The following is a 69,856-nucleotide window of genomic DNA, read 5'->3' on the forward strand; positions in this document are numbered from 1 at the left end:
CCAAGGACTATAGCCCACCAGGCTCCTCTGTCCACAGAATTCTCCAGGCAAGAATACTGAAGTAAGTAGCCATTTGCTTCACTAGGGGACCTTCCCGATCCAGGGAGCGAATCCAGGTCTCATGTATTGCAGATTCTTTACCATCTGAGCCACTGGGGAAACCCTGGACTCATTAAGAAGACGCTAAAGGTACTTCCAGAGTGGCTGTACCATTTTACACTCCCACCGTGAAAGTGTGAGCGCTCCAGTTTCTCCACATCTTCCCTAACATTTGCTGTTGTCTGTTTTGATACTAGCCATCCCTGTGGAGGTGAAGCGGTATCTCACTTGGCTTTAATGTGCATTTTTGTAACGAGTAACAATGTTGAACAGCTTTTCTCAGGAAGACATGCCTGGACAAGGTCACACAGCTAGCTGGAGGACAAGAAGGTGCTAAAGTCCTGGTAGAGAGTCAGCAGGAGACACACCACCCAGTGCCCCACCAGCCAGGAAGTTCTCAGGGAGCAGGCCCAGGGCCCCTCCTGCACTGATCCTCCAGCTGAGCCTGGGCTGGCATTCTGAGGTCCCCTGAGATCATTCCAGCTCAGGATTCCTGACCTCTGGGACCCCATCCCTTTTTGAGGAGCCACACAGACTTCTCTGGTGGCTCAGATGGTAAAGAATCTGCCTGCAGTGCAGAAGACCCAGGTTCGATCCCTGGGTTGGGAAGATCCCCTGGAGAAGGAAATAGCAACCGACTCTAGTATTCTTGCCTGGAAAATCTCATGGACCAAGGAGCCTGGTAGGCTACAGTCCATGGGATCTCAAAGAGTCAGACATGACTGAGCGACTAACACACACACAGACTGAAGCTTCTGTCTGGGGCAAGAGGAGAAGATTGCAGTGTCCAGGCTTGCTTGAGGGGCCAAGACCAAGCAGCCAGGGGCAGGGGCCCCTCCTGTCCCCATCCCACCAATGGGACCTCCTTCTCCCCGACTTCTGGGCATGTCACACAGGGAGCACTTCCTCCTCCTTGGGCACTGGGAGGGCCTGGCATGACCTGGGCACCCAACTAGTGTCCTGAGTGCTGAGTCCTGAGTGGACGCTGAGTCCTGAGTGCTGGACACCATCCACCCAAGGCCATCTACTAGTTGCATGACTTTGGTCACATTCCCTGGGATCAATCCCTGGGTCGGGAGGGTCCCATGGAGGAGGGCATGGCAGCCCACTCCAGTATTCTTGCCTGAAGAATTCCATGGACAGAAGAGCCTGGTGGGCTACCGTCCACGGGGTCACTGAGTTGAACACGACTGAGTATACAGCTGGTTAACTTCTCTGTGCCTCAGTCTCCCAGTCTATGGAATGGGGGCTGATAACAATGCTGATTGAACACAGCAGTTCTGAGATTAGGTGAGGGCAGGTGCCAGGCACTCAGATCAGGGCCAGTGCACAGTGGGGCTGGGGTGTCTGTTATGTAGCATCACCCAGATGCAGGAAGAGCTCCTGAGCTTGGTCCCTCACAGGTGAGGACAGAGGCTCAGAGATGTGTTACGAGGGGGCAGGCAAGTCGCTGGGCCACTGCCTGGAGGATGAGCTGAGGCTCAGGCCTCCGGGGCAGTGACCTGGCTGAAGGCAGGACAGGCCCTCACTGGGCCCTTCTGTGGTTGCGCAGGCCGCCTCCATACACCCCAGGTTGCTCTGGGTTGCTGGCAGGTAAGGGGCTGCTGTGGAAACTCCCGGCGCAGTGGAAAGTCCAAAACTCTACAGGAGCCTGTGAGCTAACCTCCAAGCCAGCAGCCAGGCAACGCCCAAAGCGGCCAGGCCAGCCTGACGACGCAGAGCCACCTGCAAGGGTGTCGGGGCTTTAAAAAGTGAAGCGAAGACTTCGGTCTTCTTGGCAGTGTGTAAATCTCCCTTGAACAGCTGGCTTGTGGCTAAGGCATCCCCCGATGACCACTCAGCCCCCCAAGGAGAAAATCCACCAGGTGCAAAGTGATAATGGAAGACCACGATGCTGAAAGGGGAGGCCCTCTGGGCCGATCACCCCAAGGCCACAACCATGGCTCACTGGCATCCTGGTGCCTCTGTGTGTGAATTTGGGGGCAACTTAGGACAGGGAGACCCGGGTTCGATCCCTGGGTCGGGAAGATCCCTTGGAGAAGGAAATGGCAATCCACTCCAGTATTCTTGCCTGGAGAATCCCATGGATGGAGAAGCCTAGTAGGTTACAGTCCATGGGGTCGCAAAGAGTCGGACACGACTGAGTGACTTCACCTTCACCTAGGACAGGGAACCCAAGCTCCACACCTCCATGTGCGCACCCACAGCAGCCACTGGGCTCAGTGCCCCCGGAGGTAGGCAGCACCAGGGCCCTGCTCCCAGGTCAGGTCCCAGAACATCCTACAGGAGAGCTGGCCCAAGAGAGCCACCCTCAAGTTCTGGCCCCTGAGATGACAACAGCCTCTGCCCTCACCATGGCCTCCCGCCCCTGACCCCAGGCTGTTGGAGCTCACCTCTGACACCCACTCCCCAGGCTTGGAGCAGCCCGAAGGCCCAGGACTTGGAGATAAGAACACCAAGGCAGGGCTCCTGCATCAGGAGGAGGGGCCCCACAATCCTCCCACCCTGACCCTCACCTCAGTATAAACCATGAAGGCTGACACATGTAAGAAGTCTTGGGGACACCACCAGCCAACTGGTCATGAGTCTCCCCACTGCCTCATGTGGCAGGTCCCACCCCAGTGCTGGCCCTGACCCCAGGCTTCCCCCCACTCACCTGTCCCCAGGTGGCCAGCTCTTCTCCCTAACACAAGTTGGCCAGATGCCTTCCTCCACAAGCCTCCTGGGCTCTGCAGCCTGACCACATGGACGGGCCTTCCCACCATGTCTCATGTCCCTGCTCCCCACCCAGACCATGCTAGCTGGGCCACCATGGGCTCAGGGTCCATGGATACCCTAGTCCTCTGCCCCTGCCCACCCATTGCTGGTACGCTGTTCCCATCTCATGGACCAGGGACCCTTGCTGCGGTCCTCCAGGGAGCCTTCCTCACTTCCCCCAGAAGCTTCTGTCCCCCATCCCAGGAAGACCCCTGGGGTGTCTCTCCCTGGACTGAGAGCCAGCCAGACAGGGGCTCCCAGGGCTAATGCTCAGACATGTCTGTCCACAGGGTTAGTCACCTTCCTAGAAGCTTTACTTCCCAACACACCCGGAGGAGATAGAGGATGGATCGACCCTGGGGACTCCCAGTGGAAAGTGTCCATTTAAAGATGAGAGAAGGAGAGACACTTACCCCACATCACCCAGCTTCCAGGTGATGCCCAGCACTGAACCCACTGAGACACTAAGTCATATCCCAGGGCACCCCTCATTGGACCCTTCCTACAGCCCCGGACTAAGGATTCTGAGCAGCAGCTGCGGAGGCAGCAGTGCCCACTCCCTGCCCCGGCTCAGCTCCCTGGAGGCTTCCTGCGCTGGCCCCTGGCAGCTGCTAGAGCAGCTGCGTGAAGGACACCCAGCACTGCTTTCCCCTATTTGAACAGTGTCCCGTGGGATGCTGGCCGGAACCACGTTTGGGAAATTGAGTCTAGATGACCACGGAAAGAAAAGTCAGCGGCCTGCCGGAGGTGTTCAAGGGCGCTGGCAGGTGGCTGGGACCTTGGGGAACTCAGTCACGGGGAAGTTTCTGGACCCCGAGGAAGCTGCCTGGGCCCTGATTGGCGGAGCGGCCCTTGCTCTCTCTCAGGAGACGCGGGTATAACAGACTCTGGCCCCGAGGAGGAGGCCGGAGAAGCTCTCAGGGCTCCCTCTCCCCGAGCAGGTGAGCCCGCCCAGGAGTTCCCGGCGCAGGCGGAGTGAGTGCGAGCACCAGGAGGCAGACACGGCCCGGACACCCCACAAGGCCAGCGGCGCCCTGAGGCCCCGAGACCCCAGGCGGGGAGAGGGGGCCCCCAGCGCCGCGTCCCCGGACCCCGCGATGGCGGGCGAGGCCCGGGCCGGTGGGGACGCGGCGCTGCGCCGCCTGCTGAGGCTGCATCGCACGGAGATCGCGGTGGCCGTGGACAGCGCCTTCCCGCTGCTGCACGCGCTGGCCGACCACGACGTGGTCCCCGAGGACAAGTTCCAGGTGGGCCGCGACCCAGAGCCGCTACGCGCGGGAGACTTGCCCCAACGCCGGTCCCTGGAGCGGGCAGGGTCTCGGAAGACGCGTTCCAGAGGGACCTCCCCCGCCCCGCCCCACTGTCCGCTCTCAACACCCCTCCGCTCCCCGGAGCCGCAGAGCCAAAGGATCCCAGCTCCTAACGCCACAGCCTGACCACGCCCCACTCACCAACGGAGGGCGTGGTCTCCAGGGCAAGTTACTGCGCCCCCTGAGCACAGTCCCGTAAGATGAAACCCAGCTGGCCCCCACGTCATCCCAGCACCCCCACTCCATCCCCATACCTGCCCAAGCCTAGGGGATGGACACAGCTGCCTCCTCGGGGTCAGCATTCGCCCTCGACCCGCAGTGGAGGTGGCAGGAAGTGGGGCCTGGACGCGGCAGGGCAGGGCTCCCACTCCCACCTTTGCTCCAGGAGACCCTGCGCCTGAAGGAGAAGGAGGGCTGTCCACAGGCCTTCCACGCGCTCCTCTCGTGGCTCCTGACCCAGGACGCCGGCGCCATCCTGGACTTCTGGAGGGTTCTCTTCAAGGACTACAACCTGGAGAGATACGTCCGGCTGCAGTCTATCCTGGACACTTTCCCCAAAGGTGGGGGGCACCGAGGGCTGGGGTCCTGGCCGGCTCAGCCTCCCTCAGAGGGGCTGGGGCAGCTGAAGTCGGCTTCTGGGCCCCAACTGGACTGTAAGAGGGAAGGGATGGGGTGTTTAGGGAGCCCCTGATGTTGCCTAGACCGTCTTGGGTTCTAAGAGACCAAGGGGCAGGCCTCACTTCCCTGAACGAAGCGTCAGTTCTGGGCTTGAGCTCGGCCCTCGGCCCTGCACGTGCCCCGCAGATGTGGACCTCAGCCAGTCCCGGAAGGGGAGGAGGCCCCCGGCTGGTCCCAAGGCCACTGTGCTGCTGCCCAGGCCCCCCACCAAGAGGAAGGCACTCGAGGAACCGCGGACTGCCCCACCAGCAGCCCCATCCCCAAGGGGCACCTCCAGTCCAGGTACCCCATTTGAGGAGCTGGTGGGGTCACAGATCCCCTGGGGAGTTCCACACACCCTGCCCCCAGACTGTACCGCTCCCTGACCACCCCCTCCCAACCAGCTCCGAGAGCATCTGTCCCTCCTACTTGACCAGCCTGGCAGAGGTCCCTCCAGGGACACAGACACCTGGGTGAGCCCGGCAGTCCATGCTGCCTCCTGAGCCCCCTGGGTAGGCAGACGGGTGTTCTTCCTTCTCCTGATGTGGACACCAGAGCTGGATAAAGCAAGGGGATCCACCAGAGTTTGGGAGTCCCCTGCTGCCGCTCTCCCACCTGCCCCCCAGCCTTGGCCTAGCAGAGGCAAGAGGGCCAGACTGTCGGTTCTCCCCGGCCAACACAGGCTCCCAAACCAAGGCCAAGCCCGCCAAGAAGCCTGAGAGCAACGCAGAACCACAGCGTCTCCCACTGGGCAATGGTGAGCCAGGCCCGAGGTCCTGGGGTCAGGGGCCATCCTGGGAGCTGGGACCATGCTGGCCTGGGGTCACCCCACCTGTGCCCATCCGAATGCCCCGACCATCAGGGCCAGCTTGGACTCTGCTTCCTCCAGAGAATCCTCCTTGTCCCTTGGCTGGACACAACCTGGGACCCTAGAGACCTCCCATGGCCGGCTGGTGCCAACCTGTGGGCCAGCTGGTGCCAACCTGTGGTCAGGTCCTGGGGACCCTTCCCCCTCCCAGCACTGTCCAGGGACATGTCCCAGGGTCCCTGTTCATTCCTGCCTGCTGTCTTCAGCCAGCTCACACCATACACCAGGCCATACCACGTACATGTACACACACACATCACGGCCATCTCTGCACTGACAGGCAGGCTGTCTGTCTGTCTGAGTCTGGCCTGCCCTGGGTGGAAAGAAGGAAGGATTCTGTTGCCCAGACCCCTCAGCTCCCCACTGCCTGTTCTCAGGGCTCATCACCCAACTGATGACTGTCCCCCCCCACCGCCCACTTCGATGCTCACTTTCCTAGGAATTCAGACCATGTCCACTTCAGTCCAGAGAGCTATGGCTGTGTCCTCTGGGGACGTCCCAGGAGCCCGCGGGGCCGTGGAGGGGATCCTTATCCAGCAAGTGTTTGAGTCAGGTAGACGGCACTGGGAGAGGCTGCCAGCGCATCCATGTCCCCACGAAGCTCCCTGGAGGCTCTGGAGCAGCCGGGACGTGGGCAAGGCAGCCGGCATGCCCTGCTCCCCCAGTGGGCCTGCTGTCTCTGGAGGGGACGGTCTGGGCAGGGGGGGACTCTTGGACTCTAAGGGGGATGAGCGCGACCCCCGCCCTGCGTGACACACCACTGCATCGCCTCCTTCCCCCACTCTCTGTGCCGGGCACCCGCGGGGCACGCGGGGACCCTGGGAGCTGACGCAGGCTCCAGCCTCACCAGGCTCCAGGGATGGTCTTTGCAGTAGATTCCTAGGGCTGTTGTGACAAATCGCCACAAACGGGGTGGCTTCAAGCAACTCTAAAACCGCCGTACAGACAGGACCACACTTGCCCCCTCACAAGGCTCTACGGCAGATCTTCCCAGCTCCTGCAGCTCCTGGAGGGGCCGCCCCAACCCTGCGCCCCGGCTGGTGGTGTCATCACTCCAGCCTCTGCCTCCTCCCTGTGTCTCTGCCTTCTCTTCTCAGAAGAACCCTATCCTTGGACGTAGGGTCCAGTGTGAGCCCAGCTTAACATCTGCAAAGACCCGACTTCCAAATAAGGTTGCTTCTGAGGTTCCAAGTGGATGTGAATTTGGGAGACACGCTTCCTTCCCCCAACAGAGAACCCTACCTGTGCCCAGGACCCTGGCCCCAGAGCTGCCTGGGGGTGGGGTTGGGGGAGGAACAGCACACTGTAGAGCCTCCCTGCCAGGCTCCCCCACCTCCCCCCAGGTGGCTCCAAGAAGTGCATCCAGGTTGGGGGGGAGTTTTACACGCCCAACAAGTTTGAAGACCCCTCTGGGGGAAAGAACAAGACCCGCAGCAGCAGCCTGAAGACCCTGGTCCGAGCCAAGGGGACCCAGGCCCCTGCGCCTGTAAGCACTGCAGGGACCACCCCGGGGAAGCCTGGCCTTCAGTCCCCTCCCCCAGCACTCGAGGGACAGTGGCGTCACCTTGGGTCAGGAGCTCTGCTGGGGGCTGGGGTCGGCCCCTCCTGCCTCCTCTGTCCTGTTGCTGACCCGCCCACATCTTCCCGCAGGGTGGAGGTGACTCCAGGGCTGGCCCACGGGACAGGGCCCCAGCCCCTCCTGCCCTCCCCAGCGAGCCCCACCTGCACCAGGTAGAGACCAAAGCATTCCAGGATCTGAGGGGGCAGTGGTTTCTGTCACTCGTCCAGGGACTGGGGGATGAGAGCCAAACTTCTGCTCTCAGTGTGGAGTTCTTTATTTTAATAGTATATATATATATATTTTCTGATAATACACAACTGTAAAAAGTCACATAAGTCAGAGCAAGTGAGTCCTCCTGGGCCCAGGTGCCCACTGTCCCGCGCTTGTAGTTGGGCCCTTAGATGGGACGGTGGCCCCTATTGGAAGCCATAGAAGCTCTTGGGTTCCTCACACTGGTTCTGAACAAGGTGGAACCAGCTCTAGAACCCGACACCTCCACCCGGTGCTGTCCCTGCTCCCAGGAGCTCCGGGGCTGGTGGGGCCCGGGGGTGGGGCATTACTACGGTCAGTGTGTTCATCGCAGCCCTGTCATCCCGGGGCAGGGGAGGGGGATTTCCGAAGGAGATGACACCCAAGGAGGCACGGTGGGCGCATCCAGCCAAGAGTGCCAGCAAGCCTCAGGCGGAGGGGACAGCGGGTGCCCAGGGCCCAGGGGAACACGGTTGGGCCTGCCCTCCACTGCCCTGTGAGGAAGGGGCTGCATGGGGATGGGCCTGCAGCCTCAGGGCCCTGGAGCCCAGGCACCCATGGGAAGCCAGACTTTCTTAAAGACTGTTCTTTCTTCCCAAGAGAGGGTGCTGGGGGCTAGAGTCCCAGAGATGGTGGGGTCGTGGGGCACCCCAGGGAGCAGGCAGTCAGGGCAGGATTTCAGTTGGGAGTGGGCCAGGGGACTTGGGTGCCCCTGGGGACTATTGTGTGGGTGGGGGTCTCTGGGAGGGCCGCCCCATCCTGGGTCTTCCAGACACACGTGTCTCTTGTCAGAAGAATGAGGACGAGTGCGCGGCCTGCCGGGACGGCGGGGAGCTGCTCTGTTGTGATGGCTGCCCCCGTGCCTTCCACCTGGCTTGCTTGACCCCGCCGCTCAGCGAGATCCCCAGGTGAGCCTCTGCCCCCCCTTCTCCCCCCACTCCCCCCCCAGAAGTCCCATCACTCCACCAGTGGATGGTGAGGCCAGCCTGGGAGGGGCCTTGGTTCAGGTCTCTGAGTGGTGGCTCTGGGGCCTGGGATCTTCCCACCCCACCTCCCTGTGTGGCCATGCTGTCCCTCCAGCCTGGCCTATGGGGCCCAGAGACCCAAGGCAAGGAGGTCAGCTCCCCTGAGCAGCTGACCTCACTCGAGCCCTAGGCAGAATCTGACTCTAAGTCAGGTTGGGAAGTACGGAGGCCACAGAGCTGCTCCCCAAGGGCCAGGGGGTTCCCCATCCTGTGCCTGGTGCAGGGCCCCCTGTCGTGGCCCACAGGGAGAGTGCTTCCCTCTGCCACCAGCTCGCATAGGTCAGGGCAGCCCGCTCTGTGGGGAGGAGCATGGGGTTGGCATTCTCCACCCGGCCCTGCCCAACTGACCGCATGACCTTGACCAGGTTACATCTCTGGCTGGGGTCATCCCTTGGCTCAGCTCAACACTGCCCTTCCATTCTCTTCCTTCCTGCCCCTGGCCGGCTCCCTTTCTGCTGGGCACCGTCCCCCCAGGGAATTGGGGGAGAGTCCCAAGAGTGCAACTACGCCAGCCTCGGAGGTCCCGCCTGCAAAGCAGGGTCCATGGGAGCCAAACACAGGCAAAGGCCACTGCTGGTTCCCAGGTGTCAGGAATTCTCGGGGCTCATACGAGAAGCACTCAGGGGACGTGCCATGCTGGTGAAGGCCACCAGGGCCAGCGATCCTGGCCCCCCCGGGCCTTCCTGCTGACGAGTGGGCGGGCCCTTGCCCTGGTCTCCACCCACTTTCCTGCTGGGCCTGGGTTCCCCCTCTGGGGACCATGAGGGTGGGTGACCTGGAGGAGCTGTCAGGCCTCCCCCGCGCTGCCAGTATGGGAATCTACTGTCCCCTCTGTCCTGCCCTGCATGTCCCTGGCCGGTCAGCGGGACCTGGAGGTGCTCCAGCTGCGTCCAGGGGACAACAGCCCAGCGGGACCTGCCTCGGGCAGAGCAGCCCCGGCCCCAGGAGCTGCCCGCCGAGACCCCGGTATGCCCAGACCATTCCTGGCCCCTCTGTCTACTTACTCCCTGCCTCCCAGCCACTCTTGTGGGTTGGACCTGCCCCAGCCATAAAGCCAAGCCCCCCTACCCTGGCCTGGCCCCATCAGTCCGACTTTCTCCTTCCTGTGGGGCCACGGGGGTGCAGCCCATTGGGAAGTGGCCCTTATGAGGACTGGTTTCTCAATACACTGATTCTGGGCCCTCAGCTGCCAGCCCACACAGGGGACACACCTCGATCACAGATAACATTCTCCAAAACGGTGTAAGCGTTCTGTCGCCACAAAGGCATGAAGGACATGACACGCGCCCCAGAGTGTTTACTCTTACAGCCTCCGAGGGTCACAGGGCAGTGCCTTCTGGTTGGGAGAGGGCCAGGGGCCATAGACCCCGGAACCGTGCCTCAACTTTTCCCACCCAGTGTGGGCCCCAGGCTCCCCATGCTCATGAACCCCAGGGTGGTTCTAGGCAAGCCCCCTGCAGCCCCTCTGAGAGCTGACCCTCTGCTTCCAGGCCTTCCTGGGTCTGAGGTCAGGGGAAGAGGTGAGGGCACTGCCCAGGGAGCTGCCCCCTGGGACGGACGCTGCTGTCACCTACAAGCACCTGCTGGCCCCGCCCTCTGCAGCTCCCCTGCCGGTGCCTGACCCCTCTGCCCTGCGCCCTCTACTGTGCGTGGGCCCTGAGGGGCAGCAGGTGAGGGGTGCTGGGGTCAGGGAGCCCAGGGCCCCCTGGGGCAGCCAGGCGAACCTGAAATAGGACAGTGATGGGCAAGCAGGGGTAAGGAGGTAGGAGTCAGATGGGTGGGTGTGGCGCTTTCAGGAGCAGCCAGGCGGGCCACTGGGAGGGCAGGTGGGAAGAGGCTGAAGGGAGGTGCAGAGGCTGTGGGGGCTGTGAGATCACCCAGAACAAGGTGGGGGTTCTTGGGAGAGGGTGGGGGGAAGGGGGTTCCTGGAGGGATTCCAGCCGGGGCGACCATTCTCTCCTTGCTCTTGAAACCAAGCGCCATCCCCCACCGCGCCCCACCCCTGCGCCCCACCAGGGCAGAACAATGAAGCAGGTAGTTCGCAGTCTACCTGGAACCTGGGGCCTGGTAGTCCCAGGTCTCCCAGTCCCTCCTGCATCCTCTGGAGCCGGGCCTCCGGGGACCTCTTGACCAGCCCTGGAGGGGGCCTGGGCCCACCAAGGAGGATGGAGATGGGGCACCTGGTTTCTCCAAGCTGCAGCCCAGAGGTGCTGGGGTGCCCTTGACCTCTCCTGGTCTGGATCCCGAAACTTCGGACCCGCTCCGCCACCCCGTGCGCCCCTCCCAGCCGTTCAGCCTCGGCGGGGTCCCGGCGGTCCTGAACACGAGACGCTCAGGCCACCGCCACTTCCCCACCCCGCCTACCCCACCCCTGCCTCGCCCGGGTCCTCGGTCACCCCGCCGTGGTCTGTCGGTCCACAGGGCCCGGTGCCCGGCGCGCGCTGCGGGGTGTGCGGGGACGGCGCGGATGCGCTGCGGTGCTCGCACTGCGCGGCCGCCTTCCACTGGCGCTGCCACTTCCCCGGCGGCGCCGCTCGGCCCGGGTGAGTGCGGGGCTCGGGATGGGGAGGGGGAGGACCGGCATCCCCCACCAAGGCTCTGCGAGACCTGGGTCCCCAGAGGGCGCTCCCAGCCTGGCCCCAGCCGGGCAGCCCGAAGCCTCTCCTCCCCTCGCCAGGGCCGCCCTGCGCTGCAGAGCCTGCTCCGGAGACGCCGCCCCGGCCCCTGGGGAGGGGGCGCCCGCCGCGAGCCCCGCCCGCCCGGCTTCCGCGACCCCCAAGCTCACCGCCGGCGCGGTCGGCCCCGGGGCGCAGGTGAGGGGAGAGACGCCGGGGGCTGGGGGTGGTGGGCACATCGCCAGGGGAGGCCCGGGGGACAGTTTGGCAGTGAGCACCAAACCGCCTGACGGTTATGTATGGATGATATTTTTGTTTAAATCGATTCCTGCTTAACTTAAATCTACCTAAAAAGGAAACCCTTCTGGGACTTCCCTGGTGGTCCAGTGGCTAAGACGCTGTGCTTCCAAGGCAGGGGCCAGAGCTCCATCCCTGGTCAGGGGACTGGATGTGGAAATTAAGACCTAGCACAGCCAAATAAATACTTTTTTTAAAAAAAGGAAACCCTCCTGAGCAACAGTGGCTATGAAGTCACTGGTTGGTTGCAGGCCTGGCTCACGATTAACCCAGGCTCAGGGCTCCCCTAACCCCCAGCACCCGACCCCCAGCTTCCCTGAGCCCATCCCTGACCCCTCGACCCCACGAGTGCCCTGTACCAGGAGCGCCATCCTGGGGTGGGGGTGGGGCAGGGAGAGCAGGAAGGAGGCTCCCAGCCAGGAATGAGCAAGCAGGCACACACAGGTGGGCAATGTGACTCCCCCCGCCCCCGTGTCATCGCCACAGTCCTCCAGCAGCCTGGGACCCCGGGACCTTGGGAGGAGTAACTCTAGCCTCATTGAACCTTACTTCCCAGGGCTCTTTCAGAACCTGGGGACCCCCCACCCCCACCCCAACACCACCACCACCACAAGTTTTTCCTGATCAGAAGCCTCTAGCCCCCAGCAGGGACTTCCTAACCCCATCCCTGCCCCGGAAGAATCCTTGGGGGGCCCCGGGTGGTGATGTCCTACCCCTATCCATGGTCCATCCCACCTCCCAGCCCTGCCTCCATCTCTTCCCTCCTTACACTCTGTGGGTGACGGGGCTCTGGGACACTGGGCACAGAGGGCCCCCGCCTGCTGGTGCCCCGTTCCTTCTGGAAGTCTCACCTCACCCCCAGCCGTCTGCTGTCCATGCTGAGCCACACCAGGCTGGTGGCCCCTTCAGGGGCCAGAACAAGTGGCTGTTTGCAGCTGCAAAACGGGCATTGTCTTATGGTTCCACTTAGTATGGCCTGTCCCCCTCCTAACCTGTGATGGGGGAGTGTGCCTCATCTCCTGCTCTGGCCCCTCGCCCAGGAGCAGGGCAGGGAATGCGTGACTGTTGGTCACTGAAGGGCTGGCTTGGGATCAGACCCTTCCCCTCTGGGCCTCAGGATTCTCATTGGTGACAGGAATCCTGCCAGCTGCTCCTTCCCCCAGAGCTGTGGAGGCAGGCGGGCCCCCGGGGCCTTGGGCAGCCACTTCAGAGGGGTGGCAGGGCCCTGGGGGGGCAGCCCCCACCTCACTCATGCCCACTCCATCTCTGCCCTGCCCCCAGGAGCTGGATATTAGAATTCAGTTCCCAGGGTCCCACCTGGAGAAGTACACAGCACGCGCTGCCCTGGCCTGACCACTGCCCCCAGCCCTGCCCCCTCTGTAGAGAGTCCTGTTTCTGTGGTGATGACCCCAGCAGGGGTGTGGAAGTTGGGTTGACCTCCTATCTTTCTGGCATCCAGGTGGGGGACGATTCTGCTGGTCATGAGCCGGTTCTGCACAGGGACGACCTGGAGTCCCTCCTGAGTGAGGTAACGTGTCACCCAGCCCCCTCCTCCTCCCCTCCTCCCCTTTCTCGCCTCTGAAGCAGTCAGCACCCCTGTTCTGGGCCCATGGCATTCCACGGGCCCCCATTGCCAGATGGTGCTGGCCTCTCCATGCACAAACAAGCCGGAGGGGGCCCCGAGCTGCCCGCTTCCCAGCCTTACTGGAGGTCCCAGGCTCGGGACCCTGAAAGGCTGGTGGTGCAGAATCTGGCACCAGGGCCGCTGAAGCCTGACGTGGAGGCTGAGACTTTCCCCAGGTGTGGGTGGGGGCTGGGCACTCTGGACTCTGCAGATCCCTCACTCACTGCTCTCAATGCAGGCTTCTCCACCTGATGATGAGCAGCTAGAATAACTGGGAAGAAAAGGTGGCTTTTAGGAAAGATCAAATTTCTCTAGCCACCTCCAGGCCTCAGCTGGCCAGCCTGTGTCCTCCTCAGGACCCTGGTTTGGCACTTGGGGATCCCAGCTGACCATGGAGTCCCTGCCTTATGTGATGGGCTGGGCACGGGCAGGTCCCAGACACTACAGGTGTCTTTAGAGAGCCCAGGGCCCCAGGAGGCTGGGGTGACCCGAGGCGCTGATATATGAAAACATAGGGGGCAGATGCACAGGCCCTTCTGGAGCAGATCACCTTGTTCTGTTGGAATATTGGGCATTCCCGAGGCTCCTCCAGTCCTGCTGGAGCACCAGGGAGGTCCTGCAGGAGCACCAGGGAGGTCCTGCAAAGAGCTGAGCGGAGGGAGGGAAGGAGCTGGCTCTGCCGGTCACCTGGGAAGAAGCCACGAGGAGCTGAACAGCTGTGGTGGCCATGCCCAGGCTTAAGGGATGCTCAGAGGAGTGGACGTGTACGGTGGGGCCTCAGGCCTCAACGTCCTCTGAGTAGGATGGCTGGGTTGGATGTTGATGACTCAGGTGGCCCTGAAGGCCAGGGCGGGACGGGCTGTGGGCCAGGCAGGCACACCTGCCCGCTGAGGCTCCAGCCGGGCCCTGAGCCCGCTCTCTGTTTCTGCAGCACTCCTTTGACGGCATCCTGCAGTGGGCCATCCAGAGCATGTCCCGCCCACTGGCCGAGGCACCCACCTTCCCCTCCTGATCTGGATGCTGGGCTGACCCAGACTGGGCTGCAGGCAGCATGAGAAGGAGAGGGGGGACACCTGTGGACTCTGGCAGAGCAGACTTCACACTTGCAACCACCAGCTCTGAAAGGGATCGAGGGGAAGGTTAGGGCCAGGATCTGAGATGTTCCACATGGCATCAACACTCGGCTGATCAGCACCCTGTCTGAAAGTAAAGTCACTTCTGTGTGCTTGACATGACTTCCAGTGCAGTGTGTTTGTTTTGGAGGGTTTGTTTCTGGTGCCCATCGTGCAGACTGAGCTGGCTGTATGGAAAAGAGGGTGCCAGAATGCCGCTGGGTGCAGGAGTCCCTCTGCTCCACCTCTGCGGGAGCCCCCGGCACAGCCCCTGCCCCACTGGTCTGGCTCTGCCCACCTCTGCCTGCCCCCCGCAACCTCTGCCCCTCAAAGGGCCCAGCCCATCCCCACCTCAGGGCCTTTGCACGGGCTGCTCCCTCGGCTCCGGGTTCCCCTTGCTACTTCGCCTGTCTCTTTTCTCACCCATGGGAGGTCTCAGCTCCAAAGCCACCTCCTCATTCTTTCATTCAGAGGGTCATTTATTCGGGAAACCCTTATTGTGACTCTTCTATAGGCTGAGCACTAGGGAATATTCTGGTGGCAGGTCGTTCACAAGAGGAGGGTGACCTTAGAAGCAGGACACAAGACCGGGCCTGGGGGCCAGCGTGTGGCGGGCCGGGGGGGGGGGGCGGGACCAGGAGCTGGCGCATCTGGGACAGACGCCAGGCCAGGGGTGGGGGTGCTGCAGGCTGTGGGGGATGGCACTGGGTATCCTGCTCACCGCACCTGCCACCGGAAGAGAGCCTGTCAGAATGGAGATCTTTCCTGGTGGTCTCTGTCTCCCCTCTAGAGCAGCCCCTGGGGACCTGGCACTCTAGTTCTCAGCCACATTCGTCCCCAGGCCCTGGCACAGCTGCTGGGTCACTGCTACTGCAAGGAGATGGCAGGGCTGTCATACCCTTCACCTGCAGGGACCCCTCGGTAGAAGCCCTGATGAGGGTCAGAGCCCTGGGGAGGAAGGGGGTGGCTGCAGGCCTGCTGTGCCCTGTGAGTGGCGGGCAGCAGTCGGTGTGTGTGGACTTGGGACTCGTGGGTTGTGTCGCCACCCGGGGTTGGGCAGGCAGGGAGCAGTCTGCCTATCTAACAGGAATGGGGGTCCCAGCATGGGACTCACAACCTCTGGACTTTGGGGGGTTTAGCGGCTCACTGAGCCTCTCCGGAGCCCCTCTGTCCTGGGCACACATTAGGCAGCCTCTGTGGGGGTGGGGCTGGAAGTAGCTGACCTGGGACAGCACTGGGGAGGGGCTGGCGGACACCCTCTGGTGTAGGGGGTAGCTGCCCCAGGTCACAGGGTGAAGTTGTTTATTCACACAGGGAGCCGCTGAGGAGGACGCTAGTGTCACATGAGCGAGTGGGCAGCTGTTCCAGGGCAGCCAGGCTGGGCGGGCAGTAGCGGGACAGATGGCAGTGGACAGTGATGCCAGGCCGCGGCCACATGTGGAGCGGCCCAGCTGGAGACTGGATCACATTTGTGGACAGAGAAAGACCCAGTGGAGGAGGGACTAGAGACCAGGCGTGGGTGGCTGATGGGGGGAGGAGTGAGCAAGGCCCGTGGCGGGGCATGGAATGGACCAGGGGCGGGATGGAGCGAGGGCTTTCTGACTAGTAGGGGTGCCCTGCTTGTCTGAGAGCTGTCTCTTCCCCGTGGAGCCCAGCTGCCGTCCCTGCCCCTGTTCCCCACCCATAGGATGAAGCAGGGCTGGATGAAGGCTGCAAAAGCCAGTGGGGGTGGCACGGTGGGTTTGACACAGTGGGGACAGTGGCAGTGGTGGAGGGACATGCCAGGGAACTGACCAGGGTGGACCCAGATGTCACAGACACCCTGCCCATCATGGTCCACATCCTCCAAGGACCCCCGCAGCTGCTGAGCATGGACGTGACCAGCCCTCCTCTCCGCCCACTGCAGCCCCCCTGCCACTGGGTCTCATCCTGGGCTCTGGAGACCCCCGCCTCATCAGAATCCCTCTGTGGACAGGTCCATGAAGACCCTCCCTTGGGGGCTTGGTGCTCCCATTGGTGGCCTGGTGGCCTTCACTGCACCCGTGTCATTTTCCTCAAGTTCAGGAAATGTCACTCCGAACTTAAGCACAGGGTAGGGTGCGGTGAGGGACACACAGCAATGCCAAATGTTGTCTGTCTGTCCGTCCATGGTGTGCATGCAGGGAGCTCGTGAGAAGGAGGAGGTGGGGAGGGGCCGTTCCTGCTGTCAGAAGCCTGGGTTGGTGGCACTGTGTTCATACAGTGATTTATGCTTAGAGGACAGGAGAGAACGACCATCGGGAGTGGGCCCTGCCCTTCTGCAGCCCCTGTGCTTTGCTCTTCAGAGGCTGCTGTCCATCTGCTGCTCCTGTCCATCTTCCTGTGGGGCTGGAAGTTGGTCTTGTTCATCTGGCAGTGAGTGGCGGCCGGCTACATAACCCGCTGCAGCATGTGTCTGCCCAGTGGGTGAGCAGCACCGGCCAGCGGCTACATTTGTACATCCTGTTTCTGGACTCCTTTCCTGGGCAACTGTGACAAAGTGCCATAGACCAGGCAGCTCAAACAACCTTGGCCTCTGACCTTGGCCTCTGTCTTTGACCCTTACAAGTCCAAGTCAGTTTGGGGGAACCCCCTTCCTTGGACTCTGAGCTCTCTGAACATCTGATCTCTTTCTCTTCTTCAGCCTTCATACTGATCACCTGGCCTGCCCTCAGTAAGGGTCCTGTCGAGGGGCTTAGCCATATCCCCAGGCCCCAGTGTTTGCTCTTCGAAATCTCCATCCACTGGCCCTACCTTGCTCCTTGGCTGTAAACCCCCACTTTCCAGGTTGTATTCAGAGTTGAGCTGGACCTCTCTTCCCCTCCTGCAAACCCCACTGCAGAGGTCTCCCCCCGCACCAAGTGTAGTCCCTGGCCAAGTCACTTCAGTCCTGTCTGACTCTGCAACTTCACGGACTAGCCCGTCAGGCTCCCCTGTGCATGGGATTCTCCAGGCAAGAACACTGGAGTAGGTTTCCGTCTTCCTCTCCAGGGGATCTTCCTGATGCAGGGATCTAACCCGCCTCTCTTGTGTCTCCTACTTTGGCAGGGGGGTTCTTTACCTCTAGTGCCACCTGGGAAGGCCTTTAGCACCTTAGCAAGTGTTATGGGCTCCTTTTCCTGTAACATGGGCAGGATTTGGCCACGACATTACTCTTTTCATCCACATGAGGCTGTCAGAGGTCTTGTTGATCCACCCTTGGTTGGAGGCTCAGCTGTCACTGTTCAGAAATTGTTAACTATTTGTGAATAAGGAGTCTGAATTTCATGTTGTGCCGGGCCCTGGACAGGGTCAGGGGTCACTGCCAACAAGTGGTGAAGAGCCTGGTGCAGGTGAACACATCGGGGCTTGGTGGGCTTGGGAGAACACAGTGCTCTGGACAGTCAGAACTCAGGATAAGCAAGTGGGCTGAGCTCTTGGCTCGTGGGCTGAACTGGACTGGACGCAATCTCTGTCACCCCCTGTGCCCCGAGCTCCATCATCTGATGTCACCCTGGAGCTCCCAGAACAGTTGTCTCACTTCCATTGATTCTCTAGGGACTTGGAGGCCATCTGGGAGCTGAGTGGTGGTACTGAAGGTGGGGGTCTCACAGGGGTCCTGGGGACAGGTACTAGTGGGGCCCAGGCCCCAGGGGTCTCTGACGGCCACTTGGTCTCCACCTGCAGCTTCTGCAGCCTGGCTCTAACCGGATAACAGATGTCCACAGCAATGCACTCCATGCAGCCCCACTGAAGCCCCCCAGCCCTCCAACAGAGACCACCCACTATAGGACGCCCGTCCTGAGCACCATGCACCCCAGCCTCAGGGAAGCCCCTTGTTCTCGCCATAGCCTGTCTCCACACCTTCAGGGCATAGGCCCCTTTGTCTGGTCACTTGCTCTCTGACTGTCCCCTCCACGCTGTGTGTGCCAGGGGCAGGTCTGCACAGAGCCCATGCTGGTCAGTGCTCAAAGTGAGTGAATCCAACTCTGAAAATGAACTAAACGTTCAGTAACCATGGAGAAACAATGTCAGAGGTTGGGATGCTATCCAGACAATAAGAATGATAAACACAAGCCCAGTGGGTGAACTGAGGTGTATTAAGTTATATTTAAAACTAGAGACACCAAGGGAACACTTCATGCAAAGATGGGCTCGATAAAGGACAGAAATGGTATGGACCTAACAGAAGCAGAAGATATTAAGAAGAGGTGGCAAAAATACACCGAAGAACTGTACAAAAAAGATCTTCACGACCAAGATAATCATGATGGTGTGATCACTCACCTAGAGCCAGACATCCTGGAAGGTCAAGTCAAGTGGGCCTTAAAAAGCATCGCTACGAACAAAGCTAGTGGAGGTGATGAAATTCCAGTTGAGCTGTTTCAAATCCTGAAAGATGATGCTGTGAAAGTGCTGCACTCAATATGCCAGCACATTTGGAAAACTCAGCAGTGGCCACAGGACTGGAAAAGGGCAGTTTTCGTTCCAATCCCAAAGAAAGGCAATGCCAAAGAATGTTCAAACTACCACACAATTGCACTCTTCTCACACACTAGTAAAGTAATGCTCAAAATTCTCCAACCCAGGCTTCAGCAATACGTGAACCATGAATTTCCAGATGTTCAAGGTGGATTTAGAAAAGGCAGAGGAACCAGAGATCAAATTGCCAACATCTGCTGGATCATTGAAAAAGCAAGAGAGTTCCAGAAAAACATCTATTTCTGCTTTCTTGACTATGCCAAAGTCTTTGACTGTGAATCACAATAAACTGTGGAAAATTCCTCAAGAGATGGGAATACCAGACCACCTGACCTGCCTCTTGAGAAACCTATATGCAGGTCAGGAAGCAACAGTTAGAACTGGACATGAAACAACAGACTGGTTCCAAATAGGGAAAGGAGTACGTCAAGGCAGTGTATTGTCACCCTGCTTATTTAACTTATATGTAGAGTACATCATAAGAAATAGTGGGCTGGAAGAAGCACAAGCTGGAATCAAGATTGCTGGGAGAAATCTCAATAATCTCAGATATGCAGATGACACCACCCTTATGGCAGAAAGTGAAGAGGAACTAAAAAGCCTCTTGATGAAAGTGAAAGGAGAGTGAAAAAGTTGGCTTAAAGCTCAACATTCAGAAACCGAAGATCATGGCATCTGCCCATCACTTCATGGGAAATAGATGGGGAAACAGTGGAAACAGTGTCAGACTTTATTTTGGGGGGCTCCAAAATCACTGCAGATGGTGACTGCAGCCATGAAATTAAAAGATGCTTACTCCTTGGAAGGAAAGTTATGACTGACCTAGATAGCATATTAAAAAGCAGAGACATTACTTTGCCGACTGAGGTTCGTCTAGTCAAGGCTATGGTTTTTCCAGTGGTCATGTATGGATGTGAGAGTTGGACTGTGAAGAAAGCTGAGCTCCAAAGAATTGATGCTTTTGAACTGTGGTGTTGGAGAAGACTCTTGCAAGTCCCTTGGACTACAAGGAGATCCAACTGATCCATTCTGAAGGAGATTAGTCCTGGGTGTTCATTGGAAGGACTGATGCTGAGGCTGAAACTCCAGTACTTTGGCCACCTCATGTGAAGAGTTGACTCATTGGAAAAGAGCCTGATGCTGGGAGGGATTGAGGGCAAGAGGAGAAAGGGACGACAGAGGATGAGATGGCTGGATGGCATCATCGACTCGATGGACTTGAGTTTGAGTGAACTCCAGGAGTTGGTGATGGACAGGGAGGCCTGGTGTGCTGCGATTCATGGGGTAACAAACAGTCGGACACGACTGAGCGACTGAACTGAACTGGACTGATAAATATAAAATCTATATATACACAGAGTGTATATATATATATATGAAAGTGAAAATGAAGTTGCTCAGTTGCAGCTGACTCTTCGCAGCCCCATGGACTGTAGCCTGCCAGGCTCCTCTGTCCATGGGGTTTCTCCAGGCAAGAACACTGGAGAGGGTTGCCATTTCCTTCTCCAGGGGATCTTCCCTACCTAGGGATCAAACCTGGGTCTCCCACATTGCAGGCAGACTCTTCACCCTCTGAGCCACCAGGGAATATAGAGAGAGAGACAGCTTCCCAGGTGGTGCTAGTGGTAAAGAATCTCCCTGCTGATGCAAGAGATATGAGTTTGATCCCTGAGTCTGGAAGATCTGCTGAAGTAGGAAATGGCAACCCACTCCAGTATTCTTGCCCAGAAAATTCCATGGACAGAGGAGCCTGGCGGGCTACAGTCCATGGGGTCGCAAAGAGTCAGATACAACTGAGCGACTAAGCACAGCACAGCATTCTTTGTCAAACTACCTCCCTATCTCTTATATACATATATACACATAATGTGTATATTTATTTAGTATTTAGTGTGTATTTAGTGCGTATTTGGAGTGTTGTCTGTTCAGCTAACTAGCTACAGATTATGTACAGTTGATCCTTGAACAACTCAGTGGAAAATCTGAGCATAGCTTTTGACTTCCTTAAAACTTAATTACTACTGTAGATCAGAAGTCTTAGATCTACGGTAGATCAGAAGTCTTACTGATAATATAAACAGTTGGTTAGTTTGTATTTTGTATGTTCTATGTATGCCTATATATATTTTATGCATTCATACATACCCTTTGCTTTTTTTTTTTTTCTGTTTCTAGGCTACATGGTTCTGCAAGTTTTTTAAATGTCAAAAATCTCCAAAACAGTTTTTCAATATATTTATTGAAAAAAATCTGCATATAGGTGGATTAAATGGATGTTTTCAAGGGTCACCTGTATATACACGTACATTTAAAAAGTGTATACTTATACATAGACAGACAGGATATATATAAAAAGACACTATGTGCTGTGCTTAGTCGCTCAGTCGTGTCTGACTCTTTGTGACCCTGTGGACTGTAGCCTGCCAGGCTCCTCTGTCCATGGGATTCTCCAGGCAAGAATAGTGGAGTGGGTTGACATGCCCTCCTCCAGGGCATCTCCCCAACCCATGGATCAAACTCAGGTCTCCTGTATAGCCGGTGGATTCTTTACCATCTGAGCCACCAGGAAAGCCCCCCCAAAATATACTATATGTACATATTTATTTTTTCCCAGCGCTAAGTCAGATTCTTTACTTCTTTGGTTCCATTAGTTTGATGGCTAAAAGGAGGAAGGAGAGGGCAAGAAGAGGAAGACAGACAGAGGGAGGTGATGGGAAGGGAGGGGACAGTAAACCACTGTTCTGTGAAGTCTCAGGAGGCCAGTGCTCAGGGTAAGAAAGAGACCTGGAGAACTGTCCGCAGCTTCAGGGAGCATCGCGGTTTCCTTCTGTGAATAAGTCCTTGGGCTGCCACTGCACCAGGCAGGGAGGGGGTCCCTTCGCCAGGGGCCGATCACTTACCCTCGTTGCCACACTGGTGCACTGGTGGACTTTGTACTTTATTGCCTCTGCCATGCACTTGGCCCAGGCTTCACCTCTACATGTTAATACCTCATCTTCCGTCTTCTACTTCTTGGCTACTGCCCCCAGATTAAAAAAATTTTTTTGACATGTACACACTGCTATATTATATTTTTGGCTGTGCTAGGTCTCTGTGGCTGCACGCAGGCTTTCTCTAGTTGCGTTGAGCGGGGGCTACTCTCCAGTTGAGGTGTGCGGCTTCTCATTGTGGTGGCTTCTCTTGTCGCTGAGCACGGGCTCTAAGGCGAGCAGGCTTCAGTAGTTGTAGCTCAGGGGCTCAGTGGTTGTGGCATACGGGCATAGCTGATCCTCGGCCTGTGGGATCTTCCTGGACCAGGGATTGAACCCCTGCCTCCTACACTGGCAGGTGGACTCTTATCCACTGCGCCACCAGGGACATCCGCTCTTCCTGTCTTGAGGGCTAGTTTGTCCCCATCTCTGTGCTTGCCCACGAAGCTGAGTGTAGGGCCCGGGCCTCACTTCCTCTTCGGATCCCCAGGCCTGTTGGTGGTGGTCGGCTGTTTCGGTTGCTACTGTGGGCCTGGGCGGCCCCCCGGCCTCTGGTGCTGCTCCTCCACCTTCCGAGTGAGCAACTCCGGGAAGCTGAAGTTGCTGGAGAGCAAGTTCACGCCCCCCCAACATGGGGCTCGAACCAGCACCAGACACTTCATCATCCCTGCTCTTGGTCAGTGTTCAGGTCCCGACTCAGCCCCATTGCCTCCCGGCCTGGAGGCCCAGAGTATACGTATTTAGATGTGTGTATGTATGTGTGTACATATGTGCATAGATACAGACACGTGTGTGTATAGAGGGAAACGCTGGAAGATGAAACTGAAAAGATGGAGACAGTTGCGTGAAAGTGCGAGTATAGAGATTTTTCCTTTGTAAACTATCCTGTCACCCTGATTAATTTTTAGATAACTTAAAAAGTACGATTTACAAAAGGCACAGCCGCTCCCCGTGTGTCCTCGCGTCCCAACCTACATGGGCTGGTGCTACAGGTGGCCAGGCTGTGCTCTCTGTGACTGGGTAGTGGCCCCCCAGGCCTCCCGCCGCCGCCCTGAGCCCAGGCTGCTCAGCTCTGGCTCCACGGATCCCTGCCCAGTGGATGCATGAAACCCAAGGGCTTCCTCCTCCCATGTGTTGAAGGGCAGCGCTCTCTCCTATGGAGGCAGAGCTCCTGGGGCCTTGTTCCCTGTGAACAGCTGTCATCCCAGGGCAGCGGACATTACTTTGAGGGGTGATTGAGGGCAGCCCTGGGATGCGACAGGAGGAGTAGCGTGCTGCCAGAGCAAAAGGGGTGCCTGGAGGGCAGAGCGACCCGGGGAAGAGGATCTCCAGCCCTGGCTGCCCCTCCATTCTGCAACCCCCTCCTCAGCCCCACCCATGCCCAAACTCTCCTGCTGAACCACCCTCCCTCCCCAGACACCTCACAGACCGGTCCCCTCTCTACTGGAATAGCCGTCACTGCTCTGGCCCCTAGACACTCCCCTCCTTCCATCTTCCACCCAGAGTCATTTTTTCTGAAGTGTGGACACTGTCCTGAATGGACCCTTGGAGGGGGAGGGGCTGGAGAGAGGGGCTTGGGACCATCTTACTGCTCTCTCAACCCAGGGGCACGCTTGGATCCTCCACAGCAAAATGGAAGAGCAAGCCAACAAAACCCAGACCACAGACCTTGGAGGCTCTCCCTAGATGCCAAGGGATGATTGGAACACTTACTCTGCTCCAGCCAGGTCTGCCCTGCCTCCGTGCCTGGAGGAGCCAACCTGAGCATTCACAGTCAATGCCCCACCACCTCCCCAGGGCAGTGACCCCCTCACCTCCCAGGGCGGCGGCCCCCTCACCTCCTGGAGCAGCACCCCCTCACCTCCCAGGGCAGCCCTCCCTTCTGGGGCAGACACCCCCACCTCCCCAGGGCAGGGCCCCCACCACCTCCCAAGGGCAGTGCCCCCTCATCTCCCAGGGCAGTGCTCCCCAGTGCCCCCCTCCACTTCCCAGAGCACTGCCCTCTCCACCTCCTTGGGGCAGTGACCCCCTCATCTCCAGGGGCAGTGCCCCCCACCTTCTGGAGCAGACCCCCCCCACACCTCTCCAGGGCAGTGCCCCCCCCACCTCTCTTTCCAACTCTGTACCTCATGTTCAGCACCTGTGTGACCTGGGCCCACAGACCATGAGCCTGGAGCAGGCAGACAAGGCTTGTGGTGGGAGCCCCGGGTGTCCCCGTGGTTGATGGGCCAGGGTCTAGGGGTGCGGACAACCAGTCTGGGCCAGTTCAGGACCAGTGACCTGGCCTCCTGAGGGCAGGGGTCCAGTCTGTTCTGGTGACTGGCTGGATCCCCACCCTGGGGGGAAAGGCTGGATCAGGGGAGGGGCTTCGTGGCTCCCAAGGTGGAGTCCACTGTCCTGATCCATGAAAGTGCTGCCTGGGGTGCAAGTTTTCCAAGGGTCCAGCTAACATTTCCTGTAACTGGATAGGTGAATGAATGAACGCTGGCAGGTTTTCCTCTTAATTCTTCGTGCCTTAGACTTGTTCCCCTCCAAGTAGGGGCGTGCCCTTAGGCGGGGTAGGACTCTCTTGACTCCTGCAACGAACAAACTTGAAACAGACGGGCGCCCAGAATTACAAATTCCTGTGAGAAGCAGGGCAGGCAGCGATTAGCAAAAGGACACGTGGGGCTTCCCTCAACGTGCTTGACCAGCTTTGCCGCAGGTGGTGAGCAACAGATCTGGACGGCCACCGTCCGCCCCCCGTCCGCCCCCCTCAATAAACGCGCTCCGTGTTAGACTGAACAGGTTTAAAACTTGATCGGAAAAGACGCCCGTCCCTCCGCCCGGGAGCGGGGTGGGGTGGTGCCGTGCGCGCCGGGAGCGGCGGGACCGGAGACATCCGCACTGGCACGTCGGCCCCGCCCCCGCCTCGACCGCCCCGACCGGAGACATCCGCACGGGCACGTCGGCCCCGCCCCCGCCTCGACCGCCCCGCCCCCGCCTCGACCGCCCCGCCCCCGCCTCGACCGCCCCGCCCCCCTCCCCGGCCGGCCCCGGCGTGGACTGCGGTGACCTCACACGGCGCGGGGCGGAGCGCAGGGCGCGGGGCGGGCTCGGCGACAGCGGCGGCGCGGGGCAGGAGAGTGAGCGCGGCAGAGTCGGCGCCACCATGGCCAGCGTGGATCTGGAGAAGCTGCGGACCACCGGGGCCGGCAAGGCCATCGGCGTGCTGACCAGCGGCGGCGATGCGCAAGGTGGGCGCGGGCCCACGGCGGGTCGCTGGCGGGCGGGGATTCTGCTGTCCCCGGGTCCCTGCGGCGTGCCCGCCACCCTCGGCCCGGATCTGCGGCGCGCGGTCGGCAGGTCCCCCCAGACCAGATCCCTGTCCCTGTCCTGGATCTGCCCCGGCGCGCCGGGTACCCGCGTACGTGCCGCCCACCACGGCATCTGCGCCCCACCCGCCTGCCCCCGCCCCCGGGGGCGTGTCTGCGCGGCCGGCTGTGGCCGGCGACCCGGAGCTCTCCCGGCTCTCTCCGCCCCAGGCGGTCCCGGCACCCCTTCCCGTTCACGTGTGTCAGGAGCCCCATTTCCTGGAATGCACGCTGAGCGGATGCCGCCGAGGGCAGGGCAGTCACCGCAGGCCTGGAGAACCCGTCTCTTCCTGGTTCTGAAACACGACCCGAGGGCTCAGCGCTTCCCCCAGATACCACCTTCTGGGCGGGTCTGGGGCATTTCTTTAGTGCAGGCCTGTCCTCAACGCCGCGTATCTAAGACGGTGGCCTTCCTGGGGGACCTGCCCAGCGTCCCGCAGCCAGGACCTGGCAGAGCCAGGCTATTGCCCTTCCTGGGGGTCTGTCTTGGCCGCCCCCTCTTGGCACCCTGGTCCTGTCCTGACCGCTGCTCTGCAGGACCAATGGCTTGGGATGGCTAGTGTCAGCACCTGTGGGGCTTGGCCACTTGGCCACACCACACACCTTGAACCCCAGGAGAGACTTTAAGTGGCCCAGGAAGCGGGAGGGATGGAGCCAGCACCTTCAGGCTGCACAGTGAGCCTGGTGTGCCTCCTTCCGGATCAGAAAGTCTAGACAATTTGTCTCTGCCTCAGACCCCTGACTCCTGGCTCCCCCGTCAGACAGACGAAGGGGAGAGCACGGAGGAGGGGAGGAGGGGCCTTTCATGAGGGAGCCAGACCAGGTCGCCAGAGGGATCAGCGGCTGTCTGCACCCCCGCCTGCACAGGCCTTCCGCGGGTTTGGCTGAGCCCTCCGTTTCTGAACTGGTGGCGGGCAGTGTGCTCTGCTGCACGTCTGCAGCCCTGCGTGGCCAGAGCGGTTGCCTGTTGCTGGGCAGTGGCAGCTGGCGCCCTCTTAGAGCAAGGCTGGTGGGCCGGGGCCGGGCAGGAGAGTGGGCTTGGAGGGTGGTCTTGGGGAAGCATCATCCTGTGAGACTGGACCACAGGAAGGGCCAGGTGTGTGGAGGGCAGACACATCGCCAGAGGGCTGACCCTTCCTCTGTGAGGTCTGGTGCCGGTGCGGGGGTCTCCACCCAGGCTCCTGTTGCACCGTGGTGACAGCGGCACTGCAGGGAGGGCTCGGGAGGATAAATGAGGTACACTTAGGCAGGGGAGCTGAGCTCGGCGGCTGCACAGACAAAATAGGACGCTGGGCTGGAAGGAAAGGACCCTGGCAGAAGGGTGCTGCTGGCCCTGGCAGGCAGGCCGACTGAGGGCAAAGCCTGTTTGACTGAAGGTCTCCTCTTGGCCAGTCCAGCCCTGGTGCCCCACATGTAACGGGGAGTGCTCCCTGAATGCCCTGGAGTGTAGCCACCCATGTGCCGCTGGTCAGGCTGACCGTCGGCCCCTCACCTCATGCCCTGTCCTCACTCTGCTAGACCCCTTGCTGTGACATGGTTTTATGGTTGAGGCTGCAAGAGGGCTTTCCGCAGACTTCCCTGATTAGGGCTCAGGCTGATGCCCGGGGGAGGATGTGGGCCAGCTGGCTCTCTGCGGGGCAGAGCCTTTCTGCTCTGTAAGTTCTGGGAGCCCGCCCAGGGCTGTCTGCCTGAGGCTGCTCCTTCTCGCTAGCGCTGCTCCAGAGAACTGGCTCTAGGCAGTGGCTCCTCAGTTTTCCCTTGGGGACCCCTACCACTGCCTTCTGAACAGAGGCTGACCTCTGGGGACCTGATGGTGTCACTTGGCCCTCCCCACGTGCCCTCCCGTGTGAGTTGGGGCTGACAGCCATGTGGAGAACGGGCCTCCACCCTGACTTGCATTTGACTCCAAAACGCTTAAGTCTGCTCTTGTTGGGGTGAATGGAAGCCAGCCTTGCGATGGGGAGCCAGCCTTGACCAGCTCTGTGACTTGACCCGAGCCCGACCCTGGGGCCTCAGTTTCCCTCAGCTGTCCAGTCCAGCTCCTTATCCTCACATCGACTGATGAATAAACATGGGTCTGCTGGGCCCCGTGTTCCCCCAGGATCAGATCACCTCTTTCTTGTACATTTTGTTTTTCTGGAAGCTAATTATGATGAAAAGTCACCTTTGGGACAGATGCTTTCACTTCTGACATCAGTTTGGTTGGTGTCCATTTCCTCCAATAGGAAGTGATCGGTAGCAGTCTCCCTGGCCCACTCTAGGGTGGAGGGTGGGGGAGGTTGGGGTGAAAGGTCAAGCAAGGGTCCAGGGCTGGCTCATCAGCAGTGGATGCAGCTGCTCTCCTTGCTTCTCTGACCCTGGGGCTCGTGGCTGCCATCCTTGGTTTATTTTGAGAAAGAAAAGCAGCTTAAAGGGCAATTAAAAAGGCCCTCTTAGGAAGGCAGTTTACTGTGAAGTTTACAGGGAAGCCCACACCCTTAGGCCTCCGTCTCCATGGCAGCTGGCACAATCCCATTTGAAGAGTCAAGAGTTTTCCTGTAATAGGTCATTTGTTCTCCTCTGCAAGACTGAGAACAATACTCTAAGAATGGGGTCCTTTGCAGTCCCTGGGGGTGCAGATAAGCCCATCAGGCTGGCTAGGGAGATGCCCATGACCTCTGAGTTGGATGGTGGCCTGGTTTCTAGCCACTGCCCTCCCCCCAGCATCAATCCAGAACTGCTGGTCTCCCTCCTGCCACCAGAGGTGGGGCTTGGACCTTGAGCCTGCAGCGAGGCCACAGTGGGCTCACCCCAGCAGGGGTGACCAGGGAGGCAGATGCCTGAGAGTGGAAAGCCTGGGCTGGCTGAGGCCCCAGAGGCGGCCAAGCGCTTCTGCAGGACCTAGGGCCTGCTGGGGGCAGGCGGGGCAGCTTTGCAGCTGTCTCAGCTCCCTCCCCACGTCCACCAGCCCCACAGCTCGAAGCCCTTGGCCTCCAGCAGCAGGCCTGTTGGCCTTCAGATCCGGTTCCTGGAGTAGCCTGGGTGTGTGTGTGTGGTGGGGGGCTACGCTCCCTGGGCTCCTATTGCTAACTTCACTGTCACCCCACTTCCATACATTACTGGAAAGTGTGACTTACGATTTCTTTAGAAACGGAGTTCTCTTGATAAAGGCAGGTGTGTAAACCATGAGTGTGGCTGGTTCAGGGCTGCCTGGCCTCTGTGCCCTGCCGGCTGTGATGTCCAGGCACCCCTGCCTGGGGAGTCCCTCCGGTCATCAGATAGCAGAAGCCTCAGCAGCTGGGTGGGGATGGGGCAGCTTGCTGTGCCCAAGGTGGGGGTTACAGGGTGTCTCCAGGCACTGCCCGCACCAGCAAGGGTCCCAGCAGTCCCCCTCCCTTCCTCTGGGACCCCAGCTTACCGTCTGGAGAGTGACCTTTGTGCTGACCTCCTCCGAGCCCAGTGCCAGGCACTTCCTGAGGTACTGTATGCTGTCTAAGCCTCATGGTCCTCCCACAGGATTCCCAAGCTGATGGGCACTGCCCCTCCACCAGCTCTTGGGCCTGGAAGGCAGGGCTCCTGGGCCCTCGGTCACATTCCAGCTGGTGCCCCGCCTTTCCAGGAAAAAGCTTTCACAGCCTAGGGACAGATCACGGGATGTACATGTGCTCTGAGCCAGGACCACCAGGAAGAAGGCCGGGGAAGCAGGGGTGGTCCTGGGGTCAGACCCGGCGTCACCTTTGTGACCCGGTCCCCAGACCCAGTGTCACAGGCTGGAACCCAGGGCAGGTGACTGGCCAATTTTCTTCCTCTCCAAGGACGTGGGGCCACCCCGCCTGTTCCCAATGCTGATATCTTTTGTGACGGGCAAGAAGGTTTGAGGCAAATTGCCTACAGCCACTGATTCCAGGCTCCTGCTCCCGAGCCCCGAGTGCAGAGCCCCTCAGCTGTCTGTGTGCCCCAGCCCTGGCTACCCGCCAGGTGGCAGTCAGTGTGGGGGCTGGGCCCTCCCCGGGTGCCTGCCACAGGGCCACGGACCCGGTACCTGACCTGACCTGTCCAGGCCTGCAACAGCTGCAGCCCTGCCACTGGGCCACTTGGAGGCCTGCTCCCTGGGCGGGGCCGCGTCCCACCCTCAGACAGCAGCAGGGCCACCACCTGGGGCCACTGCTGGTGCTCGAGCCTCTCAGGGGCTCCCTCAAGTCGTGCTAGTGAACCTGACTGTGTATGAGACCCCAGGAAGACAGTGAGCGGTCCTCCAAGGAAGAACCTTGGGACACGATGATCCCCCACAGGGACCTCAGAGACCCCTTTGCCTTCTGTGGGTCTCAGTCTCAGGACTGACCATGAGGGAAGGGGACCGGGGTTCCTCTGAGATCCTCTGAGCATTTCCTACGAGCTGTCTGCTCCTCCTCCCCATGAACATCTGGGATGTCTTTCCACGAAGTCGGTGCTGCAGGGTAGCTGCTGTAGACGGGGGTGAGGGGATGGGAGACTGGGGGGTTGGGCCTGGGGGACAGGGAAGAGAGGTGATCCGCCCAGCCTGGTGGCCCCGGTGTGCAGTGCAGGTTGGGGGCAGGGGCATCAGCCGAGTCAGCTACACTGCCTGAGGCCCCCCAGACCCCCAATAGCCAGACCTTGACTCTCAGGGGCACTGCCCGCCTCTCCTGGCTCACAGAGGCCCCTATGGGCCTCACGGTCCCAGGGCCACAGGCACGGAGCTTGGTGTGGTGGTCTGAGACCCTGGCAGAGGATGACAGAGTTTGAAAGGTGGTTGTCTTCTGTCCCACCAGCCCCTTCTTTCATCTTGGGGCCAAGTCCCCAGTCTGCTGAGATTCCCGCAGGTCAGAGCCTTGAGGGCCAGGGAGAGGGCTGTGCCGAGCAGCAGAGGCTGCAGGTGAGCACTGGGTGAGGATGCGGCCAGAAAGATGTGGCTGGTCTGCAGGTGCCCATGCAGTCAGGAGTGCAGGCTCAGGAGCTGGCCCGCTGGGGGCCTTCCCGGTGTAACTCTGGGGGTGGCATACTTCCAGATGCGAAGCTGAAACAACCTTAGCGGTTCACCCCGGGCTGGACTCAGATGCTTGGCTGGGCTCCCTGAGATGTGGGGAGGGGTGGTCCCGGGTTCCCCCACACTCTGTGTCTCCACTGATAGGCGTCTCCCTGACCCCTTGCAGGCATGAATGCCGCTGTCAGAGCCGTGACTCGTATGGGCATTTACGTGGGGGCCAAGGTCTTCCTCATCTACGAGGTAAGGTGCAGGGTTCCTCGCCTCAAACTCTGGTGGGTGGGCCCTGTGCTCTGGCGGGCAGGGAACATTGTGCGGAGGGGGAAGGGAGGAGGGATGCAGAACCCTGCTCTGTCAGGGTCACTGGTCCTTGTTCAGCCTCTGAGGGCCAGGCCCAGAGAGAGGCTGGTCAGGACAGTGGATGGGGGGGGCCCCGGCTCTGAGCTGTGGGTGGGGAGCCTGCCTTCAGGCTGGGTTCTTGGGCGCGGGTGTGTCCTTTGAGAGAGAGGAGGGCATGAAGCTGTGGTCCTCCTCTGAGGCCAGGACCTCACCCCACCGTCCTCTGACCCCCAGCTCTCCTGCACTCTCCTTGCCTGACCTGAGCTTGAGTCACCCTAGCAAACAGCCTCCCTGTGCAAAGCAACAGAGAATCATTGTTCTCCTTTGCTCTGGCAGAAGCTGGGGCTCCCCTTTGTTCCACCCTCCCCATTCCTATCCCCCTAAGACCCCGTTTCAGAGACACAGACACATGTGGGCAGCCCTGGAATTCCCTCACACCGTGTTACTTTGTTTTCACTCTTTACTAGGATGCAGGAACCCCTGGCTGCTCTGCTCTCCCCAGAGCTTCCTCCTCCTACCTTGGGCCTATCTGCGTCCCTGTCCCTTCGCCCTGACCCAGGTCAGGCGTGACTTCCCAGCCTTGGCTGTATGGGGCCATTTGAATGGACACATGGGCAGGCACTTCTGCAGGCCCGTCCCTCCTGCGGGATCCGGACCCTCAGACCAGCCTCAGATGGCCGGAGTCCTCAAAGTCTTCAGTCATGCCTGGGGAGACATCTCCTCAGAGTGTCAGGGACCCGTGGCCTCAGGAGCTGGGCGGGTGGGATCCACGCCCTGATAATGATCTAGAACCTTCCAAAGAGCAGGGTGAGACTCTTCAGGGAGTGGCCGAGTTTTGTGGACAAGTGCTCTCCAATCAGGGTGGGGTGGGTCCAAGGCCAGGCTCCCGGAGGCTGTACACATGGTGCTTGGTGGTGCTTTGTCTTCTCACCATTTGTGAAAGCACGTGGCCTGGTCCCGACTGTATAGAGCTCCTGCTAATGAGAAGGGCCGACTGTCCAGGCGGCCAGTGGCTTATGAGAAATAACATGGTTCGTCAGCGGGTTTGTCAGCAGAGCTCAGGGGAGAACCCACGTCAGGGGCCACATGCAGCATCCGGGATGGAGACCAGCACAGTTTGGCACTGGGGGAGAGGCACTCAGAGGCCCGCCCTGTCCATGTTGCTGACAGACGAGGTGGCCACAGCACGTGGGGCGTTGTGTAGCAGTGCCGTCAGAGGCTGGCCGCACACCTAGTGATAGGCAAACATGTTCTTAGCAGCATTATGTCCAATAGTCCCAAACCGGATCCCTCCGGAGGTCCACAAACGGTGAACAGGTCATACACTGTGGGCCTGCTCGGGGGACTCCCGCACAGCAGTGAGCACAGTCACAGCTGCACATGGTCCTGTGGGGCCACACAGTCACCCAGCCGAGAGAAGGAGACCAGACAGAGTGGACGCTGTGCCTGTCATTTCTGAATCTAGTTGGCACCCCTGGGAGGCACGGCGGTGGGTACCTCTGGAGGAGAGTGTCCTGGCAGGGCAGAGGGGCCACAGGGTGCTGACTGGTTCTGGTTCTGACCCAAGTGTGTGACCCAGGTGCAGCTCATGGACACGCATCAGAAGGTGTCCCTGTGACAGGAGCACTTTGCCGAGTGAGTCACGCTCTGTAATACGCCAGCCTGCAGGCCCTGCAGAGGGTGCTGCCAACCCCAGCTTTGTCCCATAACACCCCTGACCCCAGCCAACTCAGCTTCATCCCCCAAGGCCCTGGGAGTGGAGGGGCCTCTGCAGTCAGGACCCCTGGGCCTGCTTCCTGCCAGATGGGGTTTTGGCCGAGGTTCCATGCGTCTTGCTCCTGTGGGCAGTGTTCTCTGCGGCCATGGGCACCCATCTCATGCCTATCCCCTTACTTTCAGGGCTATGAAGGCCTCGTGGAGGGAGGCGAGAACATCAGGCAGGCCAACTGGCTCAGCGTCTCCAACATCATCCAGCTGGTGAGCCTGTGACCCTCCCTGCTGTGAGCGCATGTGCACGCCGGGACATGCACACAGGCACATGGAGGAACAATAAGGAGATACACAGGTGCACACACACAGACACACACAAAGACACATAGACACACACAGAGACACACACAGAGACAGACACACACAGAGATAGACACACACAGAGACACAGCCACACACAGGGGGATACACAGGTGCACACACAGACACACACAGAGACAGACACACACAGGGACAGACACACACAGAGACAGACACACACAGAGACACACAGCCACACACACGGGATACACAGGTGCACACACACACACAGAGACAGACACACACAGGGACAGACACACACAGGGACAGACACACACAGAGACAGACACACACGGGATACACAGGTGCACACACACAGACACACACAGAGACAGACACACACAGAGACACACAGCCACACACAGGGGGATACACAGGTGCACACACAGACACACACAGAGACAGACACACACAGGGACAGACACACACAGGGACAGACACACACAGAGACAGACACACACGGGATACACAGGTGCACACACACACACACAGAGACAGACACACACAGGGACAGACACACACAGAGACAGACACACACGGGATACACAGGTGCACACACACAGACACACACAGAGACAGACACACAGAGACAGACACACACAGAGACACACAGCCACACACACGGGATACACAGGTGCACACACACACACACACACAGAGACAGACACACACAGGGACAGACACACACAGGGACAGACACACACAGAGACAGACACACATGGGATACACAGGTGCACACACAGACACACACAGAGACAGACACACACAGAGACAGACACACACAGAGACACACAGCCACACACAGGGGGATACACAGGTGCATAGAGACAGACACACACAGAGACAGACACATGCAGAGACACAGAGACACACACAGACACAGACACACACAGAGACACACAGAGACAGACACACACAGACACAGACACACACAGAGACACACAGACAGACACACACAGAGACACAGACACACACAGACACACACAGACACACACAGAGACAGACACAGAGACACATAGGCACACAGGGGGACATGCACACTTAGGAACACAGGCTACACACATCCTTCAGGGGATTGGCTCCAGGCTGACTGTGCCATCCAGTCGCCTTGGGCTCGCAGGGGTGGGAGGTCATGGGTTTAAGAGAGCACAGTGGTGGGATGGCCTCAGATGTCTCAGCTTCCAGCTGCGGGCTGAAGAGAGCCCCCTGGAGGAGGCTTACACGCCCTCAGCCTCTCGGTGCCTCCTCCGCCTTCCCCTTCATCATCATCCTTAGTGAGGGCGGGGGTTGAGCAGCTCAACGCCCCCCTGGGGTCAGGGATTCCTAGGCAAGGGGGTCTTTGGACCAGGGGTCTATGGGGAGACCCTAGTCTTCCTAAAGAGCAGGGACCTTCGTGGGGCGCCTGTCACCTCTGTATCCTGGGCCACCAGCTGACACCTGCTTATTGATGTGCTGTCATCACGAGCCTCACATGGGTCAGCAGAGCAGTGGGTGATGGGCCTGGACCCAGGGTCATCCAGGCATGGCCACCCTGAGGTGCTCCCCACCCCTCCTGCCCAGGGTGGACATTCCCAGGGGACTGTGCTCTGTAGGCACCCTTGGGAATGAGCTGGTTTATCGAGGTCTGGTGGGTCCAGCGGGGCACAGACAAGCCCTGTTCTTGGGCCTCGTCAGACCCCTGTCCCCTGTTCCCCTGCTCTGGAGCCGTGCTCCCTGACCCCATCATGGGTGGGGCTGTGGCGGCCTGGGTACCTCGTCCTCCACCCCAGGGGTCCAAGAAGGACAGCCGTCCTGCTTCAGGCCTGGGTGCAGCTGTTGCTCTGCTCCAACCCTGTGTCTGAGGATGGCCGTCCTTCTGTCCTGAGAGAGCACCCAGGGAAGGGGTGTTAGGCCAAGTGTTAGCTGGGAAGTGAAGCTGCATGAAAGGTGGGCACTAAGGATGTGGGAGGAGCTGGTATTTGGGGAGGAGTGAGGAGCTGCACAGAGCACAGGGGGTGGGGGTGGGGGGGGTGGGAGCAAGGGGAAGGGGCCACTGACTCGCATTTTCCACAAAGTCTGAAACCCGCCTCATGGTCTTGGGAGCAGCATGGCGTGGCCCGGGCACATTGTCCTCTCCACCTGGCTGAGAGCAGGGGATCCACAGGTGTTCTCGTGGGACAGTCTGGGGAGCCACGGCCAAGGCTGAGCAGGGAGGGGCCACGTGGATGTTGGCGTGAGCTGCCCAGGCAGGTCCCTGTGTTGGCTCCCCACATATCCACCAGAGTACACGCATGTGTGTGTGAGTGTGCATGGTGCACATGTGCGCATGCGTGTGTGCACGTGTGTGTCTGTGTGCACCTTACAGATCTCGGAGCCTGCTCACCCGTTGCCTTGTCGAGCTCCCTGAGCCTGGTGGTGGACAGCCTCCTCGCACACATGAGGAGACATGCCAGGGAGCAGGGGGACACTTGCCCAGGCTTCTGAGGGGCCCCTGGCCTCAGCCCTCTCAGTTCTTTGGGGTCCCCAGTTCCCCTGCCCAGTGCCCAGGCTCCCGTCATGCCCCATTGGCTCAGGCTCCCCCTCCTCCGTGCAGGGTGGCACCGTCATCGGCAGTGCCCGCTGCAAGGCCTTCACCACACGGGAGGGGCGCCGGGCGGCCGCCTACAACCTGGTCCAGCGCGGCATCACCAACCTGTGCGTCATTGGTGGGGACGGCAGCCTCACTGGTGCCAACATCTTCCGCAGCGAGTGGGGCAGCCTCCTGGAGGAGCTGGTGAGCGAAGGTGGGTTGCAGCCCAGCCCGGACACAGCAGCTCAAGGGCAGGGAGTGGGCAGGACCAGAGGAGGTGAGAGGCCACCTGGCTGCTGGCCGGGAAGAGGGGCCTGGACGCTCCTGGAGGTGCGGGCCAGGGTGGGGATGCTCCGAGTTTGGCCAGTAGTGAGGCCTCCTGGGGCTGGACGGCAGTTCCCAGGCTGACTTACTTGCGCTTTGAGGTTTGTTCCTGGATGTTGGTTATGGGCTTGTGCTAGTTTGCAGAAGCATGGTAGTTAAAATCTGGTAACATAAGATGTTAAGTCCTGGGGATCCCTGATTGGAAAGTGGCCTATTGGAGCTCTGTTGGTTCTGTGCTGCTCATGGGGACATGGAGGTGAGGGGTGCACATTCCAGGATTTCCCTGAGGGTCTCTGGGTAGGGGATGAGTCTGTACTCGACTCTAGTGGTCCAGCCACTGCTCCCCTCCCCGCACATGGGACCCCTGCTGTAGGACCTGGGGAGGGGGAAGCCGAGCCTGAGGGGCTGATCAGGTTGCACTGCAGGTGGGCTGAGGGAGGTGATAGGGATCAGGGTCTGAGCCCCATGTTGTGGCCACGGGAGCTGGGTGGAGGCACAGAGGCTGCAGCCGGACTGGCCCCTTCTTCCCAGGCAAGATCTCAGAGGGCACGGCTCAGACCTATTCGCACCTGAACATCGCGGGGCTGGTGGGCTCCATCGACAACGACTTCTGCGGCACCGACATGACCATCGGCACAGACTCAGCGCTGCACCGCATCATGGAAGTCATCGACGCCATCACCACCACCGCCCAGAGGTGAGCGAGGCCTCCACCCGGCCAGGCCACCAGGCAGGCAAGCTCGGGATCCCGTCCCCCAGCCAGGGGTTGAGGTGGCCGCTCTGCAGAATCAACGGCTTGTCAGTGTGATTCCGTCCCTAGGGGTCTGTGCTGGCTGCCCTCAGCCCCCAGTTGGAGGGAGATTCACAGTGGGGTGAGCAAAAAGGCCTTTGGGTCTGGTCCCTACCCCTCCAGGTTCCCTTGAGCCCTGGGTGGGCCGTGGCTCATATAGGGCTCCTGTGGCCCTGGGCGATGGTGCATCCCGCAGGGGTCCTCAGCTGCTGGCTAAGATAGCCAAGCCCAGGCCAGGCAAATGGCCTTTAGCCTCAGGAACAGAAGGTCAGTGAAAACCTGTCTGACACCGGGCGTGAGCCCGACAGAGGTGACTCAGTGCAGACTTGGCTGCCCTGGGGAAGACAAAGGCTGTCTGTCCTTGGGCTGCCCCCGCGTCCTCTGTGTCTCCCAGGCGTGCTCTTGGCTGAGCTGGGGCTGTGGGTGGCGGGACACAGGAGTCCAGGCTGCTCCACGAGCCTCGGCACTGATACCCTCTGTCCTCTCTGTGTCCACAGCCACCAGAGGACCTTCGTGCTGGAGGTGATGGGACGGCACTGTGGGTAAGGGGCGGTCCCGGTCAGCGGGGGTCTGGGGCTCCTGGGGAGCGGGAGTGGGACGCGAGGCCTCCTCGGTGCCCTGCCCATGGCGGGTGCTCCCTCGACGCTCTGGGTGTGAGAGCCGGGGTGGGGCCGGGGAGCCCTGACTCTGGGGCTGGCTGCCTCTCGGAGCTGTACCTGCCCTGTAACCCCAGGCCCAGGGTCCGGGATGCTGGGTGGGGGTCCACCCACTGCAGCCCCTCGCCCTCCTGCCCGTGCAGGTACCTGGCCCTGGTGTCTGCCCTGGCCTCAGGGGCCGACTGGCTGTTCATCCCCGAGGCGCCACCTGAGGACGGCTGGGAGAACTTCATGTGTGAGCGGCTCGGCGAGGTGAGCAGCTGAGGGTTTTCTCCCAGGGTCCCTGCTGTGAGCACAGCAGGAGCAGGGACATGGTCAAGCTGGCTTCCTGGAGGCCCTGACTGCTGAGCCCGAGCTGGGGGCACAGCCTTGTGAAGACGGCGCACAGGGACGTGCGGCAGGGGCTCATGGGGGTGGGAGCAGCGGGGCGGAGGCCTCATCCAGGAGGGGTGAGCAGGGGCGCCTGAGCTGGGGTGCCCAGACGCAGCTCTCTGGCCCCTCAAGATGAAGTTGGGGCCTCTGGCACAGAACAGGCAGATACTCTGGCCTAGGTAGGGACCCCCAACTGGGATAAGCTGGCTGCTTGGCTAGGCCAGGGCTCAGTGGTGGACAGGAGGGCTAGGACAGGGGTGGGAGGTGCCCTTCCATGAGGTGGTGCTCAAGGGTTGTGGTCTGGGTTCAAAGCCGGGGAGTCCCTGAGACTGTGCTCCCAAGTTCACGCTCAGGCCCTGTCTGGGGCCCTAACGGGCTGTGTCCACCCACAATGTCCTCTGCAAACTGGCCCAAGGGCAGGACGAGCGTGGAGGCTGCCCGGGGCTGGGCCTGCTGTTCCGGCTTCCTGGGGGCGGTCAGAGCCAGGCCCTATGCTTCCCACGTGTCCCTGTCCCCATGTGACCAAGGAGGCGGCCTCATTCCCATCCACTGGTGAATACTCCCCCGCCCCGCCACCCCACCACCCAAGGCTTTGTGTCCCTGCCCAGGACAGTGGGTGGGGCTGAGGGTCATGACTGCCTTCTGGAACCTTCCCCAGGGATGGCAAGGGTGGGACTGAACTGAGCCTGGCAGTGAGGCTGGACAGAGGCCAGTGTCCTCTCCTTGGGTGGAGTCCTTATACCCCCAAGTGGCCGTATAGTCTCGATGGGTGGAGCACGGCTCTGGGGGTGATGGTCCCTGGCTGACCTTAGCCTTGCCCTTGACCTACTCGCTGAGAACTGGGAGCTGGTCTTCCTGGAAGTGGCCTGGACTCAGGCTCACACACCCTGCTGGTTTCCTGCTGAGTAACGCCCTCAGCCTCACCCCAGCCCCATCCCCCAGGGCTTCCCTGAGCCTCAGTTTCCCTACCTGTTACATACAGGTGTCACCCTCTGCCCTGCCCACCTCCTGGGCTGCAGTGAGTGAAGCGGGGAGGTGTGGGCCCTTCTGGCGGCTTCACGTCACGGCACCGCCACCACCTCCGGGCAGCCCTCCATGCCTGGCTCCACGTCCCCTCTGCACCTATGCCTCGCAGGAGCTACTCCGATCCTGTCTTTGTCACTTTCTTCTAGTGCTATGGGGCCAACAGGGGCTGGTGGATCAGAGTGACTCTTACAAATGTTTGTTGAGGAAATAGGTGAAAAGCACTTTTAAATCCCCCAAGACACTCTCTTTTGCAACAATGAGTGATGCTAATTCATCCTCACCAGCTGAGGCAGGAAGGCTTCCCTCAGCCTGGGGAGTGGGAGGTGGGCAGGAATCCTCCAGTCCAGCCCCCTGCAAGCTCCTCCTCCCTGACCCCCAACCCCAGGTGGGACAGCAGGGTCCTGGTTTGCCCACATGAACCCTGAGGCATGGACCCCAAGGAGGGTTCCAGGTGTCTGGGGACAGGTGTCTGCAGGCTGGTGGCTGAGCCCTGCAGTGTCTCTGACCCAGACTCGGAGCCGAGGATCCCGCCTGAACATCATCATCATTGCTGAGGGTGCCATCGACCGCAACGGGAAGTCCATCTCATCCCGCTACGTGAAGGACGTGAGTGAACCCCTGGGTCATGTGGGATCGGCAGGGCCTCGGGCGGGGGGCTCCCCTTTATCTCCAGTCCCCACGTACTCTTGCTGGGGCCCCAACCCCGGCCCCTGGAGGGAGTGTCCTCGGCCTCAGTGATTGTTAGATGTGGGGTGGGCATGGCTGAGACCCCCTGAGAAGCCCTGGGACCCCAGGCTGAAGTGTGGCCCCACCTGGGAGCCCTGCACCTTCTGGCTTCCAGTCTTCATTCAGCACAGCCCCTCATCCTAGGAGCCCCGTCCATCCCCCAACAGGGTCCTGGTGGCTGAGTCCAGCCCCTGCCAGCCCCTTAGTGACAGGGTGCCCACCGCCCATCCATATCAGATTCATAACAGAACAGCTTGGGCCTTGGGGAATCCTTCCTACCTGTGATCCGCACCCACCTGCCTGGTTCTACCCCAGGGCCCTGGGCCCCCATGCTCCAGTGGGGCACAGCCCCTGGAGCCTCCACGCCCCTCACTTTGGCCACCCACCCTGTCCTCAAGTCCCCAGTCAGGTGCTGCCGGGAACTGATCCGTCTGCCACTTCAGTGTGCTCTGTGCTTCCCGCTAGTGTCTGACAGGGCCTGACCCACAGGGGCTGGAGGCCATGACGAACTCCTACAACCCGGCATGCGTGCGGGAACGCACAGAGACATACACAGCCATGGGAACGCACAGAGACACACACAGCCATGGTGACACAGAGACACGCGCCTGCACGGTGACACGGAGACACACACAGTCATGGTGACACAGAGACACTCCCCCATGGTGACATGGAGACACAGCCATGGTGACATGGAGACACGCCCCCATGGTGACACGGAGCCACACGCCTGCACAGTGACACGGAGACACACACAGCCATGGTGACATGGAGACACAGCCATGGTGACACAGAGACATGGTGACACAGAGACACATGCCTGCACAGTGACACAGAGACACACACAGTCATGGCGACATGGAGACACGCCCCCATGGTGACATGGAGACACAGCCATGGTGACATGGAGACACGCCCCAATGGTGACACGGAGACACACGCCTGCACGGTGACACGGAGACACACACAGTCATGGTGACACGGAGACATGCCCACACGGTGACACAGAGACACACACAGTTATGGTGACATGGAGACATGCCCACACAGTGACACAGAGACACACACAGCCATGGTGACACGGAGACACAGCCATGGTGACATGGAGACACATGCCCCTGTGGTGACACGGAGACACACGCCTGCACAGTGATACGGAGACACACGCCTGCACGGTGACACGGAGACACAAACAGTCATGGTGACATGGAGACATGCCCACACGGTGACACGGAGACACACACAGCCATGGTGACACGGAGACACAGCCATGGTGACATGGAGACACACGCCCCCGTGGTGACACGGAGACACGCCCACACGGTGACACGGAGACACACACAGCCATGGTGACATGGAGACACGCCCCCCCCATGGTGACATGGAGACACGCCCACACGGTGACACGGAGACAGCCAGGGTGACATGGAGACACGGCCCCATGGCGACATGGAGACACAGCCATGGTGACATGGAGACACACGCCCCCATGGTGACACAGAGATACAGCCATGGTGACACGGAGAAGCATGCCCACATGGTGACACGGAGACACACACAGCCATGGTGACACAGAGACACGCGCCTGCACGGTGACACGGAGACACACACAGTCATGGCGACATGGAGACACGCCCCCATGGTGACATGGAGACACAGCCATGGTGACATAGAGACACGCCCCCATGGTGACACGGAGACACATGCCTGCACGGTGACACGGAGACACACACAGTCATGGCGACACGGAGACACGCCCCCATGGTGACATGGAGACACGCCGCCATGGTGACACGGAGACACACACAGTCATGGCGACACGGAGACACGCCCCCATGGTGACATGGAGACACAGCCATGGTGACATGGAGACACGCCCCTATGGTGACACGGAGACACATGCCTGCACGGTGACATGGAGACACACACAGTCATGGCGACACGGAGACACGCCCCCATGGTGACATGGAGACACAGCCATGGTGACATGGAGACACGCCCCCATGGTGACACGGAGACACACACCTGCACAGTGACACGGAGACACACACAGCCATGGTGACATGGAGACACAGCCATGGTGACACAGAGACACACGCCTGCACGGTGACACGGAGACACACACAGTCATGGCGACATGGAGACACGCCCCCATGGTGACATGGAGACACAGCCATGGTGACATGGAGACACTCCCCCATGGTGACATGGAGACACAGCCATTGGTGACATGGAGACACGCCCCCATGGTGACACAGAGACACACACCTGCACAGTGACACGGAGACACACACAGCCATGGTGACATGGAGACACAGCCATGGTGACACAGAGACACACGCCTGCACGGTGACACGGAGACACACACAGTCATGGCGACATGGAGACACGCCCCCATGGCGACATGGAGACACGCCCCCATGGCGACATGGAGACACGCCCCCATGGTGACACGGAGACACATGCCTGCACGGTGACATGGAGACACATGCCTGCACGGTGACATGGAGACACAGTCATGGTGACACGGAGACATGCCTGCACGGTGACACAGAGACACACACAGTCATGGTGACATGGATACATGCCCACACGGTGACACAGAGACACACACAGCCATGGTGACACGGAGACACAGCCATGGTGACATGGAGACACATGCCCCCGTGGTGACACGGAGACACAGCCATGGTGACATGGAGACACATGCCCCCGTGGTAACACGGAGACACACGCCTGCACAGTGATACGGAGACACACGCCTGCACGGTGACACGGAGACACAAACAGTCATGGTGACATGGAGACATGCCCACACGGTGACACAGAGACACACACAGCCATGGTGACACAGAGACACAGCCATGGTGACATGGAGACACACGCCCCCGTGGTGACATGGAGACACACGCCTGCACAGTGACACAGAGACACGCCCACACGGTGACACGGAGACACACACAGCCATGGTGACATGGAGACACGCCCCCCCATGGTGACATGGAGACACAGCCATGGTGACATGGAGACACGCCCACACGGTGACACGGGGACACAGCCAGGGTGACATGGAGACACGGCCCCATGGTGACATGGAGACACAGCCATGGTGACACAGAGACACATGCCCCCATGGTGACACAGAGATACAGCCTTGGTGACATGGAGAAGCATGCCCACATGGTGACATGGAGACACACACAGCCATGGTGACACTGAGATACACGCCCCCATGGTGACATAGACACACACCCCCCATGGTGACATGGAGACACACACAGCCGTGGTGACACAGACACATACCCTCATGGCGACACAGAGACACGCCCGCATGGTGACATGGAGACACACACAGCCATGGTGACATGGAGACACGCTCGCACAGTGACACAGAGACACACGCCCCCACAGTGACACGGAGACACATGCCCCCCCCATAGTGACATGGAGACACAGCCATGGTGACATAGAGACACGCCCGCATGGTGACATGGAGACACACACAGCCATGGTGACATGGAGACATGCCCCCATGGTGACATGGAGACACAGCCATGGTGACATAGAGACACGCCCACATGGTGACATGGAGACACACACAGCCATGGTGACATGGAGACACAGCCATGGTGACATGGAGACACAGCCATGGTGACATGGAGAAGCATGCCCACATGGTGACACGGAGACACACACAGTCATGGTGACACAGAGACACGCCCACACAGTGACACAGAGATACAGCCATGGTGACACGGAGACACACGCCTGCACAGTGACACAGAGACACGCCCACACGGTGACATAGAGACACACACAGCCATGATGACATGGAGACACGCCCCCATGGTGACATGGAGACACAGCCATGGTGACACAGAGACACACGCCTGCACAGTGACACGGAGACACATGCCCCCATGGTGACACAGAGAAGCATGCCCACATGGTGACACAGAGACACACACAGCCATGGTGACACGGAGACATGCCCCCATGGTGACATGGAGACACAGCCATGGTGACATGGAGACACATGCCCCCATGGTGACACGGAGACACACGCCTGCACAGTGACACAGAGACACACACAGCCATGGTGGCATGGAGACACAGCCATGGTTACATGGAGACATGCTCACACGGTGACACAGAGACACACACGGCCATGGTGACATGGAGACACATGCCCGCATGGTGACACGGAGACACACGCCCCCCCATGGTGACACAGACACACGCCCGCACAGTGACACGGAGACACACGCCCCCCCATGGTGACACGGAGACATGCCTGCACGGTGACACAGACACACGCCCCCACGGTGACACAGAGACACACCCACACACACAGGAGCATGCATCCACACACACACATGGAAACAGCCCCCTGCACACTCAGGCTGTAGGAGTGAGCCCGGGGCCAGCTCCGTAGGGTGGCTGGGGTTCTGACACCCTGAAATCCCTGAGGCAGGTGGGGGGCGGGGGAGGGAAGAGCACTGGGGGCCATGCGGTGGCCCTGTCCAGTGGGGAAGGTGTGGCAAATCCAAGGGCCCCTACTTCTCTGTCCCCACGAGCAGCTGGTGGTCCAGAGGCTGGGCTTCGACACACGTGTGACTGTGCTGGGCCACGTGCAGAGGGGAGGGACCCCCTCGGCGTTCGACCGCATCCTGGTAGGTGGGGCATCACCCTGGTGCTGGGTGTGTGCACACGGGTGGCATGGTGTGTGTGCATGCACGGGTGCATGTGTTTTCACTGCTGCCAGTGTTCACAGTGAGACCGAGGCCTGGCAGCCCAGCCTCCTGGCGATGACTTTGATGGGACCTTGGGGAGGAGGGCTGGGGGAGCAGCGGGTCTGATGTCTGGTTGTTCTGAGTCTGGCCAGTGGCCTGGGTGCCTCAGCCCCAGGGCTCAGGCGCTGGGTCCTGCCCCAAGGGTCATCGGTGTCCTGATCGTTGCTGGTCCTGCCTCACCCTCTACAGGGCGGGAACCCTGCTGCTGCCACAGGGGGACAGGGACTCAGTCAGGGAGGCCCCTGGGTGGTAAAGCACCTGCCTGTGAGGCCCTGGTCACCCTGGGGAGAGGCTGGAGGCTGCAGGGCAGGTGGGAGCTGTGCCTGGGCCTCCGGTTCTGTGGATGCTGGTGGAGACACAGGATGCCTGGGAGGGAGCCAAAGGAGGAGCAGCTTAGTGCTGGTCCCCGAGCTCAGGCCCACAGCGGGTTACAGCAGGGGGGCCGGCTTGCAGTGCTCCCGAGGGATGCGGGGCCTTTCCTCCGAGGCTATTCCTGACACTCACCCGGCCAGTGTGGGAGGCCTGGCGTGGTGCACGCAGGGACATGCTGTTTCACCCAGTGGAGCCACAGGCCTTGCTCCCCACACACTTGTGTGTTCCCGCTGTCTGTGCTGGGACCCAAGTTTGTGGTTTGTCCCCACGGAGGGCAGTCCTTACCTGTTTTAGCTGGTCCAGCCCGCCAGACCACGCCCCCGTTTGCACCCACATCAGAACAGCTTTGACAAACGAGCTGGAAATGAGAAACCTCATCATAGTGGAAAGAACCCCAGAAACCCAGGTCCAGCCTTGCCGCTGTAACCTGGAGTGCAGGGCCCACAGCCTCTAGCAGGGCTGCTGAGACCCGAGAAATGGCGCCGGTGGAGGTGAAAGATGACCATAGGGGTCAGCGTTTCTAGAATAAATGGTGCCACTTATTCTAGAAGCTTCTAGTACACATGTGCATGCAGGCGTGTGTGTGTGTGTGGTGGGCAGGCTCTGAGGGCTGAGGCCTTGTGGGTCTGCCGAGGGATGTGTGTGGCGTGGGGCTGGCTCCCTCCCGGCTGCACCTGCCTGAGCTTTACCACCCTCTCCCCGTTCAGAGCAGCAAAATGGGCATGGAGGCAGTGATGGCGCTGCTGGAGGCCACACCCGACACGCCGGCCTGCGTGGTCAGCCTCTCAGGGAACCAGTCCGTGCGGCTGCCCCTCATGGAGTGTGTGCAGATGGTGAGCACTGGCCTGCCCAGGGTGCCCAAGGTGCCCAGGGTGAGGAGTGCCCGGGGCCTTCGTGCTTTGCTGGGCTCTGCTGTGCTCCCCACCACAACCCGGAGCTGCCTGCCCTTCCAGGCCTTTCAGGGCCCAGCCAGCAGGCCTGCTGTGAGGGCCCCCAGCCCGTCCCTCTCGGGGTCCTGCTGTTCCTCCACGTGTGTGCCAGGGAGCAGGCGGTTCACGCAGCACCACCTCCTGGTGTGCCCACCCCGGTGCGTTGCTACTCACCTCAGCAGGCCTCAAGGTGTCCAAGGCCTGCAGTCATCCAGGGGGAGGGAGGTGTTGGCTGGTGCCTCAGGTGAGACAAGTCCCAAGAGAGGCGTGGGGGCTGCAGGGAGCCGGGGAGCCTGTGGGGGTCTGGTGAGCTGGAGTTTGCACGACCGTGGGGGGAGCCAAGGTCACTTAGCCTCCCTAAGCCAGTGGCCTGGGACAGGTCTTGCACTGGGCAGGGTAGGGATGAGAGGGTGAAGGGGAAGTGAGAGGCCCAAACCACTGGGACATCTTGTGTTGTCAGAGAAGGGGCCACTGCGGGAGGGGGCGCGGGAGGTGAGGGCAGAGAGAGGCTGGGAGGCTGGTGGAAATGTGGGTGCTGGCTCCCCTTCTGCAGCTGGGGGCGGGGTGGGGCCCACCCAGGGGAGGCAGGCTGGAGGCAGAGAGGGGCTGCTCCTGAGCTTCTCCTGGAACACTCTCCTGCAGTGACCTCATGAGGCCTCACTTTGGGGCAGGCTGGTCATCGGTGGTGTGAGCCTGGGGGCCAGAACTGCCTCGCCTTTCGTTCCTAGACCCTGGCTGGCGAGGAGCGAGGCCCAGGTGCCCCTTCCAGGGAGGGGAAGACCCAGCAGGTCGGGTGGGGTCCCCTTGCCCTTAGACCTCCCGATTGCTAGCAATGACGGCTGCCCGGCAAGTCTGGGCCAGGCCCCTCTCAGCTGGGTGTGCCAGACCCCTGCCTCCAGCCTGTGCTTCTTGTTTGCTTTAAGACCAAGGAGGTGCAGAAGGCCATGGACGAGAAGAGGTTTGACGAGGCCATCCAGCTCCGAGGCAGGTGAGGGCCTGGCGGGCCCCACACTGGGCAGTGGTCTGTTCTGTGGGGCCCCCAGCAGACTCTGAGTGGCTTGTCCATGGTCACCCCCTGCCCCTGACACATGGACCTGCAGAGGTGGCGCTCTGAGCCCCCCTTCTAGGGTGTGCATCATGCAGATGGGGCGTGACGGTCCCTGTGGCCAGGAAGCAGGCAGGCAGCCTGCAAGGCTGGGGGGGGTGTGGAACACAGCACAGGTAGAGTCAGGAAGGGGCCTGGGGAGGGGTCAGGGGAAGGGGAGACCGCAGCAGGAAGCGTGGGGGCGGGCCTGGGGCCAGGTCAACTGGACTCACAGGTCTGTTTCCTCCGGGTCCCTTGGCCTTGGAGCTGCAGAGACCATGCCAGCTGAACGCGGGACTTGCTTTGCTGAGGGGGCATTGGGAGCGCGTGTTTAGAGGGGTCTCTGCCGCCCGGCAATGGCACCCAGCCAGGCTCCGTGGCGACAAGAGTGGGGAAGTGGGCCATGCCTGAGTTTGGCCCTTGGAGGCTGTGTGCTGGGCTGGGCTGTGGCTGTGCTGGGCCAGGCTGCTCGGTTGTGGCTGCGCCGTGCATGACCCGGTTCCTTTCCAGGAGCTTTGAGAACAACTGGAACATTTACAAGCTGCTTGCCCACCAGAAGATCTCCAAGGAGAAGGTGAGAGTGGGCTGCGGAGCCCATGCCTGGCTGTGCCTGCGGCCTCCACCTGCCAGCTACCCCCCAACCCGGCTCAGGGAGTAGGGAGCCGCCCCTGCTCAGGGAACTGGGACACACCCTCCTATCTGGGGTCTGAACTGCGGGCTGAGAGGGCAGACTCAGCCTGTGCTTGACCAGTAGGTCCCAATAGCCTGTGTCTGGGCCCGGGGATCACACTGGCCTGTCACTTATCAAATGGCTGAAGGTTAAGTCAGGCCCACAGGTTTACCTTGGAGAGCAGGGCTCCAGTGTTAACATTGTTGTTCAGTTGCTCAGTTGTGTCTGACTCTTTGAGATCCTATGGACAGTAGCACTCCAGGCTTCCCTGTCTTCCACCATCTCCTGGAGTTTGCTCAGATTCATGTCTATTGAGTTGGTGATGACATCCAACCATCTCATTCTCTGCCGCCCCCTTCACTTTTGCCTTCAGTCTTTCCCGGCATCAGAGTCTTTTCCAGTGAGTCAGCTCTTTGTATCAGGTGGCCAAAGTATTAGAGCTTCAGCTTCAGCATCAGTCCTTCCAATGAATGTTCAGGACTGATTTTCTTTAGAATTGACTGGTTTGATCTTGCTGTCCAAGGGACTCTGAAGAGTATTAAGACATGTTCCCAAACAGCTAAAAACTTCAGGAAATGGCCTCTCTTCCAAATAAGGACAACAGGAGGACCCATCTCTGAAATCATGGGACAAAGAAAGGGTCACACCAAGACAATCTTGGACGGTGGGGTCCTGTGCTCCACTCCCCCGCCCCCCCCGCCCCAACTTATCCCAAGAGCTGGTTGGGGGTGGGCAGCATTCCCAGGCAAGGCCGAGTGGTGTCCATATCTCCTTCCAGAACCCTCTGGGTCATGACCACCTCTGGGGCATCAGGCTGGTGTTATTGGGACCCACCAGAGCCACACAGCCCAGCAGAGCCAGTGGCCACACATGGCTGCTGAGTGCTGGGAACGTGGCTGTCCCTAGTGGGGTGCCTGCGTGCCCCACAGGTGTAGGGTCTGAGGAGCAGCAGGGGAAATGGGTGTGAAAGATCCGATTTCTTACATTGTTTCCGAGTTGAGGCAATGACACATTGGTTCTATCAGGTTAAAGCAACCATTGTATTACTATTATTAATATTAAAGGGCTTCCGTGGTGGCTCAGTTGGTAAAGAATCCGCCTGCAATGCAGGAGACTCAGGTTCGATTCTTGGGTCAGGAAGATCCCCTGGAGAAGGAAATGGTAACCCACTCCAGTATTCTTGCCTGGGAAATCGCATGGACAGACAAGCCTGGCAGGCTACGGTCCATGCGGTTGCAGAGAGTCAGACATGACTTAGCGACTACACCACCATTAATACGAAATTGGCGTTGCCTGCTTCTTTGCACTTTGTTGTGGCTGCGGTGGCCCCCTTCTCTCCGTGTACCCGTGCTGCTCACCAAGGATATTCTGGGGCGCTGAGCCCTGAGTGCGGGGTGACTGCCACTGGCAGGCGCTGACTGTGATCCGAGCTGCACTTGGCTGACAGGGGCTGGAGTCCTGCACCTGCCTTTGGCCCAGGACTGTGCGGGTTGTAGGTGGGGCTTGCACGGTAGCTCAGGTGGTCTTGAGCTAAGCATCAGGAGGCATCAGCGGGACACAGACCCTCCTGTTATGGCACCAGGAGGACAGGTGTTCGTCATGCCCAGGGGAGTCCAGTCCCTGGACGGTGTCCAGGCTGGCCCGAGGACCGGGGCCCCTTCTCTGGAAGCTGCTGCCTGCTGACTTCCGTCTGGGTCAGCGGTCCCCCCAGCCCTGTGCTCACGTGTTTGTCTCTCCCTCTTTTCTGAAGACCAACTTTTCCCTGGCCATCCTGAACGTGGGGGCCCCAGCAGCCGGCATGAACGCGGCCGTGCGCTCAGCGGTGCGTTCTGGCATCTCCCAGGGCCACACGGTATATGTCGTGCACGATGGCTTTGAAGGCCTGGCCAAGAATCAGGTAGGTGCGGCCATGCCCAAGGCTGGGCGGGGACCCAGCCTGTGGTGGTGGGCCTGTTTGCCTTTGGTCAGCTTAGGCTACGTCCCCGGCTGACTTAAAAACACACAAGGACCGAAGGACTCACGATGTGGGCACAAGGGAAAGACTGGGCCTGCTCCCCGGCTGGAGGGGCCACAGCTGGATCCACCTCAGCCTAGACCAGTCCCCGAGACCCTGCTCCGACCTGCGGCTGGAGGGGCAGTCCCTGGCCTGGCCTCTATCCGCCCAAGGAAGTGCACTTCTGAGCACAGGCCTGTCATCTGTAGAGAAGTGGGCAAGTGGCCTGGCCTGCTCCCTGAAGCTGTGCCTCCCCCGACAGGTGCAAGAAGTGAGCTGGCATGACGTGGCCGGCTGGCTGGGGCGTGGTGGCTCCATGCTGGGGACAAAGAGGTGAGCAGCTGGCCACCGTGGGCAGTGGGGCGGATGTCAGGGAAACCTACCCCATGGCCACAGGCTGGGTCCTCCCTGGCTGGTGGCCTGTCCAGAGTGGGACACAGACCCTGCTGCCTGGGGCTTCCCTGAGGGCTCCGGTGTAGAGGATGGCTATTCAGGTGACCCAGCCTGCAGGAGGCACTCCCTCGGGCAGGAAGTGAGGCTTACAGCCCAGGTGTGGGGAGGGCAGGTGCCAGGCCACCTGTCCTGCTGGTGGTCCCTTCACCCCCACCCACCCATGCCTCACCTCTGCCTCCACCTCTAATGGGGAATAATCGCATCACCAGGTCCCAGGCCCGCCTTCTCCAGGGGTCAGACTGTGTGGACCTGTGTCCCTCCAGCCTGGCATTCTGTGCAAACTCGCGTATCCATCTGATTTATCTTCTGCAGGACGCTGCCCAAGGGCTACATGGAGCAAATTGTGGAAAGCATCCGCCTTCACAACATCCACGCCCTGCTGGTCATCGGGGGCTTTGAGGTGAGGGGGCCGCAGGGGAGCGTGCGGGGGCAGCCTGGGCAGGAGGACCAAGTGGCCGAGGGCCTCAGTCTCCTGCTGGCGAGGGGCCAGTCCAGAGGGCTCTCAGGGGAGCTCTGAGTAGTGGGGGCACGTCCGTGTGATGCTGGTGCTCGGTTAGCCCCCCTACATGACAGACATCGACTCCTACCCTCTCCTGGAGAAACCTGAGCGCCTGCAGAATGGGTGGAGTGGGTCGGGGTCAAGGCAGCTGGCCTCCTTCCTGCCCTCCTTGGAGTCCAGTTTCCCTGGGGACGGTGGCTGCAGAGCTCCTGGGTGGGGCCCACCTGGTCTCAGCCCTGAGGGTGGGGGCAGGTGGGCTCAGGTGCCCAGCCCCACACACACGGCGGGGAGCAGGACCCAGGGGCCCCTTCTCTGGCCTTGGCCAGCCTCTCCAGGGCCGGGCCTGAGCCCCTCACCCCCACAGGCCTACGAGGGAGTGCTGCAGCTGGTGGAGGCCCGTGGGCGCTATGAGGAGCTGTGCATCGTCATGTGCGTCATCCCCGCCACCATCAGCAACAACGTGCCAGGCACTGACTTCAGCCTGGGCTCCGACACGGCCGTCAACGCCGCCATGGAGGTGCGGGCTGGGTGCGGGCAGGGGCTGGCTGGGAGTGGGGAGCACGCAGAGGGGCTGCCGAGCGGGTGGGACAGGTGCGGGGCCCCACCAAGGCTGGTGGCCTGTGTGGGGAGTGGGCAGGACCCGGCTGCCCCCCGAGGCCTCGGGGGGAGTGGCTGTGGGGTGACAGGGTGTGAGGATGATGGTGGGTAGGGTTGCAGCCGATCTAACTGAGCTGCTGTACTGGTGTGGACACCCAGCCGTGGTTCTGTCTGGTGAAGCAGCCACATGTGGCTTGGGGGGGTACCCAGGGCTCTGGCTGGGTCGTGGGAGGTGGGAGCCTTGTTCCAGGGTTGGGGAGGGTCCCAGCAGCCTTGCCCCACTGAGCTCCCCAAGGGCGTCCCCCTGACTCTCTCTCTGCAGACATTTCCCACCCTATTACTGCTCATGAGCTCGGCTCCCCTGAGGGTCCAGCACCTCCCTTTGGGGGATCAGAGGCTGGAAGAGGGTGTGCTGCATGTTATTAGATGAAGAAGAAAACACAAGTGGACTTACTTATCTGTTTGGTTCTCTTTCCTCAGTTCTTTATCCAATACTCTAATTTCCTTGAACCATTCAGAGCTAGGATTGTTATCAGGTGTCACGTTATTGTCAGTGTGTGCAAAGCCCTTACTTCATGTGTTGTCTGGGCCCCTGTTTATGACCTGACATGGCAGGCATGTCTCCCCCTTTGCCAGATTAAGGCCCAGTATGTCCCTGGCCTGACGTCAGGGAGAGCCTCCTAGCAGCGCCCCTGGCCTCCACCCACCACACACTAGTGACCGCCCCCTCGTCCTGGGGACAGAATTGCTCAGACTGGGAATTCGATTCTGTGTGGCCAAGAGGAGGGTTCATGATGAGGGCTGCCAGCACCCTGGCACACAGGGCAGGCGCTGTCCCAGCCCCTCCCTGCCTCAGCCTTGGTCCTCAGCTTGGGCCAGAGACCTGAGTCCCTATAGCGTCGTGGGTCCCTGCGGCCTGGAGGGAGGTCTCTGACTGCCCCCTGGCCCCCAGAGTTGTGACCGCATCAAGCAGTCGGCCTCGGGGACCAAGCGCCGTGTGTTCATCGTGGAGACCATGGGTGGCTACTGCGGCTACCTGGCCACCGTGACTGGCATCGCTGTGGGGGCCGATGCTGCCTATGTCTTCGAGGATCCCTTCAACATCCAAGACTTAAAGGTGAGCGGAGCCCCTGCCCTTCTCCTGCTGCAGACCACTTGGAGGGGCTGGGACTCCAGCCAAGGAGCCACGGCCCAGCAGGCTGGGGACTCACCACCTTCAAGGGGACCCAGGCCATGATCCCCTGCACTGCTTCCCCCACAGTGCGGTCCCCTCACCTCCACTCTGTGCAGCCCCCCCACCCCCTCGCCCCCACTGCACGCAGCCCCCCTTCCCTGCCCTGTGGCTCTCCCACCCGGCCTCACTGTCCAGCCACGGGCCACACCTGCACCAGCCCTCCTAGTCCTTCAGGGCCTGCAGGACTGGCCTGCCCCCGCAGGCGGACCTGGGTCATGTTGGCCCTGCCTGTCGGGTATTCTGGAACGTTCCTTCCTGGACAGCCCTTGCTGGGGGGGGTGGGCAGTGGTGGCTGCTGCACCGACCTCATTCACTGTGGTTGGTCCTCCCTCTGCAGGCCAACGTGGAGCACATGACCGAGAAGATGAAGACAGAAATCCAGCGGGGCCTGGTACTCCGGTGAGGCTGCGGGCGAGCCCACAGGGCCCGGGGCCGGGGGGCTTCCTGACCCCTGGGCTGCAGGTCAGGGTTGCTGAGGGGCAGCTGGGCAGAGAGAGGATGGGGGCTTGGGCAGTGGTGGTGGGGTGGAGCTTTCCTTCGAGCCTGTGGGCCAGCCTAGAGGGGCTCAGCATCCCACAAGACTCAGGTCCCACATTCCTCTTCCAGGAACGAGAAGTGCCACGAGCACTACACCACAGAGTTCCTGTACAACCTCTACTCCTCCGAGGGCAAGGGCGTGTTTGACTGCAGGACCAACGTCCTGGGCCACCTGCAGCAGGTGTGGGGGGTGGGGACGTGGATTCCGGAAGGCTGCTCCCTGACACCTGTGCCCACGGTCCCAGGGGGCTGCAGCAGAACGAGGACACTTCTCTGTGCCCCTCCTCACGGGGCACCAGGCTGTAGGGGCCGCTTCATCTGCACACCCCTGACCTGAGTGCTCATCACCCACTGCACAGGCAGGAGACCCAGGCTGTGTCTTGGTGAGACCCATGCTGTGGGTTCCCAGCCAGACGTGAGAGCTGTGTGCACCCACAAGGCACCCCTTCCCCAGGGGTCTTTGCCCACTAGTGGTGGGACCTGTCTGCTAGATGCAGGGGCCCACAGAAGCCCCCCAGTTGATGAGTTGGCCACCCACTACCCGGCCTCTGGAGGTGGCTTTTGGGCCAGATATGGGATGGAGAAAGGGGCTGGGTTGCTGTAGGCCGAGGGGATGGGGTGTCAGAACTCTCCGGGAGGGCTCACGTAGGTCATGGCCAGGCCAGGATGCTGGGCTCAGGCCAGGGCTGGGGCTGCCTGTGGCCCCACGGCTCCCCAGGGCCAGAACCTGGCCTCACCCACTGTGTTTCCAGGGTGGAGCTCCCACCCCCTTTGATCGGAACTATGGTACCAAGCTTGGGGTGAAAGCCATACTCTGGATGTCAGAGAAGCTGCGGGCAGTCTATCGCAATGGTAAGTGGGGGAGGCAGCAGCCAGCCCAACCTGCCCTCCACTGGCATCCCTGGTGTGGGGCTGTCATCACGCGCCTATGTCCACAGGGCGGGTGTTCGCCAACGCCCCTGACTCGGCCTGCGTGATTGGCCTGCAGAAGAAAGTGGTGGCCTTCAGCCCTGTCACCGAGCTCAAGAAGGACACCGACTTTGAGTGAGTCCCTCCAAAGAGAGGGTGGACCGCAGGGCCCAGACCTGCCTGGGGCGAATGTGCTGGGAGAGGGGTGTGGCCACACTCAGCCCTGACCCCACAGGGTTGCCCTGTCCACCACCAACAGGGTAGAGGGTGAGGGTGAGAGGGTAGAGGTCAGTGATGGTCAGGTCTGAGGGTGTACTTGGTCTGCTGAGCCCTGCTGGGTGTGGGCTCCAGAGGGACAGGACCCCAACACAGCAGCCAGGTGTCCCAAGGGGACACGCCTGGGAGCTGCCCCTCCCCTGCCTCCGCCCCCTGACCCTGACCTGGGCTGCTGCAGGCACTGCCAGTCCCACCCCTGACCCCGCCCTCTGACACTGACCCTGTCCCGCCCCAGGCACCGCATGCCCCGGGAGCAGTGGTGGCTGAACCTGCGGCTCATGCTGAAGATGCTGGCGCACTACCGCATCAGCATGGCCGACTACGTGTCCGGGGAGCTGGAGCACGTCACCCGCCGCACCCTCAGCATCGAGACGGGCTTCTGAAGCCACGTCCACGCCCCGCTCACCCTGCAGCCGCCTCCCCCGGCTCCTCGGGGCCGGGCTGCTGGACCCTGCGGGCGCGCGGGCAGGGGCTGTGGGCCACGGGGCCGTGCAGGCTCCAGGCTTCTCACTGCCCCACTTCCTTCCTGCCACCCTCTTGGCTGTCTCCCGGGACAGAGAACCCTGGGCACCCCCTTCCAGTGCAGGGGCATGTGCTGGCATCAGTGTTTGGACACGGCTGCCCCTCTGCCTCAGCACCCCGTGTGGCCTGGAGCCTCTCTCCTCGGCGGCCCTGCACCCTCAGCTGCCCTGGGCCCACGGCGGTGGGAGGGCATACCCTGTGGACCTCACCGTGACCCTGCTGCTGCTCCTGCTTCTGTGTGCACTGGCCGCCGGGGCTGAGCAGAGCGTGTCACCTTTTCTAGGAATAAAATCACCTGATTGTGGAGTGCTGTCAATCTCTGGAAACCTGGGGAGGCTGGGCGGGCTGGTCGTTGGCCATCCCCCCACGTGTACGCATGAGTCTGGGGTCCTCCTTTGGCCCCTGGGCTGAGGCTGTCTCAGGGACATGCATCCTCTGGGGCCACACCCCTTCCCTGAACCAACAGCCCCTCACCCCTGTCTATGTGGTGACCTGACCCCCATGCCAGTCTTGGGAGGACTTCTGAGTCTGACCTGGAACATTCCCCAGACTCTGCCTGGGCTGGGGTCTCAGAAGCAAAGCCAAGGACCCTGGGACAGGTGGTGGTGGGAGGGACCACCCAGGAGACACTGGTGGGGGGTCTGGGGGGCTGAGAGGCAGCTAGACAGTTGTCACCACTGGGGACTCTGGGTGGGCTGACCCCTGGAAGTCCCTGACTTGCGGGAGTGCCTGGCTCCACAGCAGATGCCGGCACCGAGGTGCCAACAGGAGGACAAGCTGGATGTGGACCACACGGCTGTGCTTGGTGGGTCCCTGTCACCTTTGAGCAGGCTGCCTATCCATATGCTTCCACAGCGGTCACCTGGGCACTTCATCCAGGGCTGCTCTGCCTGCACTCTTGCCCTTGGCACCCACAGAGGTCAGATGAGGTTTTTTGGGGAGGCCCTAACCTTGGGAAATTCTGAAAGAGATGGGAATACCAGACCACCTGACCTGCCTCTTGAGAAATCTGTATGCAGGTCAGGAAGCAACAGTTAGAACTGGACATGGAACAACAGACTGGTTCCAAATAGGAAAAGGAGTACATCAAGGCTGTATATTGTCACCCTGCTTATTTAACTTCTATGCAGAGTACATCACGAGAAACGCTGGACTGGAAGAAACACAAGCTGGAATCAAGATTGCCGGGAGAAATATCAATCACCTCAGATATGCAGATGACACCACCCTTATGGCAGAAAGTGAAGAGGAACTAAAAAGCCTCTTGATGAAAGTGAAAGTGGAGACTGAAAAAGTTGGCTTAAAGCTCAACATTCAGAAAACGAAGATCATGGCATCTGGTCCCATCACTTCATGGGAAATAGGTGGGGAAACAGTGGAAACAGTGTCAGACTTTTTTTGGGGGGGGGCTCCAAAATCACTGCAGATGGTGATTGTAGCCATGAAATTAAAAGACGCTTACTCCTTGGAAGAAGAGTTATGACCAACCTAGAAAGCATATTGAAAAGCACATTACTTTGCCAACTAAGGTCCATCTAGTCAAGGCTATGGTTTTTCCTGTGGTCATGTATGGATGTGAGAGTTGGACTGTGAAGAAGGCTGAGCGCTGCAGAATTGATGCTTTTGAACTGTGGTGTTGGAGAAGACTCTTGAGAGTCCCTTGGACTGCAGGGAGATCCAGCCAGTCCATCCTAAAGGAGATCAGTCCTGGCTGTACATTGGAAGCACTGATATTGAAGCTGAAACTCCAGTACTTTGGCCACCTGATGCAAAGAACTAACTCATTGGAAAAGACCCTGATGCTGGGAGGGATTGGGGGCAGGAGAAGAAGGGGACGACAAAGAATGAGATGGATGGCATCACCGACTCGATGGACATGGGTTTGGGTGGACTCCGGGAGTTGGTAATGGACAGGGAGGCCTGGCGTGCTGCAGTTTATGGGGTCGCAAAGAGTCAGACATGACTGAGCGACTGAACTGAACCATTAATTTCGTTCCATTTTATAATCTCAGTCTCTCTGCTCTCAGTCTCCCAGTTGTGTCTGACTCTCTGCCACCCTCTGGTCTGTAGTCCCGCCAGGCTCCTCTTCCAGGGGATTCTCCAGGCAAGAATACTGCAGTGGGTTGCCATTATAGTTTATTGTAGTTAATGTATTAGGTATTTGTTCATTTACTAGATTTATATTTTTTACTCTGTATGTCCTACACAACTTATCTTAAATTTATCTTAGTATTTTATGTTTTTGGATAATAAAGGGTATTTAAAATTTTTATTAACTATTATATAAAAATATATAGAAACCTATACATACATTTATGTGTATTGGTGTTTGCATCTAGTGCCTGTCTCTCTCTCCATATCTACTATCTATCCATCTGGATCATCCATCTGGTGTGAGTACCATTTCTCTGAATTGGCTAAATTATAATCCTCAGTTCATGGAGGGTTCCATCATCAGCCATGCTTGGCAGGTATGTTTCATGCACGCACACATATGAGTGTATGCTTAGTAACGCAGGAAGCCGCTTTAATGTCTCCCATAACAACAGCTTCACTAGTCATCATTTGCGCCCAGGCCCTCTCCCCAAGACCTCTTGCTCCCCCTTACTCATAGAACATCATCCTAAACCTGCCTCTGAATTGACTGAATCGTCCCTTTGTGTTTGGACCTTCAGTAACATTTCTAGGTTTCTGCTATAACAAGTAATTCTGTAATAAATATTCTTTTTTGGTATATCTAGTGCAAAGAGGGATTATGTTCGTGGGATGTGTTCTTATAACTAGAATTTTTACGTTATCAACATTGACATTCCACAGTCTACAATTCATCTTCCAATACCCACAATCCCTTTCCACCATCCCCCAGTCAATTCCCAAAGCCCACCACCTCTCACTCTTCCACATCCACCATCCACAATTTACTCCTCACTATTCTTTAGCAACCATCAGTCACCACCATCTGCTCTCCACCATCAACATTCCAGCTTTTACCACCTCCCACCCATCACCCATGATTCACTTTCTTCATCCCATCCTCCACCACTGGCCATTTGCTTTCCACTTTCAACATTCCACACTCCAGCACACTCGTTTCCCCAGTTACCACCCCCCACCCACCCTCCAAAACCCACCACACACCATCTGCCAGCCTCCGTCCACCTCTGACAGTCCACCTGTTACTTCCCACCTTTCACCTCACACATCCACCACCCAACAGCCACCATTCATTTACCACCCAACATCCTCTATCCACAATAGGTCATCCACCTGAAACCCTGTAACCTCACCATCCGTTTCCCACTGTCCCCTTCCCACCATCATGTGCCATGATTCACATCCCAGTCTCTGCTGTCCTCCTCCCACCACCACCCTTCCACCCTTACTTCTCTTTCCACCCCCCATCTTCCCTTCCCTACCATCCCCATTCGCCACCTTCTACTGTTGATTTTTCACCCTCCACTGTCCTCCAGTGTCCACTCACCTTTCACCACCCACTAGCCACCACACAGCACCTACCACTCACCACCCAAAACTCACTGTACACCAGCCATCTATCCACCTGCCACCACTCACCCTGAGCCATCCATCTTCTGCTTGTCACCTACAATCTCAGCCTTCCATTGCCCATCTTCCACCTTCCAACACCCATATTTCACTGTCCATCACATGATACCCACTACTCACATCCACATAAGTTTTCAGCTTTAGTCAGCAGAATCACCTTCCACCTGTGACCACTCATTGTATACCTGCCACCAACCCTGCACCATCGCCCTCCACCTTCCACACTTGACCACCCACCTGCCTCCTGCCACCTTCCACCATTCACCTGCCGTCAAACACCACTACTTTCCACCACCCTCACCAGCCACTTTCTACCACACACCGTCCACCATGGACCTATTACATCCCCTCATCCACCTTCTACCATCAGCCAGCCACCACCATCACCCACGGTCCATTCTACCTTCTCCACTCCACCGTGCTCCTCGACTGCTCACAACCCACTTTCCTCTCTTTGGCTTTCCAGCATCTTTTATCCTCTTTGCCTATCCTTCCTTTTCATCTCTTTGTGATCACCAGATTTTACTTATTAATAATATCTCCTGGATTTGTATTTCTTTTAAAATACTCTCAGTTGACAATTATTCAAACCACATAAATACATACTGGAGAAGGGAATGGCAACCCACTCCAGTATTCTTGCCTTGAGAATTCCATGGACAGAGGAGCCTGGGGGGTGACATAACAACACTGATAGGCAACTGATACACAAGAGTGAAAAAACGGGCTTGAAACTCAAAACCTCAACATTCAAAACACTAAGATCATGGCATCCAGTCCCACCACTCCATGGCAAATAGATGGAGAAACAATGGAAACAGTGACAGACTTTACCTTCTTGGGCTCCAAAATCACTCCAGATGGTGACTGCAGCCATGAAATTAAAAGATGTTTCCTCCTTGGAAGAAAAGCTATGACCAACCTAGAAAGCATATTAAAAAGCAGAGATGTTACTTTGCCAACAAAGGTCCATCTAGTCAAGGCTATGGTTTTTCCAGTGGTCATGTATGGATGTGAGAGTTGGACTATAGAGAAACCTGAGCACAGAATTGATGCTTTTGAACTGTGGTGTTGGAGAAGACTCTTGAGAGTCCCTTGGACTGCAAGGAGATCCAACCAGTCCATCCTAAAGGAGATCAGTCCTGGGTGTTCATTGGAAGGACTGATGCTGAAGCTGAAACTCTAATATTTTGGCCACCTCATGCAAAGAGTTGACTCATTGGAAAAACCCTGATGCTGGGAGGGATTGGGGGCAAGAGGAGAAGGGGATGACAGAGGATGAGATGGCTGGATGGCATCACCAACTTGATGGACATGAGTTTGGGTAAACTCCGGGAGTTAGTGATAGACAGGGAGGCCTGGCGTGCTGCATGGGGTCGCAAAGAGTCGGATGTAACTAAGCGACTGAACTGAACTGAAGGGACCGGATGCCATGATCTTAGTTATCTGAATGTTGAGTTTTAAGCCAGCTTTTTCACCCTCCTCTTTCACCTTCATCAAGAGGCTCTAGAGTTCCTCTTCACTTATCTGTCATAAGGGTGGAAGTGAAGTGAAGTGAAGTCGCTCAGTTGTGTCCAACTCTTTGCGACCCCATGGATTGTAGCCCACCAGGCTCCTCGGTCCATTGGATTTTCCAGGCATGAATATTGGAGTGGGTTGCCGTTTCCTTCTCCAGGGGATCTTCCTGACCCAGGGATCGAACCTGGGTCTCTCTCATTGTAGGCTGATGCTTTACCATTTGAGCTACCAGGGAAGCCCCATGAGGGTGGTGTCATCTACATATCTGAGGTTATTGATATTTCTCCCCGCAATCTTTATTCCAGCTTGTGCTTCATCCAGTTCAGCATTTCACGTGATGTACTCTACATGTAAGTTAAATAAGCAGCATGACAAGATATAGCCCTGACGTACTGCTTTCCCGATTTTGAAAGTTTTCAATGTCCGGTTCTGCCGGGGTCCAGCCGCAGCGGATCCAGGGAATTTGAAGGTGGGGACGGCGTCGGCGTCTTTGGAAAAATACATATTTAATTACAGATATATACAGAGATTAGAAACGGATAGTGTAGTAGGAGAGAGTGTAGTGGAGAAAAGGAGGCTGAATCCAGATGGGAATTCAGCCAGAGAAATGGGAGCAAGAAAGAAGTGACATGGGGGAATCAGTCTTTCCGGAAACTGATCCATTTTCTTTATTTTTTAGGTTTGCTTATATACCTTTTGTTACACATAGGGATGAATACAGAGTCACGCGGGGGTCAGCAGTCCTGACCTTTATCAAAATCAGGTGCTTCACATAAAAAGGTCTTAGGGATTTTATGATCCTTTCTTTCTGATAACCAAAAAGCTTATTTTTTCCAAGGGTGTTTTTTCTTAAACCAGGCACCACCCTCCAAATAAAGTTACATTCCTATAGGGTGAGGGTGTAGTGAGTTACAATCAAGAAAGGAATTTATTTAACCCAAGGTTAACATGATTAATCTTAAAGGTTAATGCTTATTTCTCCTATATGCTAGTTATACTCATTATAAGGGTAGGGAACATGGAGATTTAGCAGCAAACATCAGCCCAACAAATGAAAATCCTTTCACCAATGCTCCCCTTAAGATCTATTTAGTCTTAAGATAGTGATAAACTTACATTTTTACAAAGCAAGGACACAGTGATTTATAACAAAGTACAGTGATCTATTACAAAAGAGAAAATTCATTAACTCAAAAAGTCTAGTATTGCTAACCTTAAAAACTACTATATTTCCTTTTCTGTATTCCAAATACATTGATTAATATATTCCCAGGTGCCTAAGTATATGGAGGCCTGGCGGCAATCATTGACTCAACAAGAAGAAAAAGCCCTATGCTAATTAAGACTCTCAAAATACTCCAAAACTCTCTGTGCTGTTTATGGTTGAGAGGTAGTAAACAATCATGTGGCAGGAGTATGGATAATCCTGTCACACAAGCTAGTCTGTCAGCAGAGAGGTTTGACCTGAGACATCCTTGTCCCACCCAGAGCAGGGAATTAGCAGCAATTATTGACACAACAAATGAAAAACCCTTCACCAATATAATTCCTAACCAACCCACTATACTAATAATTTCTAACTGCCCAAAAGAATTTGCCTTTAGTAAGTCTAAAACATCTCGTGCCTCTTAGGTTGGGAGGCTGTAAACAATCACATGTGGCTGGACGAACCTATACAGGCGGGCTAGATAACCTTCAGAGGAGTCCATAAGCTGAAACACTCTTGTCACGCCCAAGAATTTTTATTGCCTTGGAGCTGCACGTTTATTCCTTCTCCGAGAGAAACGGTTATAGGGGAGAGCCCCCCGTAAAGTCAGAGGTGTAGGTGAGAGCATAAAACAGACTCTGGTTTTGGGGTTAGATGCTCGGGAACAGGGGGTTTCCTGAGGCTTGATCACGCCTTTGCGTATGCCAAGCCTCCTTCCTCATGACCTTTGCCATGGGCGGAGTTCCTCACGCTGGCCCCCGGCACGGTTCTAACTGTTGCTTTCTGACCTTCATACAGGTTTCACAGGAGGCAAGGTGGTCTGGTATTCCCATCTCCTTAAGATTTTCCACAGTTTGGTGTGATCCAAACAGTGAAAGCCTTTAGCATCATCAATGAAGCAGATGTTTTCCTGGAACTCTCTTGCTTTTTCTCTGATCCAGCGGATGTTGGCAATGTGATCTCTGGTTCCTCTGCCTTTTCTAAGTCCAGCTTGAGCAACAGGAGTTCTCGATTTATATACTGTTGACGCCTAGCTTGGATAATTTTGAACAGTGTCTCCTCATATACTTTACTTCATGACTAAATTTCGGATCACAGGCATTCCCACTCTGGGTCCTGCCTGGGACATTGTGCCCCTGACTTTCAGGCAGACTCGTCCTGCCTCAGACAGCAGCACCAGTGTCTGTCCTGGCGGGAGCCTGTCAGCCCACCCGACAGCTGGTGGATGAGTCCTCAGAGCAGAAGGGACCATCTCTCCCCTGGTTCCTGTTACCCGATCTTCCGCTCCCTAGAGCTGGACCTCTGGGTCCCCTGGACCATGCACCTGGCTGACTTCTTCATCCTTGGATCCAAGACCCAGGACAATCCTGGGGACACTGGAGGAGCCCCAAGAGGTTAACTGAACAGACGGATGGAAATAACAGCGAACACCCCCAGCCCAAACATAAACTCAGGATTCAGGATACTCAGGGCAATGCTCACTCCAACACACCTGTAGGGATCGTTTGCAGGTGGCTCTGCCCCAAGGCTGCCCTCTGGTCACCTCCCCAGTGCCTGTACCTGACCCAGGGTTTGCTGCGAGCCTGGGTGGGACACACTGCCTTCCCCCACGGCCATCTCCCCCAGCCTGGACACGAGCGATCCCTTTCTAATTCAGAGCCTCTCCTGAGAACTGTCTCTTCAACCTGGCGGGCCTCCCCTCCCCCACCTCAGTGACCAGCCCTGGGGGTCAGGCACCTATTTCCCTTGGAGACAGAACACTCCCCAAGGTTCTGAGCGGTTGGTCGTGGCCCAGAGGACACTGGCCCTCGGAGGCAGAGCTGCGGAGCCCTCCCTGCCATGGAGGGCCCCCTGCCTGCGCCTGGGGCCCACAGCCAGCTCACCCTGGAGCCGCTAGGGGGCGCTCTGCTGCGGGCTTCTGAGAGCTTGCCCCGGGTCCCAGGCCTCCCTCTGTTGCCCTGGGGGGCCCTGGTTTGTGTTGTCTGGCTGCTTTGGGTCCTGAGGAGATGGCACGTGGTCCCCAGAGGGAAGATGCCGCGCAGGAGGTGTCCTGCCTGCGATGAGGTCCGTGGACAAAGTAGGGAGACAGGCGGTTCCCCCACGGCACAGGCCGACGGAGCCCCTGGACTGCCCGGCGGGGAACCTGGCCCACCCGTGCGCCACACCCTGTGCCCATCAGCACTGAGCACACACCTGAGCAGCTCCTTTCATCAGGACACCGGGGACTTGGTGGAAAAGGCACTGGAGAGCCGGGAACCTCAACACCCCCGAGTGACCGATGACAGACCCGGCCTCAGAACATCCCAGAAGAGTGAGGGGCAGCATTGCCCGAAAGCTGTGAGCGATTTGAATGAAAACACTCTTGTTGCCGAGCGTCCAGGGCTGCTGGCCCAGGATCTTGTGAGATGGAAGCAGAGAGTCCAGGAGAAGGAGGAGGAGAAAGAGAGCCTGCGGGAGGCGAACGCACAGAGGCAGCAGGAGCTGGACGCCCAGGTCTGCCAGGCAGGGCCCTGGCTGAGCCACTGCTGGGGGTCTTCCCGGTCCCCGACCTCCTTGGGGGCCGGGGGGGTGACGGGGACGTCGAGCCGGTTGGCCGTACCCCGGTCCAGCAGCCAAAAGGTGTCCTGAAGAAGGTGGGCGCTGGTGGGGACTTGTGCGTGTCCCTCCCGGGCCCAGAGCCCCAGCCTCAGGGAAGAGCCAGGCAGGATCCGGAAGAAAAGCTGCGCTCCACGAGGCTCATGGGGGAGAAGGTGCGTCTGCAGCGAGAGCACGCGGCCCTGTGGGGAGCGGCCTTTCAGCTGGAGCACGACGTGCAGCTGCTGAAGCACAAGCTGCAGGTGCTGCCGGGACAGCACGCTCGGCTCTTGGCGGAGCTGCGGGAGAGGGAGCTGGAGGCGGAGACGCGCTGCCTGGAGCTGGAGAGGAGGGTGCCCGCCATGCTGGAGGACATGGCCGCCCAGCAGGAGGCCCGCATCTACCGCGAGATGGCCGAGCACCTGGGCCGTGAGCTGGAGGTCAGCGTCGCCTTCCATCGCAAGCAGACCCTCTTCCAGGAGAGGATGGTGTGGGAGAGCTGGGTGGCTGCCGAGAAGACCTGGAGGAAGGTCCAGGAGCTCAGGAGCTACGACGCGCGCCTCAGGCAGGAGCTGGCCGCTGACCTGGCCCCCTCCCGGCCCTGCCCCCGGAACCCGGAGCGCCAGCCACTGGCCCAGAGGCTCCCTGGCTGATCGGACCCCCTAGGAGTGGCAGGCTCGGGGGTCCCGGGAGGCAGGCAGGTCTTGACTCGGCTCCAGCACCCAGCCTAATGGCCAGCACCACACCCAAGACCCACGTGTGTCTGTGAAGGAATCTTCCTTCCTCTCCACACGCAGCTCCCATGACTGAACAGACGCCCCAGTGACTCCACATCCCATCATGACTTCTTATGATGACGAAATTCCCCCAGGGAGCCTTTAGAAGTATATTCTATAAGTCATGTGGTTTTGTTTCAATGAGATGCCCACTGTGATCGTGAGCCTCTTCTGTGTGGGCTTGATAGAAATGTTTCAGGTGATTAGAACTCTTCTGTGACTGGGGCCAGGCCTAAAATTGACCGGAATAAGTTTTCACTGGTTTCTAAAACAGAAGCAGGAAGGCAAACAAAACAAGAAAACCGTAAGGAAAAACAAACTCCTGGCAGACTACTTATATGTGTATTAGTTTAGTCTTAACTCATAATTTACTCCTACTTCGCAGATTAGAAAAAGCTAAGATTTTGCAGCCGCTGTTTCATGCCTAATTTCTTTTTAATCTTTGTTGCTTTGTTTAAGATCATATTTACATTCAACTTTTCTGAATATATGCACTCAAATTCACAAGTTTTATTTTGATGCCATCCTCACGCACACATACACACTTCACAAGACAGGTATTAGACGCTGTTCGGTGTGTCACGTACCTGAAAAATGTAAAAGAAGACTTTCAAAAAGTATTTAAAATAAATATGTGTCTGGGAAGAATCGATGACGCATGTGTCATTTCTAGAAATCAGGCCCATCTCGGGTATGCAGAGGGAGGGGTGGATTCCCTGAGACCGTGAGCAGGTTCCAGCGGGATAGCTCCCCACTTGGAGCGCATGAGACCCTGAGCTGAGGCTGTGTCCTCCTGGTGGCAGGAGGAAGGGAAGGACCAAGGACAGGCCTCCAGGGCTCAACAGGGAAGCTGTCCCTGCCCTGGGCATGGCGAGAGGAGGGGAAGAGGTGTGGCTTGATCTGGGGAGGGGCTTGTCAGGAGCATGGAAAGGGCCCCCACCTGGGTGCTGTCCCCACACTGATGCAGGAGCAGTGGATGGTGCCCTAGACCTGGCTGGTGCCGGCAGAGGGGAGCCTTGGGGCAGGCCAGGCCACAGTGGACGCCAGGGGAGTGGCGCGGGGAGTGAGCCCCACAATGCACTGTCCTGGATCAGAGTGTGTGTTTGGCTGCGGGTGTTCTTTATCCATCTGTCTGTTCAGTTAACATTCCTGGGCTCCTCCGGTGTCCCCAACACTGTCCTGGGTGTTGGATCGGGGCACAAAAACGTCACCCAGGTACATGATCCAGGGGACCAAGGGTCTAGCTCTCAGGAGGAAAGGAACCAGGGGAGAGACGGTCCCATCTGTTCCCCGACTCGTCCACCGGCTGCCCAGCGGGGTGACAAGCTCCCACCATCGGACTTTGGTGCTGCTCTCCGTCTGAGGCAGGGCAAGTCTGCCTGGAAGTCAGGGACACAGTGTCCCAGGCAGGCTGCAGGAATGGGAATGCCTGTGATTCAGTGTCTGGGGCCGGAAATGTGGCAAAGGTGACCTGGGTTAGGGGTGGGGCAGGGCCTCTCGCTCCCAGGCAGGTCCTCTAGGGCTGAGACCACACCATGGAGGGGCAGCCCCGGGCAGGGAGTTGAGGGAAGTGGGGTGATGGCTGTTCCCTGCAGACCCCTATGGGGGTGGAAAGAGTGGAATGTAGGGGCAGGAGTGGGGAGAGAGCCCTCTTGGGTCTGCAGGGAATTGCTGGGTGGCCCTCGGGTGGGCATCACGGGATGGAAGAGGAGGCCAGCAGGCTTTGTTGTGTCAGAGGGGAACGGGATGACCCAGAGCTTTCTAAGGACCCTGTTGTTATCGGGCCCTAAGGAACCCGAGTACCATGTCTGTGGGAGGCCTTGGGAAGCCCTGGAGAAGGAGGGAAGGCCCGTGAGAGCTCTTCCTGGGGACAGAGGACAGTGAGCTGGATCTGCCCATCTGGACTCATGCGGCTCCTGCCACCCCGCATCCTGCCATCAGGTCTCACCTCCCAGGACCTCCCACACGGGGCCTCCCAGGGTAGGAGCAGAGGCTGGATGCAGGTAAGGCCTCTGGAGGGGGTTCCCCTACCCGCTGAGTGCAGCCTGTGTGGCGCTCCTCAGGGTTCAGGGTGGACCAGGCTTCCTCCTGCACTTGCACAGCCTCAGAGCAGACAGACCCAGGCACCCAAGTGTTCTCGAGTGGGCCTGTACCCTCACTGCTGGAACTGCCTGGTTCTTCACCTGTCTGGGCAGTGAAATGGAGGGAGGATTCAGGGAGGGCTCCCTGGAGGGGCTGGCCCGAGCTAGGTAGTGATGGAGGAGCTAGAGTTCTCTGCAGTGCTTCCTGCACCTTAGGCCACAGGGACCCCTGGAGAGCTTGTTGCCAAGCAGGTCCTGATTCCCAGGTTCTGGTCTGGGTCTGACCTTTCACTTCTCCCTGGAGACCCTCAGTTTGGGACCAGGCAGGAATAACATGATCTTTAGAAGATGATGGAGCAGGAAGGGGGAATGATGGGCAGGGACATTTCTCCTCAAGGGCAGCCACAAACAGACTGGAGGCAGGAGGAGCCTGGCAGAGCTGGTGTAGAAGATGTGCAGGTCAGCTAACCAAGATTTCCTCCCAGAATCTCCGCCCTCCCCTGGACCCACATAGTCCCGAGGACACAGCCCATCTCAGAGCAGCATTAGGAATCTGGGATGCATAGTCGTCCTTGGGGAAGCTGGCCTTGGACACTCACTTCTCTCCTGGTCTCTGTGATCAGCAGATGGCTTGGTTTATTTCTGGTTTCTATTGATTCTGTTGATCCTTTTTTTGTCTGTTCTTTTAAACTAACACAGTGCTGTTTTTACCACCATAGCTTTGCATTAAACCTGGAGGTCAGTTAATGTATTATAATTTCTCCAGGTTTGTTCCTTATTAAATTCTATTGGCTATTCTAGGGATTTTGAATTTAATACAATTTTTCAGAAGCTTGTTTGGTGCTTGAGGGTGGCATTCCTTCTACAGGTAAATTTGAAGCAAACCGACATCATAAAAATGTTGTGTCCAATCCTGTAAACTCTAAAGTTCAGTCGCTCAGTCATGTCCGACTCTTTGTGACCCCATGGGCTGCAGCACACCAGGCTTCCCTGTCCTTCATCGGCTCCTGGAGCTTGTTCCAAAACTCATGTCCATCAGGTCGGTTATGCCATCCAACCATCTCATCCTCTGTTGACCCTTCTCTTCCTGAGTTCAGTCTTTCTCAGATCAGGGTCTTTTCCAATTAGTTAGTTCTTCACAACAGGTGGCAAAGTATTGGAGCTTCAGCTTCACTTCAGCATAAGTCCTTCCAATGAATATTCAGGGTTAATTTCCTTTAGGACTGACTGGTTTGATCTCCTTGCTGTTCAAGGGACTCTTAAGAGTCTTCTCCAACACTACAATTCAAAAGCATTGATTTTTAGGTGCTCAGCTTTCTTTATGGTCCAACTCTCACATCCATACAAGACGACTGGAAAAACCATAGCTTTAACTATATGGACCCTTATCGGTAAAGTAATGTTTCTGCTTTTTAATATGCTGTCTAGGTTGGTCATAGGTTTTCTTCCAAGGAGCAAGCATCTTTCAGTTTAATGGCTGCACTCACCATCTGCAGTGATTTTGGAGCCCAAGAAAATAAAGTCTCTCACTGTTTCCATGGTTTCCCCATCTATTTGCCATGAAGTGATGGGACTGGATACTATGATCTTAGCTTTTTTGAATGTTGAGTTTTAAGCCAGCTTTTTCACTCTCCTCTTTCACCTTCATCAAGAGGCTCTTTAGTTCCTCTTTGCTTTCCACCATAAGGGTGGTGTCATCTGGGTATCTGAGGTTTTGCTATTTCTCCCAGCAATTTCAATTCCAGCTTGTGATTCATCCAGTCCAGAATTTCACATGAGGTACTCTGCATAGAAATTAAATATGCAACATGACAGTATACAGCCTAGATGTATTCCTTTCCCAATTAGGAACCAGTCTGTTGTTCCACATCTCTTCTGTTGATTCTTGATCTGCATACAGACTTCTCAGGAGGCAGACAAGGTGGTCTGATAGTCCCATCTCTTGAAGAATTTTCCACAGTTTCTTGTGATCCACACAGCTAAAGGCTTTAGCAGAGTCAATGAAACGGAAATGGATGTTTTTCTGGCATTCTCTTACTTTTTCTACTATCTAGCAGAGGTTGGTAATTTGATCTCCGGTTCCTCTGCCTTTCCTAAATCCAGCTTGAACATCTGGAAGTTCTCAGTTCACATACTGTTAAAACCTCGCTTGGAGAATTCTGAGCATTACTTTGCTAGTGTGTGAGATGTGTGCAATTCTTGGTAGCTTGAAAATTCTTTGGCATTGCCTTTCTTTGGGATTGGAATGAAAACTGACCTTTTCTAGACCTGTTGCCACTGCTGACTTTTCCAAGTTTGCTGGCCTATCGAGTGCAGCACTTTAACAGCATTATCTTTTAGGGTTTGCAATAGCTCAGCTGGAATTCCATCACCTCTACTAGCTTTGTTTGTACTGATGGTTCCTGAGGCCCACTACACTTCACACTCGAGGATGTCTGGACGTATCTGAGTGACCACACAATTGTGGTCATCCACGTCATTAAGATATTTTCTGTATAGTTTTTCTGTGTATTCTTGCCACCTCTTCTTAATATCCTCTGCTTTGGTTAAGTTTGTACCATTTCTGTCTTTACTGTGTCCATCTTTGCATGAAATGTTCCCTTGGTATCTCTGGTTTTCGGGAGGAGATCTCTTGTCTTTCCCATTCCATTGTTTTCTTCTATTTCATTGCATTGATCACTTTGGAAGGCTTTCTTATCTTTCCTTGCTATTCTTTGGAACTCTACATTCAGATGGATATATCTTTCCTTTTCTTCTTTGCCTTTCACTTCTCTTATTTTCTCTTATTTGTGAGGCCTCCTCAGACAACCATTTTGCCTTTTTGCATTTCTTCTTCTTGGGGGTGGTTTGGATCACCACCTCCTGTACAATGTTACAAACCTCTGTCCATAGTTCTTCAGGACACTATCTATCAGATCTAATCCATTGAATATATTTGTCACTTCCACTGTATAATCGTAAGGGACTTGATTTCTGTCATACCTGGTCTAGAGGTTTTCCCTGTTCTTCAATTTAATTAATTCTGAATTTTGCAATACGGAGTTCATGATGTAAATACTGTAGATGACCATTAATGTGGGTCCATTTTATAACCTCAGTCTCTCTGTGCTCAGTCTCCCAGTTGTGTCTGACTCTCTGCCACCCTCTGGTCTGTAGTCCCGCCAGGCTCCTCTTCCATGGGATTCTCCAGGCAAGAATACTGCAGTGGGTTGCCATTACAGTTTATTGTAGTTGATGTATTAGGTATTTGTTCATTGACTAGATTCATATTTTTTACTCTATATGCCCCACACAACTTTTCTTAAATTTATCTAAGTAGTTTATGTTTTTAGATAATATTATAAAGGGTATTTAAAATTTTTATTGTTAACTATTATATAAAGAAATACAGAAATCTATACATGTCCACACACATGCATTTATGTGTATTGGTGTTTGCATCTAGTGCCTGTCTCTCTCTCCATATCTACCATCTATCCATCTGGATCATCCATCTGGTGTGAGTACCGTTTCTCTGAATTGGCTAAATTATAATCCTCAGTTCATGGAGGGTTCCATCATCAGCCATGCTTGGCAAGTATGTTTCATGCACACACACATATGAGTGTACGCTTAGTAACGCAAGGAGCCCCTTTAATGTCTCCCATAACAACAGCTTCACTAGTCATCATTTGTGCCCAGGCCCTCTCGCCAAGACATCTTGCTCCCCCTTACTCATAGAACATCATCCTAAACCTGCCTCTGAATTGACTGAATCGTCCCTTTGTGTTTGGACCTTCAGTAACATTTCTAGGTTTCTGCTATAACAAGTAATTCTGTAATAAATATTCTTTTTTGGTATATCTAGTGCAAAGACGGATTATGTTCCTGGGATGTGTTCTTATAACTAGAATTTTTACGTTATCAACATTGACATTCCACAGTCTACAATTCATCTTCCAATATCCACAATCCCTTTCCACCATCCCCCAGTCAATTCCCAAAGCCCACCACCTCTCACTCTTCTGCATCCACCATCCACAATTTACTCCTCACTATTCTTTAGATTTCAAATCCTGAAAGATGATGCTGTGCAAGTGCTGCACTCAATATGCCAGCAAATTTGGAAAACTTAGCAGTGGCCACAGGACTGGAAAAATCAGTTTTCATTCCAATCCCAAAAAAAGGCAATGCCAAAGAATGCTCAAACTACCACACAATTGTACTCATCTCACATGCTAATAAAGTAATGCTCAAAATTCTCCAAGCTAGGCTTCAGCAATACGTGAACCGTGAAGTTCCTGATGTTCAAGCTGGTTTTAGAAAAGGCAGAGGAACCAGAGATCAAACTGCCAACATCTGCTGGATCATGAAAAAGCAAGAGAGTTCCAGAAAAACATCTATTTCTGTTTTATTGACCATGCCAAAGCCTTTGACTGTGTGGATCACAATAAACTGTGGAGAATGCTGAAAGAGATGGGA

The 69,856-nt window shown here is 58.0% G+C and overlaps 2 protein-coding genes across 3 annotated transcripts; both read left to right on the forward strand.

Moving 5' to 3' along the window:
• Positions 1-3,530: 3,530 nt before the first annotated feature.
• AIRE (autoimmune regulator) lies at positions 3,531-14,074 on the forward strand. Its single transcript, XM_068969488.1, has 15 exons — positions 3,531-3,731; positions 3,798-4,103; positions 4,552-4,726; positions 4,971-5,126; positions 5,506-5,580; positions 6,131-6,244; positions 7,035-7,177; positions 7,342-7,422; positions 8,294-8,409; positions 9,390-9,492; positions 10,017-10,196; positions 10,948-11,069; positions 11,204-11,339; positions 12,898-12,966; positions 13,994-14,074. The coding sequence occupies exons 1-15, from the start codon at positions 3,531-3,533 to the stop codon at positions 14,072-14,074; spliced, it is 2,058 nt and encodes a 685-aa protein (XP_068825589.1).
• A 10,657-nt stretch (positions 14,075-24,731) lies between these two features.
• On the forward strand, positions 24,732-54,095 carry PFKL (phosphofructokinase, liver type). Of its 2 annotated transcripts, none has more exons than XM_068971165.1 (22): positions 24,732-24,858; positions 30,126-30,199; positions 32,195-32,272; positions 34,938-35,127; positions 35,769-35,934; positions 36,525-36,569; positions 36,827-36,935; positions 38,592-38,687; positions 43,388-43,480; positions 44,680-44,805; positions 45,825-45,889; positions 46,496-46,565; positions 48,406-48,552; positions 48,911-48,981; positions 49,414-49,501; positions 49,965-50,117; positions 51,150-51,314; positions 51,769-51,830; positions 52,038-52,149; positions 52,721-52,820; positions 52,907-53,012; positions 53,389-54,095. In XM_068971165.1, exons 1-22 carry the CDS (start codon positions 24,774-24,776, stop codon positions 53,534-53,536), a joined length of 2,349 nt encoding a protein of 782 aa, XP_068827266.1. In that variant the 5' UTR covers positions 24,732-24,773; the 3' UTR covers positions 53,537-54,095. The 2 variants fall into 2 exon arrangements, with proteins under 2 accessions (XP_068827266.1, XP_068827259.1); XM_068971158.1 differs by having other exon boundaries at positions 46,496-46,559; positions 53,389-54,093.
• The last annotated feature ends 15,761 nt before the right edge of the window (positions 54,096-69,856 follow it).

Source organism: Capricornis sumatraensis, chromosome 1 (genome assembly GCF_032405125.1).
Source record: "Capricornis sumatraensis isolate serow.1 chromosome 1, serow.2, whole genome shotgun sequence".
NCBI lineage: Eukaryota > Metazoa > Chordata > Mammalia > Artiodactyla > Bovidae > Capricornis > Capricornis sumatraensis.

Coding starts and splice junctions, on each gene's coding strand:
- AIRE (XM_068969488.1), top strand. CDS start 3,531: ATGCTGGCCGGAACCACGTTTGGGAAATTGAGTCTAGATGACCACGGA. Junction 7,423..8,293: donor GCGAGCCCCACCTGCACCAG/GTAGAGACCAAA, acceptor GTCTCTTGTCAG/AAGAATGAGGACGAGTGCGC. Junction 8,410..9,389: donor CCGCTCAGCGAGATCCCCAG/GTGAGCCTCTGC, acceptor CTGGCCGGTCAG/CGGGACCTGGAGGTGCTCCA.
- PFKL (XM_068971165.1), top strand. CDS start 24,774: ATGGCCAGCGTGGATCTGGAGAAGCTGCGGACCACCGGGGCCGGCAAG. Junction 35,935..36,524: donor ATCACCACCACCGCCCAGAG/GTGAGCGAGGCC, acceptor CTGTGTCCACAG/CCACCAGAGGACCTTCGTGC. Junction 52,821..52,906: donor GCGGGCAGTCTATCGCAATG/GTAAGTGGGGGA, acceptor CTATGTCCACAG/GGCGGGTGTTCGCCAACGCC.